Genomic DNA, 72,089 nt, shown 5'->3' with positions numbered 1-72,089 from the left:
GCAAACTTTAAACGAGACTTTTTATGGATATCTTCAAGAAATTGCTTTCTTCTTGCCACTCTTCCATAAAGGCCAGATTTGTGCAGTGTACGACTGATTGTTGTCCTATGGACAGACTCTCCCACCTCAGCTGTAGATCTCTGCAGTTCATCCAGAGTGATCATGGGCCTCTTGGCTGCATCTCTGATCAGTTTTCTCCTTGTTTGAGAAGAAAGTTTGGAAGGACGGCCGGGTCTTGGTACATTTGCAGTGGTCTGATGCTCCTTCCATTTCAATATGATGGCTTGCACAGTGCTCCTCGAGATGTTTAAAGCTTGGGAAATCTTTTTGTATCCAAATCCGGCTTTAAACTTCTCCACAACAGTATCTCGGACCTGCCTGGTGTGTTCCTTGGTTTTCATAATGCTCTCTGCACTTTAAACAGAACCCTCAGACTATCACAGAGCAGGTGCATTTATACGGAGACTTGATTGCACACATTTGGATTCTATTTATCATCATCGGTCATTTAGGACAACATTGGATCATTCAGAGATCCTCACTGAACTTCTGGAGTGAGTTTGCTGCACTGAAAGTAAAGGGGCTGAATAATATTGCACGCCCCACTTTTCAGTTTTTTATTTGTTAAAAAAGTTTAAATTATCCAATAAATGTTGTTCCACTTCACGATTGTGTCCCACTTGTTGTTGATTCTTGACAAAAAAATTAAATTTCATATCTTTATGTTTGAAGCCTGAAATGGATTCAAGGGGGCCGAATACTTTTGCAAGGCACTGTATATGAACTGTTATTATTATACTGTACACATTATATGTATTGTATTATGTGGTCATATAAGGCCAAAGAAATACACCAAAATCATGGAATTCAAAACGAGAAAAATGAAACACCACCGGTCCAAAGAGCATGAGTGCCCTGTAGTGGAGAAAAAATGTTGCTACTTCTGATTGGAGTCATGTGGTTATTGTTGTGATGTTTTATTGGTGAAACAGACAACTACTGTTGGCTTCTCTGGCAAAAATAGAGTCAATGTGTAGAATAAAAAGTGGAAAATGTAACGACTGTAGCGTAGTCCAAAGTAACGGAGTAGTGTTTTTTCTTCACCAATCTACTGAAGTAAAAGTATTGCACGGTAAAACTGCTCTAAGAAGTAATTTTTCCTGAAAAAGTCAATTAAATGTAACTGAGTAAATGTAACCCGTTACGACCCACCTCTGGTTACAGTATTTCGCTAAGATTTTTCTCAGAAAGAGTGACTGGAACAGATGATGTGATGAAAAACATTCATGAAGTTTGGTTCTATTAAGGCTATTATGGGTTAACAGGAAACGTGACAAAATCTGTCGGGTCAAAATTATACATACATTAATGCTATACATGTTCTTTGGCTAATTTCACTTCAGTCAGGTTCTTTTGGTAACCATCAACTAGCTCCAGCTTGAATCTTTGACAAGTCCTATTGACAGAATTACTGTAGTTCAAAATTTGCACCACAGCTGTCAGTTCGTAACTCAAGGTTTCACTTGTCAATGTGTGATGGAAACTTTAAATATTGGCCAAGTCATTAGAAATCCGTGAAGCAGAGATTACAGAAATTTTGGGTTTAAAAAAACGGACAAATCCTGATATTGACGGAAAACACGAGACTGTACAAGTTCTTGAAAAACCTCAAAATTGTATGCAGACCTTGGTAACCCATTCAGTATGTCCAGTCAGCGTGTTGAGACAGGCGCCGGCAGCCAAAGCCCAGACCTTCACAGTGAAGTCAGCAGAGCCGCTTACCAGCATGTCCATCTCATCATTGTAGTCCACACTGAAAACTGAGCACACATAAAACAAATCATCCAAATTAAGATGAATACATCTTGTAATTTTGTGCCATAAATGAAAAAAACAAAACAAAAAGGGTCACGGTTAAAGGTGCTATGACTTTAAAATCCACCCATCCGTTCATATTTTGGACACAAATTAATCCAATTGAGCGATAGAAAAGGCTTAATAATGGAATCAGAGCCTTATTAGTCTTCCTTTCTCAACTGCCATGGCCACGGCCACAAAAAATCTCAGAACAGAATGAGGTGCAAATTTTTGCACTCTGCTAGCATGCTACCGATACATTTTTTATTCTGTTGTTGCCATGTGACCGTTTAGCAGAGGTGGGTCGTAACGCATCACATTTACTCAATTACGTTTACTTGAGTAACTTTTTTTTTTTTTTTCCCCCAAAATGTACTTCTAAGAGTAGTGTTACCATGCCATACTTTTTACTTTTACTTGGGTAGATTTGTGAAGAAGAAACGCTCCTCTTACTAAGCTACCATGGGCTATATTAGTTGTTACATTTTTTCCTCTTTATTCTACCTATTCAATTTTACTTTTTTTTTTTTTGCCAGTGACGCTAACAGTTGTGTTACCAGTTTCACCAATGGGACCAATAATCACGACTCCATTATACCAATCACATTCCAGGTTGCAGTTCTATGATCACGCCGGCCTGTTCAATCACGTGGCATCTTTAAAGCAGCATAAAAAATGAAGTATTTGACATAGAGTGCTGCCCGCAACATGACTCGAGTCGAAAACGCGGATTTTAACCTCTCTCCCAGTTTTAATAGGCACCGATTGACGACGGAAAACCGGAGATATGATCCTTTTAATTTCATAACAGGAGCTATGAAGGAACTATTCACTATTCAAACTCGGAACTATTTTCTCCACTAGAGGGAGCTCATGCTCTTTGGACGAATGATGCTTCACTTCTGTTCATTTTTTTTTCTCTGGTCGTATTTTTTTCTGGAATTCTTTGGCGTAATGTGGTTATGTAATATGTTATAGTACAGTATAATAATAGCAGTTCATATAGATGAATAGATTGTTTTTTTTGTTTTTTTTTATATCAAACAGCGTGAGCAGTTACAATGTTACTCACGACTTGAGTAGTTTTTTACTTTAATACTTTTTACTTGTTGCTGTTTTGGGTGGATTAACTATGAAATGGTAAAGAACAGGCAGATTTTAGTGCCAAATTCTTTTTCTACATGTATAAATCGACATTTGTGCTGTCATTTTCAGTTTTTGACATGGTCCACATTTCATAGCACCTTTAAAATTGGCTTGCAATCACTATTCTGTATTTGCAGATCAGTAGCATCTAATCATGTTTTGTTAAAAGATGGTTATGTGTATTGATAATAATTAGGGCTGTCAAACGATTAAAATTTTTGATAGAGTTAATCACAGCTTAAAAATTAATTACTCGTAATTAATCGCAATTCAAACCATCTATAAAATATGCCATATTTTTCTGTAAATTATTGTTGGAATGGAAAGATAAGACACAAAACGGATATATACATTCAACATACTATACATAAGTACTATTTGTTTATTATAACAAATCAACAAGATGGCATTAACAATATTTACATTCTGTTAAAGCGATCCATGGATAGAAAGAGTTGTAGTTCTTAAAATATAAATGTTAGTACAAGTTATAGAAATTTTATATTAATTTTTTCGTTCTAATAAAATTTGTAAAATTTTCAATCAAAAAATAAACTAGTAGCTCGCCATTGTTGATGTCAATAATTACACAATGCTCATGGTGTTGAAGCCCATAAAATCAGTTGCACCCTAGCGCCAGCAGAGGGTGACAAAACACCAAAAAACAAAAGTAACAAGTGCACATGACACTGTGCTGTCATTTTAATCTGTTTGAGCCGGGCATGTGCGTTAAATGCGTCAAATATTTTAACTAGGGCTGTCAAACGATTAAAAATTTTAATCGAGTTAATCACAGCTTAACAATTAATTAATCACAATGCAAACCATCTATAAAATATGCCATATTTTTCTGTAAATTATTGTTGGAATGGAAAGATAAGACACAAAACGGATATATACATTCAGCATGCTATACATAAGTACTTTATTTGTTTATTATAACAAATCAACAAGATGGCATTATCATTATTTACATTCTGTTAAAGCGATCCATGGATAGAAAGATTTGTACTTCTTAAAAGATAAATGTTAGTACAAGTTATAGAAATTTTATATTATGTTAATGTTTTCCTTTTAATAAAATTTGTAAAATTTTCAATCAAAAAATAAACTAGTAGCTCGCCATTGTTGATGTCAATAATTACACAATTCTCATGGTGCTGAACCCCTAAAATCAGTCGCACCCAAACGCCAGTAGAGGGCGACAAAACTCCAAAAAACACAAGTAACAAGTGCACATGACTCTGAGCTGTCATTTAAAACTGTTTGAGTGGGGCATGTGCGTTAATTGCGTCAAATATTTTAACGTGATTAATTAAAAAAATAATTACCGCCCGTTAACGCGATAATTTTGACAGCCCTAATTTTAAAATGATTAATTAAAAAGATTAATTAACGCCCATTAACGCAATAATTTTGACAGCCCTAAAAATAATACTAACACCAAGAATGTCAGCCTGGAATTGACCACTCATAAGCTATCTAATTGTTATTCTGAACCTAGAGAGATGCAAATGAGGGGTCTGACGATGCTCCTTGCGAAAGTCAATTTTAATGTTGCACAACTGCCAGCAGATGGCAGTGATGCACCATATTCAGATCAGTCCCATTTATGAGTCTACATGAAAGTTTTCGTGTCTCTATTGGTAAAATACTCAAAAGCTCTGTCTCTAACTCTAGAAGGTTGATAAAGAGAAGTGAATAATCTCAGCAGACTAACAGATCGAGCAAGATAGTATATTACACGTGGTCTTTGTGGGCATCCTGGTGCCCAAGCATTCTCTCAATGAGCCTAAAGACGTTTGAGCATATTTTAACCAACCTGCTCCTGTGTGGCCACGGAACTGCTGAATTTTGTTCCCTGTGCTCCACTCCCAGCATGCAATAGTATTGTCAAAGGATCCGGTCACAAGCTTCTGCTCATCAAACTTGACTGTGGCACAGGTGTGTGTCTGAATTCCATAAATGCACTGCCCAGTACGAACATCCCATAACTTTGCAGAGAGATCATCAGATCCTGGGAAAAGAGCCAACATAGAGTAAGTATAGCCATGCTACAAAAATACCAATTCACTATATAATCTAAATGTCTTTGAAGATTTTAGGTATATAGTGAGGAATCCTGAAATAATTCATCTTTAGTTTAAAGATGGTTATGTTAATTATGTGGTGGAGTCCATGATTTGTTGCCAAAGTAGCATTTATTTTGTTTTAACCAATTTAAAAGTCAGAAATTCATAACTGTAATGCGTCCATGAAAAGCTTTGATGTTTTCACCTCTATATAGCATCATAAATACTCAATTTCAATTAAAAAATATATTAATACATTTGCAAGTATTTCTGACCCATAATGCACCACAACGGAGGCAAGACAAAAGATGGCTGCAAGGTAAGATTGTTTGTCCTTTGTCTTTTTAAATCTTGTTAAATGCGAAGTTTTGAATGCTTACTTCCCCACCATAGGTGATCAATACCATAAGGTGTAATATTACATGTTTTTAGACATTCGTAAATTAGATACTTAACTGTAAATAAAACATTTGAGAGCTCAATTTGTAGATGAAACATGGTTTCTACAGGTATCAGCAAATCCCATTTAATGCTTTTTAATGTCACTTTTAATGCCTTTAAACTAGGGCTGTCAAACGATTAAAATTTTTAATTGAGTTAATTACAGCTTAAAAATTAATCGTATTAATCGCAATTCAAACCGTCTATAAAATATGCCATATTTTTCTGTAAATTATTGTTGGAATGGAAAGATAAGACACAAGACGGATATATACATTCAACATACGATAAATAAGTACTGTATTTGTTTATTATAACGATAAATCAACAAGATAGCATTAACATTATTAACATTTTCTTCAAGCGATCCATGGATAGAAAGACTTGTAGTTCTTAAAAGATAAATGTTAGTGCAAGCGATAGAAATTTTAAATTAAAACCCCTCTTAATGTTTTCGTTTTATTAAAATTTGTAAAATTTTCAATCAAAAAATAAACTAGTCGCTCGCCATTGTTGATGTCAATAATTACACCATGCTCACTCATTGTGCTGAAACCCATAAACTCATTTGGGCCCAAGCGCCAGCAGAGGGCGCCAAACACCAAATAACAAGTAACAAGCGGACATTACACTGCTGTCATTTTAATCTGTTAGAGCAGGGCATGTGCGTTAATTGTGTCAAATATTTTAACTAGGGCTGTCAAACAATTAAAAATTTTAATCGAGTTAAATTACAGCTTTAATTTTTTTACAGCATTAATCGTAATTAATCGCAATTAATCGCAATTTAAACCATCTATAAAATATGCCATATTTTTCTGTAAATTATTGTTGGAAGGGAAATATAAGAAACAAGATGGATATATACATTCAACATACGATACATAGGGACTGTATTTGTTTATTATAACAATAAATCAACAAGATGGCATTAACATTATTAACATTGTTAAAGCTATCCATGGATAGAAAGACTTGTAGTTCTTAAAAGATAAATGTTAGTACAAATTATAGAAATGTTATATTAAAACCCCTCTTAATGTTTTCGTTTGAATAAAATTTGTAAAATTTTCAATCAAAAAATAAACTAGTACCCCGCCATTGTTGATGTCAATAATTACTTACATAATGCTCATGAGTGCTGAAGCCTATAAAATCAGTCGCACCCAAGCGCCAGCAGAGGGCGGCAAAACTCCATAAAACACAATTAACGTGGGCATTTCAATGTACTGTCATTTAAATCTGTCTGAGCGGGGCATGTGCGTTAATTGCATCAAATCTTTTAACGTGATTAATTTAAAAAATTAATTATCACCCATTAACGTGATAATTTTGACAGCCCTAATTACCACCCGTTAACACGTTAATTTTGACAGCCCTACTTTAAAACAATTTAATGCCCAAAAACTGCAGTCTCGCACACACAAACTTTTAAGTAGAATTATTCGATATTGAATTTTTAACAAATAACCGATATCCCAATATTACTCCGAAAATCCGATACAGACATCAAACTGATTTAACATATTACGGCTAATTGTACTTTGATGCACTACTGGATATTTTATTAACTATAAATGTAACAACTTCAAGGTTTTTCCAATAAACATTCTGTGAAAAATAAGACAACAACTTCAACTGAAGTTATGGAAAAAGTGCCTATATTGCACCACTATATTTATTGTTAAAATCAAGATAATGCAAACATCAGTTTTTGGGATCAAGTGCAACTGCCAATAAGGCACTGCCATATCAAATACGGCTCACACAGTGCTTCTGGTTCAAAATAACCATAGAGTACACAGCTTCCGTGCAGTGAATGAGGTACGTCATGAGTTTATAATTCATTATTTCTCAATAACTTATTGTTCATTTAATGTTTGCAGCATGAATGCAAATTGTCTGCTCACATAACAAATCCCAAGCATCTAAGTTTGGAGAATCTAATGGTCAATAAGCATAACTGCTATGTTAAGCTGTGACCAGCCCTTAAAGTATGGCTCATTCTTGGATTTAACTCCTGAATGAGTTTGTGAAATATTGGCATTTCTTTAGAATACAAGACTGACGACTGAACATGGACCAAAAAATACCTTACCATTGGAATTAACTCTCATTAAAACTAAAATAAAAGCATTTTGCCTAACGACATATATATTACTTGAATTGTAAACATCCTACAATTTCTGCAATGGCATATAAAGTTTTTAGCAGCTGCATAGTTAGTGGTTGATCATTTAACATATTGTAAATCAAGTTTTAGGTAACAGCACACTGTACCTGTGCAGAGAAGACCATCCTTATAATACAGAGCATACACGCGAGCACTGTGACCAATTAGTGAGGATGTCTCAAAGGCCTTCTGATCCTTCAGCTGCACCATACGCAGTTTAGCCTTAATGTAGACACCCTTCCAATGGGAAGCATCCTGAATGGACTCATCAATCTTCCACCCCAGCTCCCGACAAACATTCTGCCACACTTCTGTGCATGAATTTATCACCTAAAGAGAGAAGAAAACTTGTTGGAAAGTTTGAACAACCTCAATTGACAAAAGAAACAAACATGAAAACATCTTGTCTGTAATGTATACAGATATATATAGAGGTGCAACATATAATCAATTAATCGAGAGCTAATCGATTAGCAAATTAATGGACAACTATTTTGATAACCAATTTATGGTTCAGGACCTTCTTCACCTTAAACTTGTCTAAATTATTGAAATTATAACATACAGTGCCCTCCATAATTATTGGCCCCCTTGGTTAAGATGTGTTTGTTAGCTTCTACGTTATAACACGGTCCCAGTGCTTTGGTAAATGAGACCAAGATTGAGCTTTTTGGCAACAAACACTAAGTGGGTCTGGCGTGCCACGAAAGATGCGCATGCTGAAAAGCACCTCATTCCCACTGTGAAGTATGGGGGTGGGTCAATGATGCTGTGGGGCTGTTTCGCTTCCAAAGGCCCTGGGAACCTTGTTAGGGTACTTAGTATCACGAATGCTTTGAAATACCAGGACATCTTAAATCAAAATCTGTTGTCCTCTGCCCGAAAGCTGAAGATGGGTCATCACTGGGTCTTTCAGCAAGAAAATGATCCTAAACATATGGCCAAATCCACACAGAAATGGTTCACCAGACACAAAATCAAGCTCCTCCCATGGCCATCTCAGTCCCCAGACCTTGTTTTGTTGGCAAAAGGGAGTTGTACAAAGTATTAACACCAGGGGTGCTAATAATTGTGACACACATTATTTGATGTCAAATAATTATTTCTTTATGTGGGATTTCCCCCCCCACTGAATAAATGCACTTGTATTGAAGGTTGGATTTTTCTCTCTTTTTCCATTAAGGTCACATATTACAGGTATTTGAATAAAAGAAAAATTATTAGAAGCTAAAACACATCTTAACCAGGGGTGCCAATAATTTATGAAGGGCACTGTATTTGATGATAGCAGTATTCAAAAAATTATACAAAACAATAAAACAAAAGAATAACAAAACCGTTCATGATAAGTCTTTAAATAATAATGAAATCATTTGTGTAATGTGCCTTCTGCCCATTTCACTTTTTCCTGTGATGCAATAATTTAACCAAAGACCCTAGTCTCACTCACCACCCAGCAGACCAGCGAGCTACCCAAAGGTGCTATTTTTAGCCTCCGCAATCGAGCGGCGTTACAGTGACAAGTCAACTTTATGAAAAGACAAAAGCCCTCCGAGTCACAACAAATAAAAGAGAGCAAAGACGTGAAGAAAAACAGAGGTTTGTTGTGATGATTTTTTTCAACAGCATAAGCACGTAGACTTAGCGCAACTGCAAGCTAGCAGTTATTTACATAGAGTTTATAGGACTTAGTGCTAAAGCAAAATTATACTGTATTATTAGCCAGGCTGTTGTTTTAGAAATATTTTCAGTATTCAGCCAGCTGGGGATTAGTTTCAGTTAAATTTACTCCTCCTCCAATTTTAGAGAAATTTGGACAAAGTGCATGGGAGACTAAAATTGTCTTGCTTATTTTCATGTGATGTGAACCTTGTGTTAAATTGTGCTTTTCAAATAAATTTGCTTTGCCTAAAAGTGCCATGGTTAATTAAATAAATACACCATTAAATATGGAATTAATAATTTCAAAGTTCTGTGGTATGGGGGAGTATGAAATTAGCTATTTTTTATGTCCCAAAAATGCAGGGAGAAATCCCTCGCTTGCAGCTGCAGGGCTCACCCCACCCCTTCTGGTTGTTGTTCAGTTGCAGTGATTCAGCTGTGCTACACGATGGCTGGAGGAGGTGAAACGCCTGAACTTTTTCCCCCATCGAAGAAAAGTAAGTCGCTGGTATGTGAATACTTCGGCTACAGATTAATTACAGACGGTCGAGGCTTAGAGGAGGACCAACCAACGTGTACAACATGTTTGCGGTGCGTTGCTGCCAAGGACACAATACCTCCAATACGATTTTTCATTTATACAAAATTAAAGGTGAGTAAACACCGTCATGAACGTTTCCCACCAGCTACGAGAGTTAACGCCAGCGTGTTTAGCAGTGGTAAAACATGTTTTTTTTTTTTCTCTCTGGCAACTATCTGTGTTGAGAAACGGAGCGTGTGTATATTGTAAACATGATACGAGTCATACACACGTGTTTTTTATGGAAAACAATTCAATATTTTTTGTTCTGATCGTAATAACGTTCAGCTGTGGCTCTGGGTTTAGGCTCACCTAAAGAACTGCATTTATTTTATTTACAATTTTTTATTTTTATTTTAACTTCACATTATACTTATTTTCCAATTTGCTAATATGTTTTGAAAAATAAAAATCCCGTTCAATGAAAAAAAGTTTTTTCATTCAAACCCAGATATCTCGAAGTAACACATTTTACAGCTGTAATTGCAATACCATAATATTTTGGTTTAAGGTTATCATACCGGCAGGATATCTTACCGGCACATGCCTACTCCTGACCTATACAGACCTCAAACTAAATTGAGATGCATCACTTCGACATATTTCCCTGACAGCCACTAGTAATTTCCTATTAATCTTGGTTTTGGTGGCATGTTGTGGCACCTTATTCCGGTGAAAACACAGCAACGCAACTGAATTGGACAATCGGGAAAAAAGTACAGCACCTTCCACTCACACTTGGTGATTAACTCTTATGCACAAACCAACTACTGACATTCGAAAATCAATGGTGCGTCTTTTGTGACCTGTGCCATCGAACAACTACAATTTATAAATGTGGTCTATGTAAGTATAAAAAAATCATCTCAATTACAGCTGCCAGACACCAAGAGAGCAATCTGAACACGACTTAACAATATAAACATGTGCAGGGTTTGGTAACTGTTTTAACTAACAATATCTATCTTACACATCTTTAAAAAATATATATAGAATAGTGGTGATATTTACTTTGTTCCATTGCTTGCAGACAAGGCAGCAAGTGAGTAAGGTCTGTGGATCTAACCAGCGCAGCAAATAGAAAGCCAGTTCCAGAGGCAGAAGTCGCAGAAAATCACGTTTCAGCAGTGCTTCCAAGCCATTAGACAAATGGCGAAGCTGGGCAGCACCACTAAGGGATATGATGTGGTCCAAAGATTGGTTGCGCTGCTGGTCGTTCAGTGTAAGGAAAGTGGCAGAGACGGACTCCAGCCACCTCTGAAAATCTGCCTTCTCCATGAGTTGTCATTAGCGCAACCTGCAATAGCAAAAAGAACAGGACGGTGCCAGAGATTATTATGTCAAATTCATTTACTCTTTTTATATTAAACATATATCACATTAGGGGTGTGACAATACATCGAAATGGTGATATATCGTGATACTTTGCATCCCAAAAGGTTATCGATGCGCTCATGCCAAGAATCGAGATATCGTTTTGAAAAGGTATCAATGTTAAAAAAATAAAATAAAATAAAGAAGAAGGAAACAATAAGTTGCTACCAAAATCTTACTACATAACAGTGTTTCAGTTAACTCAATGGCAGGCATTGACAGTCACTTTTTCCGATTTTTAGGGCATTTACAGGTCACTTTCTTTTCATCTTAGGACATTTACAGATAACTTCCTTTTGAGTTTGAGTCACTGCCTATTCATTTGTGGGATTCCCGGCTCAGTTCCTGTTCTGTAACCCAAAATCAATAGGAAGTGCTCATAAAATGCCCCCAAATCAACAGGAAGTGACTGAAAATGACCTAAAATGGCCCAAAATCACCTCCTTGCCTGGCATTAATTGGCTGCCACTGATAATCTATAGAAGTGGGAGGGGCCTGTTTGAAGTGGGAGGGGTTAATTTGCTGCCACCCTCCCAGTTCAAATGGACTGGACATAAACTTACAGCAGAAGGATGAATATAGCTTGTTTTTTCTGTTTATTAGTTTTTACGTAGTATGATTTCCTGACCAATGGATTGATAATCGCTGTATCGCTATATCGTGAGATCATCGTTATCGTGAGCTTTATATCGGAAATCGTATCGTATCGTGGGGTACCAAGAGGTTCCCACCCCTATACCACATAATGTAATGATAAGATTAGCTCAAAAAATATATTGGTGATTGCATTTCTGTGCAATTTTAATGATCTGCGTTCCAACAGCCCGTAGCAGTACATGATGGCACTGCTAGTTTAGAATTTCAATACTATCAATTTATATTTTAGGTAATTTTATTTTATACACTTAAACGACTCTCATAATACATTTCCAGACTACCTATAGAAATCCACAGAATATTTTTTTACATAAAGCGAAGGCTTAATTTATAGCGTTCAATATTTTACCATAAAATCATAAATAGCACAAAAAAAGACTATTAGTTTATGACACGATTGTAGCGTCTCTGTGAGTGCATTGAAAATCTGAGTTTAATGTGAGCAATGTAACAAGCACGGTTCTACAAAGAGAACAGATAGCATTATCGTTGAACAATAAAAACGATTATGCAAAAAGTACTTACCGGAAAGTGGAAATCCTTATCGCCATATTTCTGCCATAGTTATTTTACTGAATAGTCTTCTGCAGGAAGGTAACCTGCCAGCAGTCAAGTTGAAATGCTTGCTCAACTAAGCTAGCTTTGTTGCTATCGTTAGCTTATCCACCATGATAAAGGAAGCATATTCTTCTGTCAGAAAACGTTACATAATGCATCTAGTAGTGTGGCGTGGCGTCGCGTAAATTTTCCATGTGCTATCGGAGAGAAATACTCCCTGCGAATCCGAAATTCTAATGGTAGACTGTTTCAACTGGCTACTGTTGCAGATGTTTCCATTGGAATTGCAATTTTCACCACACTGGCAGATTCGACACGCGGCGTCGACAGGAAAAAAAGATTAAAAAAAAAAAAAAAAAAAAAGCACACACACACACGCCCACTGTTGGACTAAAAAAGTTATTTAATATTTTTTGTCTGTCATTTCAGAAAGTGACACTATTATTGTTGGAATGGAAAGATGAGACAAGACGGATATATACATTCAACATACTGTACATAAGTACTGTATTTGTTTATAAAACAATAAATCAACGAGATGGCATTAACGTTAACATTCTTTTAAAGAGATCCATGGAGAGAAAGACTTGTAGTTCTTAAAAGATAAATGTTAGTACAAGTTATAGAAATCTTATATTAAAACCCCTCTTAATGTTTCGTTTTAATAAAATTTGTAAAAAATTCAATCAAAAAATAAACTAGTAGGTCGCCATTGTTGATGTCAATAATTACACAATTCTCATGGTCGTAAAATCAGTCGCACCCAAGTTGTTTATTATAAAAATAAATCAACAAGATGGCATTACCATTATTAACATTCTGTTAAAGCGATCCATGGGTAGAAAGACTTGTAGTTCTTAAAAGATAAATGTTAGTACAAGTTATAGAAATTTTATATCAAAACCCCTCTTAATGTTTCGTTTTAATAAAATTTGCAAAAATTTCAATCAAAAAAATAAACTAGTAGGTCGCCATTGTTGACGTCAATAATTACACAATTCTCATGGTCATAAAATCAGTCGCACCCAAGCGCCAGCAGAGGGCGACAAAACCCCAAAAAACACAAGTAACAAGTGCACATGACCCTGAACTGTCATTTTAATCTGTTTGAGTGGGGTATGTGCGTTAATTGCGTCAAATATTTTAACACGATTAATTAAAAAAATTAATACAGCCTGTTAACGCGATAATTTTGACAGCCCTAAAAATAACATGTATTGCAGTAGATTTTTGATGATTATAGCTTATATAATGGAAACCTAACTTTTAAAGTATCTTAAGCACAATCGTCAGGCTTATGAAAAGTATGTTCTTTTCTCAATATAGGCTACTCGGTTGTCTGAGCCTCCTTTTGCATGAACAAGCATGAGTCTGCTACAACACACTATAGGCTGAAGGTTCTAGCTTTGGGGTCCTCAATTAGCGGACCGCGGTCGCACACCTCTCTGCGGATCCAGAGCAAATGGCACTTTTCAACAAAAAACACAAAACAAAACAAAAGAAAAAAACTTTTTTTTAACATATATTATTTGACTGTATCGCCGATCTATCGCTATGCGCTACTATTCTATCGCTAAATTCTGTTTCATTTTTAGTAAAATATCATTTTCCCACTTGTCTTGTCATCTCTATGACAATAATTCGCTGATTGGCTGAGAAAGCCTGCATGGATGTGCTGATTGGTTGAGAGTGTGCATGTTGCTCGCTAGAGTGGAAGGACGTTAGCAGTGTGAAACAGAAGCAGCACCCAGCACTTTATTCTGTTTGTTTTCATGCCACTAGTGGAAGACCGAATTTAACAAAATGTCATGCTCAAAGTTGACCAAGAAAAGAAAAGTGGACAACAAAAATGGACAGACAAATATGCGTACATTTTACGAACTGCTAGTACTAAACCTATGCTTAATAATATAATACTACTATGACTACTAATACTAAACATGCTTAATATGCTTAAAGACAATTGCTCTGTTAAAATTGAAAATGTGAAACACCATTATGTTAAAGAGCACAGCTCTTTTGAAGAGAAGTTTCATCCTAAATCAGAATTGAGAAGCCAAGAAATTAACAGGTTGAAGCAGTCATATCAAGAGTCAAGCAAGGTTATTGGTAAATCTATGACACAACAACAAATTGCAACGGAGTGCTTACTCAGAGTGTCGTGGGTGTTGGCCAAAAATAAGAAGCCGTTCTCTAATGGAGAAATAGTAAAAGAGTGCATGACTGAAGTGATGGCAGCAATGTTTGAAGGAAAAGAAAAGGAGGAAATGAATACAAAAATAAATCTCACTCCCAGGTTCATCAACCACAAGACGCACTGAAGTACTGGCTGATGATGTAAGTTAACAGTTTTATGACCCCCAAATGCCATATCCCTCGTCAAGCAGTGTTTTACAGCTAAAGCTACTGTCAATATGCAGCTGTATCACACAAATAAATGATTAAAAAATCATAAATTGTGATTTCTGGATTTTTCTTATTAGATTATCTCTCTCACCGTGGACATGCACCTACGATGAACATTTTAGACCCCTCCATGATTTCTAAGTTGGAGAACTTGCAAAATAGGTTGTTTGAATACTTATTTTCTTCACTATAAATAGATTCAAGGTCATCTGAACTTTTGACCCCAAATCAGTGCTCGGTAGCTTAATGACGTACATGTTTCTTTTTTAAATTTATTTAAACATTTTTTTTTAATTTAATTTGTTATCATCTTCCCAGATAGCTTCAAGGTCACTTGACCTTTTGACCTCAAAACAGTGCAGGTTTTGTTTTTTTAAACAGACACCTTTTTTAAAACGATATCGCAATTTTTGGCATTAGCATATCAATAACCTCTTGGAATGCAAAGTATCACGATGTATCACCATTTTGATATTTTGCCACACCCCTAAATATACCTTTGTCCTGGGTATCTTCTGTTCAACATTGTATATTGTCGATTAGGGCTGCAACTATCGATTATTTCAGTAGTTTATTAATCGATGAACTAGTTAGTTCGAATAATCAAGTAATATGATAAGGAACATAAAATATGTGAATACCTGAGCTGAGCCTCAAACGGTATAAAAAAATAAAGGATCTATGTACAACAAAAGAACAGTTGGCTAACTTACATAGCAAAAGTCTGCTAGATTATATGCTATAAAACGCTAACATCTTTTTTATAATATTCTTAACAAATGGTTCAGATGCATATTCCCACAAAAAATGGCTAAATATACCTTTACATTACGAATGCATTAAAAAAATGTTAGCTCAAACACAAACTTAGCTGATGTTGGTCATAACATGGAGCAGCTGGATTCAGCCATGTGAAATGTGTCAGACTAGACAGCAGTGTATCCACCCAAATCAATAAAACTAAATGCAAACACTTTCAAAATAAACCATTACAACGCCACTTTAATTAAACGAATACTCGAAACAGCAACATTTATTTTGAATCTTTTTGTCAAATCGAATACTCGAGTTAATCGATTAATCGTTGCAGCACTATTGTCGATTAATTATTGTATTGAACACTGCTTTTGTACACATATTATTTTATATTTCATGTTTATTAACGGAATATATTATCGATAAAGTTTAAAAGAATGTGTAGCCAAGCTAATGACGGTGCCGGCGTGACGGCCATACTAGCAGGGGCAAAACTCCCATTTTACACAATGCATGGCCATTGATATTTAAATCGGTTTATAATTTCTAAACCGATTTCCATGAAGATTATTCTTTGGATAACACCTACAGTGGGTATGTCAATGAAAAACCTTTGAAAATAAATGAACTTCAATCCAGAAGGTTATTCCCAGTCCTCTTGTACGGTCGTAGTGGCATCCATTTTATTGACATCCTTGCCCCGACTAGCTTAGCGTCGGCGTAGGCACGCGTTGTTGCTGTAATGCAGCAGCAGAAGAAGAACAAAGACCAAGAGGAAGAAGGAAAGGCACACGAAGAAGAAAAAAGAGGGACGAAGAAGGCGAACACAAATTAAAAAAATGAGCATGAAGATGAAGAGGATGATGAAGATTGGCGCAACAATGAACTGAACGTATTTCTGCTGGGAGTCGAAAAGAAGAAGCATAAACTGACAAGAATTAGCACAGATAAACATTGTAAACAGCTACGCAATGCAGTTAGCACTAAGCAAAACGTTTGGTCAGAAGCCAGTTAAATTTCAGTTAGAACAAGATGGGGACTTTTACATGGTCGGGTCGGAGGTATGTATGCACCGATATTAGCCATCATTAAGATGTATAAAGCCTTGTGATTCGTTCAAGGTTATATGCAGCAATTTTTAGTATTTGCATCTTTAGGATTTATTGGTAAACGACACACAATAGGTATACGCAAAAGTGAAATCCTTGTTTAATTGGGGTACTTTACTTAAACTTTGCATTTGTAAAGTTGAGTTATGCATTTAATTCATTCATCTTCTGTACCGCTTATCCTCACGATGGTCGCGGGGGTGCTGGAGCTTATCCTATCTAACTCTTAGCAGGACATACTAGTACAACCCCTAGCAAAAAGTATGGAATCACCAGTCTCGGACGAACACTCACTCAGACATTTTGTCATGTAGAACGAACGCAGATAAAAAGCTTGAAAAAAATAATGAATTAGTTCAAAAGTGCAACTCTTTAGCATTCGGAAACACTAAAAAAGGAATAAAAAACATTGTGGTGGTCAGTAAATGGTACTTTTATAGAGCAAGTGCAGGGAAATATATAGGGAATCACTCCATTCTGAGGAAAAAAAATATGGAATCATAAGAAATAAACTAAGAAATAACAATCAAAACACATCTCTAGTATTTAGTAGCACCACCTCTGGCTTTTATGACAGCTTGCAGTCTGAGGCATGGACTCGATAAGTATTCTTCATCAATTTGGTGCCAACTCACTTTGATTGCAGTTGCTAGATCATCCTTGCAGGTCGGAGCCTTGCTGTGGACCATTTTTTTTTTTTCCATTTCCACCACAGGTTTTCAATAGGGTTGAGATCTGGGCTATTTGCAGGCCATGACATTGACAGGATTAGTCTTTCTCCAAGGAATGCTTAACAGTTTTAGCTCTGTGGCATGATATATTGTCATCTTGGAAAATGAAAATGAAAAAACATTTTCGATTGAAAGGATCAGAAAACTGTCTAAAATTTCAATGTAAACTTGCACATTTATTGAAGATTTAACCACAGCCTTTTCCCCAGTGCCTTTGCCTGACATGCAGCCCCATATCATCAAGGACTGGGGGAATTTTTATGTTTTTTCATCTTTGTAAATCTCACTGGAACAACACCAAACAAAAGATCCAGCATCATCACCTTGTCAAGAGTCAAGAATTTGCATTGGACTGCATTACAAGGGCTGTTTAAAAGACCACATAAATAAAAATGAAAATTGGGGAGAACCGGTTGAACCTCGGTTCACTACATCTCTCACAGTTTAATTAACGCTAACAGTAGAAAACACATACAGGGGGATATTTCTCTCAAAGTGGCTTCCTACTTGAATTTGGGAAATTCACACAGATTACCGGTACTGTAATGCTAACTCTGACGAAGGTCGGACTTTCAGTAGCAGAATTAGTGGTGTGTTCCCCACCTCCGCAACTAGATGCTGATCGATCGGCATCCCGATCGATCGGGTCCGATAACGTAATTTTCAAAGTATCGGAATTGGCAAAAAAAATATCAGACATGCCTTTAAAAAAAAAAAAAAATGTTTTTAATTAAATCGTTTTCTAATTGTATTTTACCTCACAGACATAATATGTTACAATCATCCAGAGTCTTTAGTTTAGGCTTAAGGTATTGTTATCAAATCCATCCCGATAACGGCGGTAATTAATTTTTAAAAAATGTATCACGTTAAAATATATAACGCAATTAATGCATGCACTGCACGGCCCACTCACGCATTGTCGCGCTCATTCTGTAATGGCGCCGTTTTACCTATATAGAGAGCTAAAAGGCAGCGTAAAATGAGTAGAGTGAATTTTGGCAGCCTTTGGAGCCTTTTTTAAATCGGCTGAAGCCTTTCAATCCCTCTCCCTACGATTAGAAATAATGTGGGAAGCAATGTGGGGAAGCAAGGCAGTAATTGATCTTTTACTTATCACCCTATGTTATTTCCCAACGCATAGAAGATATATCAATTGGTAGCACTACGCACAGTCATGGTTGCACTTCCCATCATGCATTTGGGCATGGCTACAGTATCATTTACTGAAAGCTCAACAAATACACTAGATGGCAATATTTAGTCACAATATACAAAGTCACATTTATCCTTTAAGAATTACAAGTCTTTCTATCCGTGGATCCCTCTCACAGAAAGAATGTTAATAATGTAAATGCCATCTTGAGGATTTATTGTCATAATAAACAAATACAGTACTTATGTACTGTATGTTGAATGTATATATTCGTCCGAGTTTTATTCATTTTTTTCTTCATGCATTGCCGAAATGTATATGATAGGGAAAAATTATTGGGATGATTGGAATTGAATCGGGAGCAAAAAAAAAAAGCAATTGGATCAGGAAATATCGGGATCGCCAGATACTCAAACTAAAACGATCGGGATCGGATCGGGAGCAAAAAAACATGATCGGAACAACCCTATCCGCAACATGAACATCTTTTTACATTACTTACATTGGCCACTGCTAGCGGAAAAAACTAATATTCCTCGTCTTCAAAGGGGGCAGAGGAGGCGGCATGTTGAATTTCTGTCGGGCTGTGATTGCGTGTGTGAGGGTGGGGAGAGGGTTAAGTCATCAGCCAATCAAACGTGTGTTTGAGGGGGAAAAAATGGACTGGCACATTCAGCAAGTGAAAAGGGGTCAATGTAATTATGAACATAATGAAAGTAATTCACTTATTAATGGTAGTGTATATTCTATCCTTAAAACCTAGAAAGACCATCTAAATGACTTGTATAACTGAATTCATTATGTAATGCAAATAAGGTTGCTTAAAAGTTGGTGGGGACAATTTGAGTGTCCTGAAAAGTTGGTAGTGTTATGTCCCCACGGTCCCTATGCAAACCTACACCCTTGGTTTTTATTGACTACAAACAATTTGCAGTCTATGACTGCCTGAAGTCAAGATCCTATGGAATTTACTTCATGAAAACAGTTTTTTTGTACAGGCTGCCTTAACTTTTTGTTTTCAGTAATAAACATATTCCCTTTGGTTCAGGTCAGTCAATTGACCCTGTCGGTTCGGAATGAAGCTCTGCCTCATGCAAAGGATTTAAAGCATCATCACGAGGTCTTGGTCAAATCCCATCCTTTGTATTTTTTCAGGTTGGAAACTATCTGCGTATGTTTAGAGGCTCCTTGTACAAACGATATCCGTCTTTATGGAGGAGGCTTGCTTCAGTGGAGGAGAGGAAGAAAATAGTAGCATCATCACATGGTGATTGTCGCATCATCAGAATTTAATCTCGTTAGCAGTTTCGCTCTCTTTATGATTGCGTATACACAATGTAAATTACTATTTCCATGTTATACAGCTAAAATAAATCTTATTGACTATTGGTTCAATGCATCTCAAGACCAGTCTGTTATATTCCAAACTGTAACAAAAATGTTTTTAGATATTGGAAGTTCTTCTGGGCAAAAAAAGCAACAACATATTTTCCTCTTCCCCCAAATTTTAGCCACTAGTGTTACTCTGCTGAAGGCATCTGAGTGTGAGGAGATCTTTGAAGGTAATGATGACAAATACAAAGCAGTGTCAATCAGCACGGAGCCACCGGCATACCTCAGGTATTTCTTACTTCAAAGTTGCTCATGCAAAATATTGACAATATTTACTTGATATATATTTCTTTCATGGTTTTGTCCTCTGTGTAGGTATTGTTTTTGGCAGCCCTTTTAATTTTCGTCTTAGTATTTTGGAAAAAAATACTTATTAGTCATATTTTAGTCATTTCAAAATGTGTTCATCTTTGTCTAGTTTTACTCAACGAAAACTCAAACAAATTTCTTCTAATTTAGTCGACAACTACTCAAAATGTTTTCGTCTGTAAACTTAAAAATTTTTAATCCATGATTAAATCGATAAATAAAAGGTTACCAATAATTTTGAATGAACATTGACAGACAAGCACATAATTGTAGCGGATATAACCATCATTGTGATGATAACACACTTGGAAGGAATACAGTACATTATTTTCAATTAATTAAACTCACTTGGACGCCACGAACTGTATGTAAATGCTAATACTAATGCGAACGCTATGCTAACGCTACAAGTTGCATTTTGTGTGTGATGATTACTCAGCACAGACCTTTAAAGGTAAAGCAACATGGCATATCTAATCAAGATAAGAAAACAAAACTTACCAAGAAGCACCTAACACTTGTGTTTCACAAAAACAGCCTGGAATGGACACACGCTGACTCACCGGCCGGTGAGCACACACGACCGAACACTGCTACAATGTGTGCTAACTACACAAACAATAAGAAAATGTCACACATTGTCAACTTATGACAGAAACTATGGCAAATTTTCATCTCGTTTTTGTCTCGTCAGACCAAAACTGGCACCCATCTTGTTATGTTTTAGTGACCCAAGACAAATTTTCTGCTTGCCATCGTCATGTCATTGTCATAAAGAAATTGTTCATTGACGAAATATTTTCTTGATCGTCATCGTTGACGAAAACAATACTGTGTAGCATTGAAATGGTAAGGATATGATCAGCTGAAACCTTTTTTGTCCTTTCTAAGGGAGCAGAAAGCCAAAAGAAGCAGTCAATGGGTCCCAACACTTCCCAACAGCTCCCACCATTTAGATGCAGTGCCTTGTTCCACTACCATCAACCGCAATCGCATGGGTCGGGACAAAAAGAGGACCTTCCCACTGTGGTATGAGGAAGTCATTCTTTCAAATGTTTCTTGGGTAAAACTTTTCAGTGAAATTCGCCGTTTTGAAGTAAAAAAGGTGACCTACGTGAATTGTGTAGATCCGAGGACAACATTTTTAAGAGTTGGGGGGGGTCGGGAGATTTTTTTAAAAATGTCGGACGCTTGGTATGGAAGCAGGGAAAGCGGCATAAGCCAAAAAAGCGCACCAGAGTGGCCAAAACATCGACTTATTTTAACAAAACAAAGGAGTGTACACTGTTGTGTCCTGTCCCTTCAATGCCAAGCTTGACTGCACGTCGGCCGTGAATGAACACCTAAAGCGCCGTCACCCAGTTGTAATTTTGGAAGATGACAGGAGATAATTACAAGCTGGCAGATTCTAAGTCCATCTAAGTAACTAACGACATATTTTATTGAAGTTTCTAAACCTGTCGCGATATGCAATGAGTCCATTTATCACACGGTAAACAAAAATGAGTGCGGTAATTTTCATGGGTGCGTTTTATCGCCGCGCGCGTGCATACATTTGTGCGTGCATGCTGATGGCATATGAGACAGAAGCTCCTTTCACAGATGTTTATTGGTCATCAACACGCCGTAGAATTAAAAGTTCAGACATACAAAATAAGGAAACACGTCTATATTAAACAATGTAAACGTTAGCATTGCTACATTGAGGCTAATGGGGGGAAAAAAAGACAATCTACTTTAGCCTGCTACAAAACATTGGCCGTCTTCTCCAAAACGAAAACTTGCGGTAAAACGCTGACACTTCAAAAATGAAAAATCGCTGGTTAACAGCATTTGCAAACAAAAAAAAAGGAAAAACAATAAAACCTTTTTTTGCGGAGTGTAAAGTTTACGGTTAGCGGATTAGTGAACGTACTTCCGGTGAACATTTCAAAATAAAAGTACGTCATGTTCGTCATATAAATGAGGTAATCCCACATACTTCAGAATTAAGACTCTATAATAATAAGAATACCGTAATTTTCGGACTATAAGCAGCTACTTTTTTTCCTTAATTTGAATCCCGCGGCTTATAGTCCTGCGTGGTTTATTTGTTGATTTATTTTGATTAAGAGGTAACACTTTAATCGACGGTGGTGTCATAAGACTGTCATGAGACCGTCATAAATATGACATGATGCTATCATGGGCATTTATGAATACTTATGACAGATGTCATTACTCATTAAGTATCATCCAGCAAATTATGTCACTAACTTCATTTATGTCCAGGTCGGATCTTTTACATCCATTCCAAAGTGAAATAATTTGCCGGATGACAAAAAAATGACATCTGTTGTAAGCATTCATTACTGCTCATGGCAGTGTTGTGTCATCATTATGATGGTCTTATTACAGTTTTATGGCACTACTGTCAAATAAAGTGTTACCAAATACCATAGCTAGCAATTAATGAAACAACTGTAACATTAATTGAAGAAATAATTAGCACAGAAAAATGAATTTTGAATTTTATTTACATCTTTAGCGCTGCAATGCATGCTAGGAGGCATGTTGGATGACAACAGGGTTGACAGCAGGTAGCAGCAGAGGTTGACTGTCTCCTCCAAGGGAGTAGTGATGGCCAAATGAAGCTTCTTAAAGCAATGAAGCTTTGCAGCTAATTGGTTTAAAGCTTCATGGTGGTTCATTTGGTCTTAGACAGGTCTTACGATGTCGCTGTCAAGTCAAATTTTACCGGCAAATATATTTTGGTGTAAATATCCCCAAAACTGCAGTTTGGTAAAAGTCTACTCTCTGTCTCCTGCCTCCTTGTGTCCTGCTTTTGTCACTTCGCTCTGGGTCAACAGCTAAATTGAAGATGTTTTAGACCCAACAGGTACCTTTAGCAAGGTTAACAACTACTGTCTTAGTTTAAAAGAGCCTAGTTAGGGACAGAAATGTGAAAATGTTACAATTGTCCCTGGTCTCCATTAGTAACTAAAAACAGGCATTGCTCCATCCCAAAATACACTAAAACAAGTGATATTCATATTGCATTTAGAGCAGTAATGACTTATCTTAACTCTATGACACTGTACGTAAAATTTTGGCTGAAATGCTGTTTCTCCCCTAGCTTTGATGATCACGATCCTGCTGTGATTCATGAGAATGCTGCACAAGTGGAGGTGCTGGTCCCAGTTCGCCTTGACATGGAGATAGATGGGCAAAAACTCCGGGATGCTTTCACATGGAACATGAATGGTACAGCTCATAATGTCGGTAATGTTTTTTTTTTTTTGCGTGTGTGTTTTCGTTCTTGTGAACTTTGATGCAATTCCTCAACAGAAAAGCTGATGACCCCAGAGATGTTTGCAGAAATTCTGTGTGATGACTTAGACCTGAATCCACTGGCCTTTGTCCCTGCCATTACCTCTGCCATACGTCAACAAATTGAGTCATACCCTACTGACAGCATTTTAGAAGAGCAGGCAGACCAAAGAGTCATTATCAAGGTGGGTGTATTTGTCGGGTTTATTTGGGGATTAGGGTTAGGGCTTCTTCAGGGCAAATGAAAATGGCCAATGTAAAAGTTCTTAACATGCTTGAAAACTCACTAAAAATTGCACATATCAAAATGGTGAGTTTTCATTCACGGGCCTGACCTGTGAGGGAGGTTTTTTTTTATTTATTTTTTTATTGTTGGGGTTAGGGTTTAGGGTTAGGGCTTAGGGTTCACACTCTGCTACTTCTTCTGTGGGAGAAAAAAAATACTATGTACTTTTCAAGGAAAGATATTATGGATAAATTGGTTCATCTGTTGACAGCAGCGAAGAACTGCTTTGACTCATTAAGGCTGTTGCTTTACACTCTGCTACTTCATCTGTAGGAGAAAAAAAGATACGATGTATTTTTCATCGTGCCATAGTCGGACATTTTTTTTGACAAAACACCATATTCAGAAAATGACTAATAACTCCCCCATAAAACGTTCAATCTTTTTCATATTTGGCATGTACGTGATGTATCCCAGCCTGAATTCGACTTCATTGAAATAACACCCATTAGGCCTGGCGCCCCCTGCTGGAAACAGGAAATGGCCTTTTTTACGAGACCGACTCTTCCAGGAAGGGAAAAAAACCTAATGACCCCCCCCAAAAAAACGCCGAAAAGAAATTAGAAAAATTGACACAGGACTCCCGAGGGCCAGTTGAGTCCTGCTTGCAGGGCTGGTGAAATTGGTTACCCGATAATATCGGACAACTCTAGTTTCAAACCGTAAAAGGACCTTGCATACTTCACCTCATAATCTGTTTTTATTTTACTTGCCTTATCAAGATTTTATTAATTACAGACTAGCATATGACCCAAAATAAATAAATAAACGTGGTTGAGGTTGGGATACATTTCAGGTCTTAGTGTTCTGTGCTTTGATCATTTGTCTTCTTGGAAAGGCTCTTTAACTGATTTATGTACGTCAAACATTTTTATTGAGAGGTCTGCCTGTTTTTTTTTTTTTTTTCAACGTAGCTCAACATCCATGTGGGAAACATCTCTCTCGTGGACCAGTTTGAATGGGACATGTCGGAACATGAGAACTCCCCTGAGTCCTTTGCACTGAAGTTGTGCTCTGAACTAGGTCTCGGGGGTGAATTTGTGACCACTATTGCCTACAGCATTCGAGGACAACTGAGCTGGCATCAGAGAACATACGCCTTTAGGTAACCCGCGCAAGTGCTTTCAGTTTTGATTGCAGTTTATTTATTTATAGGACAGTGGCTTGTAAGATGACCGTTTATTGTCTATGCGTGACAAGAAAAGTGTTTTTTTTGTGTTGGTACAGGTACTGCTGATATTTCCAGTACGACATTTCCACAATTGTTATTAAATGGAACCTTGGGCTTAAAGACTTGTAGGCTCTAATAAGTCACAATTGTTCTCTTTTACTAAAATATGTTATTAGAAACACATAAAATTTTGCCATTGATTTAAAAATCTCTAATATTTAGTACATGTTTTGACCTACGGAGGGCGACATGTTTTATGTGCGCAATGGACGCTCGGGGTTATGATGTTGTTTGCCACTGTCACGAGACAAACACTACCGGTGTACTGCAATTCCCTCCCTGCGCGACGAGACGTCCAACTCATGCAAACATCTGTTAAAAGCGCCGAGTACTTACTATTTGTGTTTTTATTAAGTCTTTTATTACTTTTACATTGCCTCAAAATACTTTTTGCATGCGTTTCTCTTCTCATACTTTTAAGCATTGTTTTCTCCTGTGGTAGCAGATTGTTGATCTGTTGACCACATTAGTCACCTAGCATATTTAAACCACCCTTGTTTGATAGTACTACGTTTAAGTATTTTCTTAAGGCATCTTTAGTATGTTCTATCTGTATGCATCTAAACAAAACAAGCTGAAAGGTAGTACTTTGGGTTTCAAATTCGCCTCTTGTAGGACGTTTCGCCGGTGCGGCACATTTTGGCAGAACACCGGTTTTGTCGTATTCTCGTCTCGTCTCATCCCGTCTTTCCTGTTCATTTTGCGTTTGCTGCTCATTTTGTGAAATATCGACAGTGATGTCATGCACATTAATGTTCCTATCAGGTTCAAACTGAAAGGGTTGAATAGATGACATGTTTATTTTGCTGGAGTCATACTCTGGAAGCCCGGCAGCGTAAGCCAGTGATGTCACCGCTCTACGACGTCAACGACAGTGGCGACCGACTAGCTAAACTAATTTTACAAATTGTATGAAAACGAAAACACCAAGAAGGATTTAATGTCAAATTGTTTTAACTCATAATAATGTTTATCTTTTAAGAATTACAATTCTTTCTATCCATGGATCCCTTTAAAGTGACTTTGGATGTATTCTTTTTAGGGCTGCAGCTACCGATTATTTTAACAGTTAATAAATAACTATAAATAAATAGATACTTTAAAAAAATAATAATAACTAGTTAGTTCGAGTAATCTGATAAGTAACATAAAAAAATTAAAATACCTGAGCTGAGCCTTAAACAATATAAAAAATTTAAAAAAAGGATCTAAGTACAACAAAAGAACAATTGACTAACTTAGATTGCAAAAAACTGCTAGCTTAAATGCAATAAAATGCTATTGTTTTTTTTTTTTAAATTCAGTGCTCTTACCAAATGGTTCAAACACAAATTCCCATAAAAAACAGCTAAATAAACCTATCAACTAAATTACGAATGCGTTAAAAAAACATTAGCTCAAACAAAAACTCAGCTTATGTTGGTCTTAACAGTGAGCAGCTAGATTCAGCCATGTGAATTGAGTTATATTCACTGTTTCCACTAGAGGGCAGTGTATCCACCCAAATCAATAAAACCAAATGCAAACACTTTCAAAACAAACCATTACGATGCCACTTTATTTAAACGAATACTCAAAATACGCAAAATGTAATCCGTTTTTTTTTTTTTCTAGTCAAATTACTCGAGTTAATCGATTAATAGTTGCAGCACTAATTCTTTTTGCTTGCAGTGAGAACCCACTCCCAACAGTAGAGATTGCCATTCGTAACACAGGTGATGCAGACCAGTGGTGTCCACTGTTGGAGACACTAACAGATGCTGAAATGGAGAAAAAGATCAGAGATCAAGACAGGAACACGAGGTGAGTCACTTAAAAATATCTACAGTATTGATCATTATTCTGAAACTTCCACATATCTACAGTATTTGAGGTGATGAGAATAATTTCTGTTTTTGTAGACGTATGAGACGACTGGCCAACACTGCACCCTCCTGGTAGAAAAGAGGTCAAAAGACACATTTGTTGATCTGTCCTACAAGAGATTGAGAAGTTACTGAGGATACTCACTCGCATGGATACACACATCAATACTTTGTGTAGTCAGTGCTCACATATATAACAGTATTCTTGCACAAACTAGATAAAACAAATCAGCTGTAATTCTTCCAGTATCTCAATTCTTCACTTTTATTGGCAGTTTTATTTATCATTTCTTTGAATTGGCTTATACAGTATATAAATGCTTGAAGCTAGGCTAACTGTTACGTTGTTATTGAATGTATAATGGTCAGTGGGAAGAAATACGGTATTATGTAATTGCTTTAGCGATTTTTAAATTTCTGCAGAAATGGTCATTACAATCGTTGGACTACATGGAGTTCTTAAGCTAACACCACACAAACACTTTTGTTTTTCGTATTTTGGAGAGCATAATATGTAAACACTAACATAACCAGGGGTGTAAAGTAACCTCAAGCTGATTTAGATGCTGTGATATAACCTCAGACAACCTCTGCAACTACAGAAACGTTTTTAGGTTTTTGCTGCCAAATGTGTTTCAACCAGTTATTAAAGGGGAAATTCAAGGGATCCATGGATAGAAAGACTTGTAGTTCTTAAAAGATAAATGTTAGTACAAGTTATTATAATTTGATATTGAAACCCCTCTGGATATTTTCGTTTTTATACAATTTGTAAAATTATTTTAACCAGTAGGTCGCCATTGTTGTTGACGTCACAGGGCCACGCTGCCAGAATTCCAGCTATCACTCTTTAAAAAAAAAAAAAAAAAGTGTCACTCTAATTATGTAAGGTAGTAATTTAAATACGCCACAAGGTGTCAATGGAGAGTTTTAGTTAGGGATCAAGCCAATGAGTGCGTTTCCCTTGACTGACGCTGTAGTTTCTTTAATTCACAGTGGGAGAAAGAAAGAGTGGACACAGGCATTCAGATTCGTTGCTCAGACCGCACCGTTTATTGGCATAAGCTTTGGCAACTCTTTCACAAAACATGTAAGTATCATATAGTGAAAATACAACAAAACTAATACTCATATCTCTAAAAAAATGTCACCAAGAAGAAAAGTGCTTCAATCTGTATTACCAAGGCCCTATTCTCACACAGTTAACACAACAATCCAAAGAGAATCTTATCTTAACCGATAAGCGCTCAGGGCCAGCAAGCTCGACTCCCAGTATGGCTCCAAAGAATTTGAAACCTGGAGACTTGGATGAAATAAAATCCTCCATACAGACGTTGGAGGTCTCCTTGACTGGCTTGATTCAAAACCAGAATCAAGAAATCGTCAGAGAGCTGCATTTACTTCGCGCTGAAAACGAGAAACTCAAGCAGGCGGTCGAAGAGAGAGAGGTTCGCATCAAGAGGCTGGAAATTTTGGCTGATGATCTCGACCAGTGCCGACGCGCAAATGAGCTCATCATTTCTGGATTACAATTTACGCTTGGCCCAGGGGACACAGTGGCGCAACTGGCAATTGCTAAGCTGAAAGTGTATGGAATAAACATGGAACCGCTGGACATCCATCGCTGCCTTCTGCTCCCATCTGGGGGGAGATGACCGGCGACGGTGCTCATGAAGCTGGCAGACCACAAGACCAAGACTGCCCTGCTTAACCAACGCCGCCACCTGAAAGGGTCGAAGATTTTTTTGAATGACAACTTGACTCGCCGAAATGCCGAAATTGCAAGAAAAGCACGTCAACTCAAGAAAGCTGGGAAAATAGCCAACACCTGGGTCTCGGATTGCAGCATCCTTGTCAAGACGCAAGATATGAAGATAAGCGCTATCACGAGTCTTGATCAACTGAATATAATAGCTGGATAACTGTAAATACTACACAGCGGACCAGTATAACAACTCGTGGATGTGGACGGTTCGAACACACTAAGGATTATCTACTAAAGATAACAAATATTCTGACTTTAATTTGCACGGACATAACATGACACGAATACTGTATAAAATGAATAATAAGCATGTTTTCGTTGTGGAGACATTAATCTTGGGATAAAATATGTACAGCATGTTGTTTATACATTCATGTCTGATGAAACTGTTACAGTGACCTCTGTGTGCGCCAATTGTTGCTACTCACACCAGCTGTGATAACACAATCACTTCACACACATAGCCACAACAAAATGTTCAAACAGATGCAAAAATGTCAGGGACATGACGTACGCCGTGAAACAAATTGACTGGACGCTAAGTTACTAAACTCAGATTGCTGATTGTGTTGTTGTACAGTTTTGATGTATGTTCCATGCCTGAATGTGCATCTTTAGTTGTATGGGGGACGGGAAACTGATAAGCATATGCTTCATCTCGTCCGCCTTTGTCCTCATTCTTCGGTTCCTTCGGACAAATCATATCACATTTTGTAATTGTCAATGATTGTCAATGATACCGATGATGATGACAATAAAATTCCATAAATAAAATAGAACTGGCATTCACAATCAAAATAGATGCGCAAAATACACCTAAAACTTACTCAGACTTTGGTCAAATTATATTTAAACATTTTAGCAACTCCTTTAGCTCAACAAATACACTGGATGGCAATATTTAGTCACAATACACAACTATGATGCTGGGAGCCATTTTCAGGAGTCTTGTGAAGACAAACTCAAATAAATGTGAATCACAATAGACCCTGTCAAAAAAAAACTGAGCTATGGCGTCAGTCGAGGGACAAAACTCACTCATTGGCTTGATGTCTTATTAATGTAAAACTCGCCATTGACACCTTGCGGTGTATTTAAATCACTACCTTACAAAGTGAGAGTGACCGTGAAGTACGACAGCGTGGCCCTGCGACGTCAACAACAATGGCGAGTATTTTTTAATTGAAAATTTTACAAAATTTATTAAAACAAAAACATTAAGAGGGGTTTTAATATCAAAAAATTATTACTCGTACTAACATTTATCTTTCAAGAACTACATGTCTTTTTATCCGTGGTTCCCTTTCAGAATTTTTGACATTAGGCTTAATCTTCGATTTAGTGGGGGTAGTTTCAGGGCTCTGGAGTGGCTAAGCCAGCGCGAGTCAAACGGCCCGTCCTAGCATGCCAATAAAATACAACATATGCACGCATAGAAATCACCAGTGACCCTTGCAATCAATAGTGTTGGCTATGTTTTCAGGATGAAGTTATTAAAACTTACCATTGCATGTTATTAACTAGTAATAACAGCAACATTTGTAATCCAGCAGCTGTGAAGGTAACAGGCTGCAGAGCGGAGTGATATTTTTTAACACCGATGTATTTGTCGTAGCCAGCAACAAGTATCCAGAGTTTGTGTTGTTTGTCGTTCTTCACAGGGAATTAGTGGGAACTCTCATTTGCCCATTTCTTGTCTGTTTCCACGGCCTCTAAATGCACATTTCATTATGTTGCCGTTCTTCAGTCAAGATTCCGTAGACTGATGGCTGCATTTCATTGGAATGGTACTCGAACTGGAAGGCCCTAGTCGCAAATTCAGGAAAAAAAAGTACACTGACTTCTCTAGTTGCTTCAAACAGACCTCACTCGAAAAAATGCGCTGCCCGTCGATAGTAGACAGTCAATAGTGAAACTAAAGAAGGCAGTTTACAGTGTGGTCTATTTATCTTAGCCGTCGTTTTTCCTCCACTATTTGATTGCTTATGAGAAGGCAGATTTGCTGGAGGTAAACATGTATTATAATGTCCCAAAAAACAACAACGTATGGAACCCTTTGAAGTCTTAACTGGTACCATCCAATTGGGATAAGTCGGACCATCCATCCCACCATTATATCTGTTAATATCGTTTTTTTATTGGCAAGCTAGGATGGGACCATTGACTCCGACTAGCTTAGCCACTTTGGAGCCCTGAAATTAATTAATAACTAACAAACTGCACAGAACTCCAGCGACTAATTAAACCCCCGCTAACTCGAAGATTAAGTCTAATGTCAAAAATTCTGAACTTCCGCTTTAAGTTAGTTCCTTCCTGTCCTTTAATGTTTCGTGTTTTGCTCTATAGAAATCAAACAAAAACATACTAATTCTGTAGTATGACTTTTTATCCTTGTGATAAGGATGCTCAGACCACATTTTATGACCAATTTATGCAGGAATCTAAAAAACATTCCAAAATACTTTTTCCTTCCACTGCAGTATTATAACACTCACCAGACTAAAATTGTTTAAAACACAACAAAATGTAAGACGAGAGTCCAAATAAGTACCATAATTGTTCCTTGTGGCCTTACGTTGGTGTTTTTAAAAGGCTGAAATGATATTCCATGTCACTTCCGGCTAGGTTCAAGATGTTTATATTTAGAGTCCTTAGGTCAATAGATGTTGTTCAGTAGCATGCTTTAACACTTAAGTCATAATGTAGTGTATGCTATACATTACATGGTCGTTGAAAGGATTATGGTTCTCGATTTGTCATTTGATTCTTGCCTCTGACATTGTCATCGAGGTCTAGGACTATGACATCTCAAAAGTTTGTTTCGTATGCCAAGTTGACTAATGATATTTGTTTTGGAGTTTATTTTGCTTGTGACTCCATTGATCATTTCTGTTTTCTTTGTGAAAGGTATGGTTTTATACGGAAATGTAATAAAAGCAATTGCTCAAACATTTTCTTTAATAGCATGTTTGTATGCGGCGGAAAACACAGACAAGACTGAAAAAGCAGTTTCTGCTCTTGGACTCCTCTTTAAAAGAAAGTGCTGCATTTTAAGCCAGAACAACTGTTGTGTCTGATAGAACAATATGTCTATATGCTGCCATAGCAGATTCATGGCCCATGAAGCCCCCGAACTATTTTTAATTTGTCTGTTTTACCCTGAAAACTCCCGTTTACAGACGTGGCGCAACCGCTTTTGTTCTAACCCAGCCATAAAACTAAGGTAATTCCTTATATTTATTATTAAAAATGTCAGTCATTTCTAAAAGAATCATTAACTGATGTCTAATATTTCATTTAAAAAAAAAAAAAAACTTTAAAAAACTATTCACTCGCATATTTTAAACTTTTAAACAAATGACGTCACAATGAAATAAAATGGCGTCTGTAAAAAAGTCACGGATATCTACCTCATAACTATCGCTTCATTGTATTTTTTTTTTGTTACTGTCGCATTTTTCCCCGATACGTTAGATGATAAATAATCGATCCAAACAAAAATGAAAAAAAAATGTTTAAAGGGGTAAATATATGAAAAAATCTCGACCACTCTTTGATGTTTGCGATTTCTGCATCGCGACCCTTGTTATATTGCCATGTTTCACCCATAAAATCCCCCCAAAAATCCTGCTGTGAGCATTCACAGCTGTGTCTTGACACTCAGTGATACTTGCTGCAAGGAGTTTTTGGATCGAAACAAGGTAAGCACGCAATAATACCTCGTTAAAGTCATGGCGTCTGTAATTCTGCTCTTGCGTGCTCTCGCCTCCAGATAGGCTTTTGCCATTTAAAAAAAACTGCCCTCCAGTTCAAAAATTTTCTTCCCCCAGAAAATGGAGATTTTAAGCGTTCCAATGATGTATCACACATGCATATCGGACAATTTTGAAATATGGCCAAATTGTGGGTCTCAGAGCAGAACTTCGAGTCACCTGAGTGTTTTCTGCCATACCGTAATTTTCAGACTATAAGACGCCACCCCCCCAAATTTGACATGCAGTGTTGTTTTAGGCAGCCATTTTAATTTTCGTTTTCATCTTGTCTTTTGAACGATAATACTTAGTCGTTTTAGTCATATTTTAGTCATCTCTAAATGTCTCTTCGTCTAGTTTTGTTGACGAGAACTCAATACTAATTTAGTCTCGTTTCAGTCTTCTTTACTCACAATGTTTTCGTCTATTAAAAAAAAAAAAAAAACTCCAAAAAATTAAGGTTTCCAACTATTTTGAATGAACATTGACAGACAAGCACACATCGTAGCGTCTAGGACAACGCCAATTTGGTGATAATACACACTCGGCAGGAAAACAGTACATTATTTTCAATTGTACACACCTGGGCGCCACGAACTGTATGAAAAAAAAAAAGTTTAGAGTATGCCTGCTGTTAGCATTAGCCTAATGCTAACGTGAATGCTATGCTAATGCTATGAGTTACATTTAGTGTGTGATGATCACTCAACACAGACCTTTAAAGGCTAAAGCAACATGCATATTGTCTCTGGCAAAATAAGAAAACCTGTGTTTGCAAGCCCAGAGATTGGAGTGCCGCAGCACGTCACATGAGTGACACAACCAGACACGGCTACGATGCAAGCTAACTGCACATAAAATGTCACACATTGTGAACATGTGACGGAAACTGGCATTAGTCTCGTTATGTTTTAGTCTCCCAAAACACGTTTTTAGCTCGTTGTCGTCTCGTCATCGTCATGAAAAAATTGTTGACGAAATATTTTTGTTATAGTCATTGTTGACGAAAACAACACTGTTGACATGAAAACAGCATTTTTTCATAGATTAGTCACAACTGTCATCACTGTATTATGGAATATTTACACCAAAAGATATTAACTGGTAATGCTTTATTTGACAGCGGTGTCATAAAACTTATAGGACCGTCATTATTATGACATGACACTGTTATGAGCATTAATGAATGCTTATGACAGATGTCATTTAGTGTCATCTGGCAAATTATGTCACTTTTGAATGGATGTAAAAGATAGAAAAATTGATGGAGTTGGTAACAAAATTTGCCAGGTGACACTTAATGACATCTGTCATAAGCATTCATTAATGTCCATAACTGTGTCATGTCATATTTATGACGGTCTTATGACCGCGCTGTCAAATAAAGTGTTACCTATCAACCCAAATAATTCGACAGATAATCCGCACTGGACTATAAACCGCAAGATTCAAAACGAGAGAAGAAAGTAGAGGCTTATAGTCTGAAAATTACGGTAATTTCATTACGGTAAGTCATCAGACAATCAAATGTGTGTTGAAGAGGAAAGAAAATTGACCGGCACATTCAGCAAGTGAAAAGAGGTACTGTACATGTAAGTCTGAACATAATGAAAATAATTCACTTCACTTAATAATGGTATGGGTCAATTACAACAATTAAAACATATGGTAAGACAATCTAAATGACCTATATAACTGAAGCTAGGGTGTAGGTTTAGTCTCAAGATTGGTAGGGACAATATCACCGTAATGCACATAATGCAATAATGATCCAAATAAGGGACGGCTAGCTTGAGTTCGTTGTTCCTTGTGAAAGCTGGCCTGACCACAGTTGTTTAGCAGGTTAGCATATTTAATGTTATACTAACTATGATGCAAGTCAGACTTTCAGTAGCAAAATTAGTGGTGTTTCCCCCACTTCTACAACATTGACATGTTTTTACATGACTTATAGTGTCTGCTGCTGGCAAAAAAAACCCCTAACTAACCAACTAAACGTTCATTTGAGGGGGGTGGGAAATGGACCGACACATTCAAGTGAAAAGGGATAAATCTAAGTGAATATAATGAAAATTATTCTGTTAATAATGGTAGGGTCTATTTTATCATTACAACATATGGGAAGAAAATTACCTATATAACTGAACTCTTTATATAATGCAAATAAGGTTGTAAAAGTTGGTGGGGACAATTTGAGCATCCTGAAAAGTTGGTAATGTTTTGTCCCTACCGTTCCTATGCAAACCTCCGCCCTTGCATGCAGGTTATGCTGTACTATTGTCCCTAACAATGTTGAAACCAAACATACGCCCTTGACCAAAAATGTCCTAAAAGTGATTGAAATACTCCCTAAAATTAATCTACATAGTGTTTTTTTTTTTGTGGCACAGATGTACTGAAATACTACCCAAAAATTAACTCAATGTTGTACCAAAATACCAATTAGAGTGAATGCGTACATTTTCACACTGATAATGAAAAATATGTCAGATGTAATCTTAATAGCATACTGCATAAAGGCTATTTTTAGACTGTTGTTGGCATCGTAACGTGGAAGTAGGACATTATATACATACCCTCGCATACAAGCCATTATATTTCTGCCTAGTTTCTCCAGTAATCTTTCAAAAATAAACATGCCGATCAAACACTGCTGCTATGGAACTTGTAGAAATGACTCTAGACATTACGACATATGAAGGATTTTTTTCTTCATACTTTTCCCGAACCCAAAAACTCGGAGGAAAAAATGTGACGAATGGATCAACTTGCGCGGACGTCCAAAAGACCAGTTTAACGCCAGCAAGGTGAACCCGTTCACATTTCATATGCAGTAAACATTTTGTTGGGTTAGCATGGTCCTTCAGAGGACAAAGAGGTAAGCCATTTTTATATCTTTTTAACCTATTTTTTAGCGTGGCGTTTTGCCGTGCTGCTTCTGTCTGACAATAAATGACCTGAAAAAAATTAGAATGGCATCTGACTTCCACTGTTACCTTTTCTGTTGTAAAAAAAACTTTAGTAAGGGGGAAGTGTAAATTAATTATAGAATTAAGATTTGTTATTAATGAAAAAATTAAAAGTGTTCGTTGGCTGTCACCGAGTAGCATTTGCGATCGCTACACAAAAATAGCAACGTAAACTGCCCCCAAGAACGGTCAGAGACGTAAGACAACCAGAGGATATAATACATAAGAAAGACAGGGCATATGGTGGTAAAGGATAGATTGTTGTAACAGGAAAATGTCTTTGTCAGTGGCGTAAGGCAATGTACACAAGAAAAAGGTGTCGATCAAAAAGCTAACTAAAAAAGCTATGGTCGGCTTGGCTGTTTTTCCCGTCTTTTTCAGCCCTTGACACTTAAGCCATCTCTATAACTGAACATTTGTATGTTCTTCCACATCTTTACCAGTGAATTTGGCACCAGGGACATCATTTTCGGACAGAATTGGTAGGTTTAGCTCAGTAAACATCTTGTTTGTACACTATTTCAATTCATTTACTATTGGGGACAAACAAGAGGTTGACCCGCCTAGCCACAATTGCTAACGGCATGAATATTGATGAGCAAAAGTGACGTGTTGCTTGCGGTACGCCATTAATAACATAACCGCAGCGCATCACAGAAAATGTGTTGTCATAGAAAAATCTTTTACTTTGAAAAAGCTGACCCGGATGTAGCTGGCCTTACAACCGGTTTCGAGTCAAACGTCGAGGAAATGATGCTTTCAGTGGCCTCTCCGATGATGGAATAGTGTCCAGTGTCCATATCCAGACCCGTTGGTTGTGATTCGGTGCCATTATCAAGCATACAGCATAATGCAACGAAAGGTGTGCTTTTTTTTTGACTTGTAGTGAATCACTGTTATATTTCCCATTAACTGCCAAGGTAACAATAATGAACTCATGTCGTTAGAACCGATGCCCATTGTGTTTGGTCCTTCATATTTGATGCCATGGCTGGGTTTGAAGTAAATGATACGAAACATTTTTAGTAGTAATGTATGATATCAGTCGTAGACTTTCCGGGATATAAATGTTAACGTGAGGATTTTATTGTAACCGAATTGCTGGAAGGTATTTGTTTAGCTTGACAATGTCATGCATTGTATGACTCTCGCTGAGTTATATGTTCATTTTCATTGTTCCGAATTCATAACGAGGTTAATGTGTTCGCATTGTCCCGTGGCGGGAAGCTATTCCTCTGCAAACGCTCTTTCACTATCGAGCAGCTACATTTGACATTTTTCATTGATGAGAACTGCGGGACGTGTTTCCGGTTTTTAGTCAAGGACATATTTAGCAATACTGTACACTGGTGACTTGAGATACGAGCAGAGGTGGGTGGAGTAGCCAAAAATTGTACTCAAGAGTAGCGTTACTTCAAAATAATATCACTCAAGTAAGAGTAGTCATCCAAAAATGTATTAAATTACAAGTAAGAGTATCCAATAAAAAGAATACTCAAGTAATGAGTAACATTGTGAGTACTGTACAGGGCTGGCCCAGGCCATTTGGGGGCCCTAAGCAAAATAATACCAAGGGGCCCATATTTTTGTAAAAATGTATTAAAATTGTAACCCTTATATGCATCTTTCTTGATTCTTGATCTCTTAACTATGTACACGACATTGCCAAGCATTACCTTGAATTTTACATTTGGGGAAATCATCATCTTGTGAAGATGACGGCACTCCACCTCCAATTCCATACTGAGATACTTCTCAATAGCTCCTTTGAATCATCCAAAGTACAACATATGGTTACGTGGAACAAAATTCAGCCCAGGAAAATATTCGTCAACAAAAATGTGCACTGTGGGGCCCAGGCCATTTGGGGGCCCTAAACAAAATATTGCAAAGGGGCCCATATTTTTTGCCCACCATTTCGTCACAGTGTACTGTGAAACCCATACATGCAATCCAACCCATACGTCCATATTTTGTATATTAATCAGATTTTGTTGCACTGCATACTTCAAACTTATCACCCCAAATGATTGTCAGTACTTACAGTAGATAGCGCCAAACCTTTTTCTAAAAGAGGAAAGAAAGAATTTAAGGAAGAACTTTTATTTGTTTAGGCTTGTAATCAAGTCTCAAAACTCACAAAAGTCAAATAAAGCAAACTGTAGTAAACAAAATAGAACACACATTAAACAATTGCCAGATTGGGGGCCCCCTGGTGGTCAGGGGCCCTATTCAGCTGCGTAGTCTGCGTATAGGCTGGGCCGGCCCTGGTACTGTATTGGCCCGAATATAAGACGGCCCTTATTATAAGACGACTCCCTCTTTTTCAAGACTTGTTTGAAAAAAGACTTTTTGAACACCAAATTAATTTTTACACAAATAATAATTACAGTACATCCGAAACAAATGATTATAACAATATATTTGAGAGAAAAAGCATGTTATTTTGCCTCATCCAAATCTTAATATCTGAACATTTAAATATGTAAACTAAAGTGCAATCACATTCGTAAATGAATGGCTTCTGGTTTATTTACATTTCAAAAACCAATCTATTGTGATTAAAAAAAACAAAATTGCAATAACTGCATTAACCATCAAAGTGAAGTCTTAACTGTAGTCTTGAAACAAATCTGAATAAGGAAAAACATTGCAATAAAATAATGCAAACTGGTTAAACTTGAGAGTAGCTGAGATCTGTCATGACAGAACATCGCTTCAATGATATCTGGCGCCATCTAGCGTCATGAATGGGAGTAATGTCTAGACCACGAATATAAGACGACCCCCTCTTTTTCAGTCTTATTTCAATGCAAAAAACACCGTCTTATATTCAGGCCAATACGGTAACTGCTTATTTTAGTTTGTTTTGGTTTTTTTTTTCCAAACAATGGAATTTTTTTTCTCTCAGCAAAAACTTAGCTATATGAACTTTTGTTACTGTTGTTGTAATGACAATAACCCATTACATAACCACATTTACCCAAAGAAATACAAAAAAAACAAAAACATTGAATTCTGGCAAGAAAAAAAAAGACAGAAAAGAAGCATTATTTGTCCAAAGAGCATGAGTGCCCTCTAGTGCAGAAAATAGTTCCAACCCAGATAGCAGCCCGACATTGAATAAACGTTGATTTTCCATGAAAATCATCAGTATGGTTGACATCGAAATTTTTGACGTCAAGTGATGTTGAAACAGCGTTGTTCTATGGTATGTCAGGTGATGGTTGGGTTAACATCGTTTTATAGTTGATGCATTAATGTTGACAACTAGTTGATTTATGATTCACCGGGAAATATGATTGAAAAATCCATTGAATTATGGACGACTATGGGCGTTTAGGTCGAAAACAATATTATTAATAATCGAAATGACATTAAGGTTTGGTAAGGATTTCAATGTTGAAACAACATTGAGGGTGCAAAAATGACGTTGATTCAACGATATAAGATCGACAGTGGAATGGTCATGGAGGTCTGCTTTCTGGGTATTTTGAATAGTGACTACTGTATTTCCGTCTTAGTTATTATTGTGAAATTAAAAGGATCATATGTCCGGTTTTCCGTGGTCAATTGGCGCCAAATAAAAACTGGGAGAGAGGTTTGAATCCGGGCTTTCGAGTCATGTTAAGGGCACCGCTCCAAGTCAAATACTTCATATTTTACAAAGCCTTAAAGACACCACGTGATTGAACAGGCTTGCGTGATCATTGAACAGCAAGCTTGCGTCTGATTGGTGTACTGGAGTCATGTGATTATTGTTGCAACGTCTCATTGGCGTATTAGTGCTACCCTTGGCATCGCTGGCAAAAAAAAAAAAATCTAATATCGAGAATAAGGAGGAAACATGTAACGACTTGTGTAGCCCAAAGTAGTGGAGTAAGAGTAGCTTTTATCTTCACAAATCTACTTAAGTAAAAGTAAAAAGTATGGCTTTGTAAAACTTCTTAGAAGTACATTTTTCTCAAAAAGTTACTCGAGTAAATGGAATGGAATGAAACGCGTTACTACCCACCTCTGGACTTGGGATACGAGTAGTGCTGCAACGATTAATCGATTAACTCGAGTATTCGATTAGAAAAAAATATTCAAATTAAATTTTGTTGCTTCGAGTATTCGTTTATTTAAAGTGGCGTTGTAATGGTTAATTTTGAAAGTGTTTGCATGTAGTTTTATTGATTAGGGTGGATACACTGCCCTCTGGTCTGCCTCTTTTCACATGGCTGAATCCAACTGTTCCCTGTTAAGACCAACGTAAGCTAAGTTATAGTTAGAGCTATTGTTTTTTTAATGCGTCCATATTATATAGGTATAGGTATATTTAGCCGTTTTTTACGGGAATATGTGTCTGAACCGTTTCATAGCATCTAAGCTAGCGGACTTTTTCTGTGCAAGTTAGCCAATTGTTCTTTTGTTGTACATAGATTCTCATTAAAAAAAAATACTGTTTGAGGCTCAGCTCAGGTATTTTAATTTTTCATGTTCCTAATCCGATTACTCGATTGTTCAAACTAACTAGTCTATCGATTAATCGACTTCTAAAATATTCGATAGCCGCAGCCCTAGATACAAGTATAGTATTGGGAACTAAATACGTTCCGTGATCATGCTTATAACTCAAAATATTTGGATCAGAACAGGGCTTATGCGGGTCATTGAAAAGCAGTTTCTCAAATCTGTATCCCTGTTTTTGTTTTAGGTTTAATTGATTGCTGTCATGACTGGAGCTGAGACTGAAGATGACATTCCTTTTGGTGAAAGGAAGACAGTCACAGATTTTTGCTATCTCCTGGACAAATCCAAACAACTTTTCAATGGCTTGAGGTTAGGCTTTACTTTTCACACTTCTGTCACAAAATCCATTGAGAGTGAATTTTCATACCATCTTCTTCTCTTCTCCAGTCCTATATACTCTTTGGCCTATGATTTAGAGATCCATTCATTTTTTAATGATATACAGTGTCCTCCATAATTATTGGCACCCCTGAAAAAGATGTGTTTTTTAGCTTCTAATATTTTTTCTTTTTAATTCAAATAATATGGGACCTTAATGGGAAAAAAAAGACAAAAATCCAACCTTCAATACAAGTGCATTCATTCAGTGGGGAAAACATCCCACATAAAGAAAAAAATCACACACAAAAATACACCATTTGGTCTTTGGTCAGATGAGACCAAGATTGAGCTTTTTGGCAACAAACACTCTAAGTGGGTCTGGCATGCCACAAAAGATGCGCATGCTGAAAAGCACCTCATACCCACTGTGAAGTATGGGGGTGGGTCAGTGATGCTGTGGGGCTGTTTCCAAAGGCCCTGGGAACCTTGTTAGGGTGCATGGCATCATGAATGCTTTGAAATACCAGGACATTTTAAATCAAAATCTGTTGCCCTCTACCCGAAAGCTGAAGATGGGTCGTCTTTGGGTCTTTCAGCAAGACAATGACCCTAAACATATGGCCAAATCTACACAGAAATGGTTCACTAGACACAAAATCAAGCTCCTCCCATGGCCATTTCAGTCCCCAGACCGTGTTTTGTTGGCAAAAGAGGGTTGTACAAAGGATTAACACGCCTGGTGTGAATAACATGGTGTGACACACATTATTTGATGTCAAATAATTTTTTCTTTATGTGGGATTTTTTTCCCACTGAATGAATGCACTTGTATTGAAGGTTGGATTTTTCTCTTTTTTTCCCATTAAGGTCCCATATTATTTGAATTTAAAAAAAAATTAAAAGGTAAAAAACACATCTTTTTCAGGGGTGCCAATAATTATGGAGGGCACTGTAGGTATCGGAAAACATATCTTGAAAAAAATCACTTCAATCCCCCCCCAAAAAGTGTTTGAATGCAAATATAAATTTGAAACTCCCAAAAATGCATGTGACAGCTGTTTTTCCTTGATTTAATTTTTTTTTTTTTTTTTTTTTTGATTAAAGCAACTTTTTTTTATTGAAGTAATGTTGATATGTGTTTGTGCCACATTTTTGTCTTTATTATTCAATCAGAAAATAAGTTGCTTCAAAAAAATATATATTTTCGAAAAGAAAAATCACTTCAATCAAAAAATAAAAATTGAAATCATAGAAAATGTTTTCGAATGCAAAAAAATATTTGAGATTGAAAAATTTGCATTTGAACACTTAATTAAGTTTTCTTTGATTGAAGCAATCCTTTTTGTGTTTGGGCCGTATTATGGGTGGGACATTTGTGTCTGAATTATTCAGTCCCCCCGCCAAAAATGTTGCTTCAATCAAAAAAAAATATTTTCAAGCAAAGAAAAAAATCTTTTGAAAAATAAAATTGCCCTCCCCTATTTTTTTTTAATTTTTTTTGCTAGTCACATGATCTGTTCAAAAAATAAGTTTGACCCATTATAAAAATATTTTTTTTGTCCATTTCATTCATTTTTGTTGCAGTTTTATTGCTTTACAACTTTTATATATATAGGAAAGTCAATTTCATGCAATGACACTTTTCGGCCACCGGAGGGGCATGTACCACCCCCCCCCCCCCCCCCCCCCCGGAATCCGCTTGTGGTTACTTTCCACATCTGCATATGCATTTTTTATTTACCTGCAGAGACCTTCCTCAGTATGGACACAAGCAGTGGCAGTCCTACTTTGGGCGGACTTTTGACGTCTACACCAAGCTGTGGAAATTTCAGCAGCAGCACAGGTTATTTTCATAGCTGGTTATTTTCAACCACTTTTTAATGTCTGATTCCACGTTTTTCCAAAAATGTCATTCTGACAGATTTGTGACTTTAACCACACCAAGTCACACGGTTGCTAACCGTCATATGCTATTGTTTAGCCGCAACTGGATTCATTACCTTATTGCTATTGATTGATTTTTGATTGGTTGATGATTTTACAACACTGTGCGGGTGTGCGCTGGTCTTGCTTAAAGTGCATGTGACAGCATAAAAAAATCTTAAATAGCATTATTATGTGAATTAGAATTTTATTTTGTGATGATTTGACTATATACAACAATTTGGCAAAGTGTAGATGATAAATTAGTCTTTTAATCTGACATTTAGCCCCACCTGTCATTATAACGCTCTAACGTCCTCAGCTGGAGGACAATGTCGGCAGGGTCACGATTTCATCTGATTTAGAATCCAGCCCATTGAGGGGGAAGATTCAGAACGAGGAAAATGCGACAAATAAAAGCAGCAAAATGTCATTGTTTCGATCTCTCTACTCCAATATTTTTATAGTATATTCTTTTTATATAAGTGTTTTTCCCCAATTGCTACATAAATGGTATGGTCATGACAAATAACAGTCTTGTGCTAAATGGAATATGAAATATTAAAAATGCATTTATTCAGTACAACAGGGCAAAATTACTGCATAATGGTCAAAGCTGTCGGCTTCTTGCACCTCCTGAACGATATTTTATGCCACCGGAGTTAGTCCAGCTTTTGTCATTTCTCTGCCTAAGCTTCAGAGAGCGTAGACAAAACAGGAGGCGTGTGACAGCTAGCCGACATGCTAACCCAAACCGAGCGGCGGCAGGGTTGTCGATTGTCTTCACCGATAGGCAACCCCCCGGTGGCGAGCATGTCACAGGTCGTCGTTCCCCTGCTGCGGGCAGGAGTGCTCGTTGCCGGGGAAGCAGCAGAGCGGCTGTTCCAATCTTTTTCGCTTTCGAAGACGCAAAATAACATAAAACTAGCCCGGATTATGTCACACGGCAGCGGGGTTGTCGATTGTCTTTACCAATCGACAATGCCCCAACGGCGAGCAAGTTACAGTTTGTTATTCCCCTACTCCGGGCAGGAATGCTTGTTGCCGCGGAAGAAGCTGGTAAAAGACCGCCGGACTAACCGGCCGAAGTCAGAGAAGCGCATAGCTTCCCGAGCCCAACCCGATGATAGTGGTCTATTTCTGGTCATGATATGGAGAATCACAGATGAGCGCGCGGCGGCGGGGGGGGCTGCACGAGCATAAGACGAGTATAGTGCTCTCTCGACGGGCACGCGAAGAGGACCGAGGTGCTTGTGTGACAAGCTGCCGGTCGTCGGCTGAGTGGCCTTCTCCATGGACAAGGAGCATTTTCAGCGACAAAATGCAAGCCACCTCCTTACTAAAACGTGCGCTATGATCTCAGTATTTAACATAATACAAGACACGTGGTTTACTCTCTTCCTCGTAAGTCCAATGGTCCCACAGTTGTTGGACTTGTTTTGGCCAATTTCCGCGGTGAACGGGAACTTTTGGAAACCCAAAAAGGCTCACATGCCTCTTCCTGGTGCAGCAACAAAACCCTGCAGCACTTTTGGCTGGCGTGATGCGAAAAATAAACGAATTAATCCACAAAATCAGCTGAATCCGCAGTCCATCTGCATGCTATAAAGCAATGCTGTATTGTCAGATGCTCACCCGGGTGACGTGACATTCGCATTCCTCCTCAATCCAGAAAGTCACTCATTTTCATGGCACGGGATTAAAAAAAATTGAATATATAAATCGATCGCTTCCACACACATCCAAGTGGTCAATTTCATTCAGGAGCATAAAATACCACTTGAAATATGAAATAAACATTTTTTTTTGCTGTCAAAGGCATTTTAAGGCAAAACACTACTGCTTTTGTCCACCGGCGTCCCTAAAATTGGCCAAAACTATAAAGTTACACTATAAAGTGTTGCTTTAAGTTGCTATAAAAGAATATTTCCCTCAGAGGTACACAGTGAATAAGAAAAGATTGTTAGTATAAACTTTATTCATCTACAAGAGAAATTTTACTACTGCAAAATCTCTAACATGATCATCAGAAACTTGGAACGGCAGCTCTTCAGTCTTTGTGAGGTATTATTTAACCAAACAAAAAACAGTCACTGGCCCTTGGTGTTGTTGAGAAACAGCTGAGTGCTCTAGACAAGTAGACTGCTTGCGAGTTGTACATTTAATGAACTGCACTGTTGGTATGGTACTGTTATTTACCGTTTTATAGACATTGAATCAAAGATTGAACACGAATTTGAATTTTGTTGCTTTTAAATAATGTTGATGTGTTTTTTTGACAGGCAGGTTCTGGATAGTCGCTATGGCTTGAAGAGATGGCAGATTGGGGAAGTTGCATCCAAAATTGGGCAGCTTTATTACCACTATTAGTAAGTCATATAAGTATATTTTTTCCTTCAGTTGCAGGGCTTCATAATATGAGTATTGGCTATAAGTGTTGCCAGATTGGGCAGGTTCCCGCTTCAAAGACGCTGGGCAGACCAAATTTAACTGATTCACTTCCAGCCATTTTCACCGGAGCAACCCCTTTCGCTCCCGGCCGTTTTACTGATTTTGACTGATTTTGCAAGGCCCACAGAAAATTCTGTTCTATTGATATATAAACATGGAACCCACCCCCAAAAAAAGTTTAGACTCTTTTCTTTCAGCAGGAAAAAAAAGTTACTACATATATTTTTCAATTCTTTAGAAACCGGCATTAGAAAATAGCTTAGTTTGAGCAATTTTCCAATTTCTGATGAAAAAAACAAAGAAATTGAGCTTTTTGTAAAAGCATCCATTTCAAACAGAACTTTGACTTTAACACAGCTATTTTTTTGCTTTTGTGACATCCTAAACATCTGAATAATGTTTTTCTTCGACAAAATAACATAGACAACAACACAAATTGAGCTGTTCATAGCAAATTAAGAATTTATTTACACATAACTAAACTATTGAACTGAAAGGTGACGCTGTTGTGGCCGCGGCTGTCTTGGCAGACAGGGTAAACTTTTCCCTCATCACCGCCTGTCTCATCAAGATAGATTTTTTAAAATCTTTCTTTGGCGATTGCGTCGTTTTCTTCCCAAAACACTCCCCCAGTGTCATTTGCCTTGTGTTTGACATCGTTCTCCACATTTTCCTCACGCTTCTTACTTCTTCCAAATTCCGTTTCCTGACTATTTCTCTTCATTCACTTCCTTTCATGGTCTGAAATGAGTTCTAACCAAATGCGCTACTGCCCTCCAGTGGCCAGTTTTATTGCTTTAAAATGGATTTTGAGCATTGTGGTTTGGAGCGAAGTTGCATCAGAACCTAGAGATGTCTCTTTTGGGAAAAAAAAACCCCCGTAAAAGACGTATAAATACGTTTTTGGGACACTGAAACAATGAGTTAATATTCGGCTACTTTTGTAGGTCAAAACATGTACTAAATATTATAGAATTTTAAAACAATGGCAATAAAATACTGTATGTGTTTCTAATATGTGGTTTATTAGTACCTACAAGTCTAAGTCCGAGGTTCCCTTTAAATTGTTTTTTCATTCTTTTCGATCTGGCAACCCTGTTAGCCTTGGCCCGATTGTTCAGAAATTAGTTGGGATTATGCAAAATTGGTACAAAACAACTGATAAAATCATATTCAAATTGGAACCCAAACTTGCTTGATATCTAGCCTTTACTACTCGGTATGGATTGATTCAGCATATTCACATTTGCTACAAAGCCTTGATGTTGATGCATCAAGATAAAATCATAAAAATTGAATGTTTTTTATTAGTTCTCACCTTTGTATTTTTCCTAAATTTGACAGCCTCCGTACATCAGAAACAAGCTACCTGAATGAGGCGTTTTCTTTCTACTCAGCCATTCGGCAGAGGTCCTACTACTACCAAGTCAATAGAGAGGACAGGTTTGTTCAAAATAGATCAGATGGCAGTTTTGTATCTTAGTATTCCTCTTTTTTTACCCAAGGTAAACTTGTAACTTTACCATTGCACCAACTATGTTATCATAATGCAGTTTTTTAAAAATGTGATTTCTAAATCACACAAAAAATAGTGGCATACACTAGTTGAAATTCATGCCTAACCTCTTGTCATCTCTTCTTTCAGGCCAGAATTAGTTGTGAAGAAGCTTCGATATTATGCCCGATATATCGTTGTCTGTTTACTGCTGAACAAGATGGACCTGGTCAAGATTTTGGTGAAGGTATGAAATTAAAAAATATGTATATGCCAGATTGTTTGTACTTCATAGAAGAAGTAAGTAGTAATTGTTCTACGGATTAATGACTAAATTATTATTCTATTTTTCCCTAACTCAAATTATTTTTCATTGCACTTAAAGCAACACTTGGTAACTTTTCAGTTTTGGTCGATTTTGGCGACGCCAGTGGACAAAAGCGGTAATGTTTTGCCTTGAAGACGTTCCAATAATACTGATTTTTCTTCTTAAATGCATAGATTTTTTTTTTTTCTGAAAATACGGAACTTAAAAAAAATGTAAAAGCCTGTTTCATTAGGTTTTTTTGTATTTCAATTATTCGTTGGAATATAATTCAAAAGTTATGTATAATTTTTATCAGGTAATTTTAATTAACATTTATTTTCTAATTATTCAACGATTAAACTGATTAAGGAGTTAAAGCAACACTTGGTAACTTTTCAGTTTTGGTCAATTTTAGCGCCGCCGGTGGACAAAAGCGGTTGTGTTTTGCTATAAGGAAGACTGCGTTTCCCGTGAGGACCAGCGCACACCTGCACAGTGTTGTAAAATCATCAATCAATCAAAAATCAATATCCCGGTTGCCTGCAGATGGATTAAACAACATTTGTGTTTCCAGCGGGTGTGTGAAGGATGAATAGTAATAAGGTAATGAATACAGTTTTGGCTAAACAATAGCATATGACGGTTAGCAACCGTGTGGCTTAGTGTGGCTAAACCCCCCCACCCCACCCGAACTTGTCAGCGCTGACGCGCGGGTGAAAGCCGGGCCAATGTTTATTCTGTATATCCTGGTAGCCTGCCTTTTTTCCCTCATCCGACAAAACTTTTTGTCTCTTTTGTTGCTCTTCCATATTTGCAGAATTCGCACGAAAGCATTCGCACCGACTTCGGTCTTTATAATGAATGGGGAAAGGCGGAAGTGATGTATACCATAAAGCAATTAGCACATTTGTATTTTTTATTTATTTTTTTTGTGTGTGTGGCAGGGTTCCTGCCACCCTCCTCAAAGTTAATTAGTGCCGGTGAAAGCGATACAGACCCCCTCAAGATATAAAAGAGGTGTCATTCAACTGGTTGTCAGTCGACATATTATCACAAATGTTATTAAAATATTTTATAAAGGTTGAAAAGTTACCTAGTGTTGCTTTAAAACAGGTGTTAATGAGTTGCAGGATTTTGTTATTCACTGTCAGGCCTGCAACTCAATCAGAGTATGGTGTTTTGTCTAGTAGTAACAGATATCATGATTTAATTCCTTTTTAATGTGTTTTTTGCCTCCTCCTCTTTTTTTTAACAAAACATCCAGGAGTTATCTGAAGAGATTGAAGATTATACACAACGATTCAACACTGAGGATCAGTTGGAATGGAACCTGGTACTTCAGGAGGTGGCATCTTTTGTTGAGGTAACAATCAACCGAAATGAAATTGGACACTGGAACGTTCCTTGATTAATGACGACTAAATATGCGGTTCTTAAAGACCAAATGTGAAGTAAGGTTGGCCAACCATGTTTTGAATAATATCAATGGCTAAAGAATTATAAGCATATTTTCGTTTTTTTTTTTTTTTTTAACGCAACCCTTCCAGATTCTTTGTTTAAAGAGCATACGACAGGAGAAAAAAGTCTTAAATGGCATTATTATGTGAATTAGAATCATATTTTGAGATGATTTGACTATATACAACAATTTAGCAAAGCGCAGATGACGAGAAAATAGTCTTTTAATCTGCTGGTTAGCCACGCCTACCATTATAGGGCTTTAGCGTGGTGGATGGCGTCAGCGGGCTCATCGGTTTTACTATTCAGCCCATTGAGGGGGAATTATTCAGAATGACGAAAACGCGACGAAGAGAGACGCAAAATGTCATTGTTTCAGTCTCTCTACTGCAATATTTTTACAGGATATTCTTTTTATCCAAGTATTTTCCCCAATTGCTAAATAAATGGCATGGTCATGACAAATAACAGTCTTGTGCTAAATGGAATATGAAATAATAAAAATGCATTTATTCAGGACGACATGGCAAAATGACTCCATAATGGTCAAAACTATCGACTTCACCTTTACTGTCGCACCTCCTGAACGATATTTTATGACACCTAAATCGGACATATGTATTTCCCTTCCCCGGCTTCGGAGAATGTAAACAAACTAAAAGGCGTGACAGCTAGCCGACATGCTAACCCGAACTGAGTGATGTTTCAAAGTCTCCGAAGCGGAAAATCACACATAACTAGCCCGGATTATTTGACATGACGACTGGGTTGTCGATTGTCTTCGCGGATCGACAAACCGGCCGGCAGAGAGCAATTTACAGCTCGTTCCCCGGAGGAGGGTGGCTGCAGTTGTTGTGCAGCTAACGTGCAGCTAATGTGCACAAGGAGAGCTTTTTACATCAGTGATCAAACGTAAGTAGTCCTTTATTTAAAGAAAGTTTGTAGTGTTTACTTTGTAATAGCTGTATTAATATTTGACATAACACTAAACAGGATGTTTACTCACTTCCTCGTAAGTCCAATGGTCCCACAGTAGTCGGGCTTGTTTTGGGCAATGTCCGCGGTGAATGGGAACCTTTTGAAGCTCCAAAAAGGCGCATACGCCTTTCCCTCATACAGAATGATTTTTCTGCAGCCTTTTGGCTGGCGTGATGCGAAAAATAAACGTATTAATCCGCAAAATCAGCTGAATCCTTCGTCCTCATACACAACAGTACGCTGTATAGTGAAGAGGACACCTTCTAACGTACACGTCACAGCGCCCTCCTCCTCAATGCAAAACCGAAGCCGGAAGTCACTCATTTTCATGGTGCGGGATTCAAAAAACTAAATAAATATAGCGATCGCTTCCACACACATCCAAGCGGTCCATATCATTCAGGAGCATAAAATACCGCGTGTATTATGAAATAAACATGCTTTTTCGTGTCACATGCACTTTAAAATACTGTATGAACACACACAACAAATGTTTACTATCATATCGTTTTTACTCTGTATCGAACCGTATCGTTCTTAAACTGTATCGAATGGTATCAAATCACTCGGCATTAAAAATGTATCGTTTTTTTAATCGAATCGTAACCTGTGTATCTAGATACATATCCAATCGGCTTCATGCCAGAGATTCCCAACCCTAGAAATTACGTCACACAGAGAACTGCGAGGGAAGTTCGCCATAGAACAGTATTGTTGCAATGCTTCTCGGTAAGATGCCACGGCGGTGCGTGGCGATGTATTGTTCTCAATCTAAAGAAAAGTTGTATGAGTTGCCAATGGATAGCATGGCACGTAAATAGACATCTTTCGTTCGCACGAAGCGAATGAATTTCACGCCATCATCGAGTAGTGTTCTCTGCTACAAACACTTCGAAGATGCCTGTTTCCTCAACCGGTCTGCTTATGATCAAGGATTTGCAAAAAAGTAAGTGTGATTTTTGGATAGATGACTGATGACTCTGTCAAAGCAGAGCTGCTAACTGTTGTGGAATGAACAGAAAGTAGCGACGTTAGCCGAAAGGTGACTCGAGGCAAAACCCCGATCGTGTTGTGGAATGAATAGTAGAAGCTAGCGACGTTAGCCGAAAGCTAACTCATGGCAATCCCCGATCATACAGTGCCTTGCAAAAGTATTCGGCCCCCTTGAACCTTGCAACCTTTCGCCACATTTGAGGCTTCAAACATAAAGATATAAAATTTTAATTTTTTGTCAAGAATCAACAACAAGTGGGACACAATCGTGAAGTGGAACAAAATTTATTGGATAATTTAAACTTTTTTAACACATAAAAAACTGAAAAGTGGGGCGTGCAATATTATTCGGCCCCCTTGCGTTAATACTTTGTAGCGCCACCTTTTGCTCCAATTACAGCTGCAAGTCGCTTGGGGTATGTTTCTATCAGTTTTGCACATCGAGAGACTGACATTCTTGCCCATTCTTCCTTGCAAAACAGCTCGAGCTCAGTGAGGTTGGATGGAGAGTGTTTGTGAACAGCAGTCTTCAGCTCTTTCCACAGATTCTCCATTGGATTCAGGTCTGGACTTTGACTTGGCCATTCCAACACCTGGATACGTTTATTTTTTAACCATTCCATTGTAGATTTGGCTTTATGTTTTGAATCATTGTCCTGTTAGAAGATAAATCTCCGTCCCAGTCTCAGGTCTTGTGCAGATACCAACAGGTTTTCTTCCAGAATGTTCCTGTATTTGGCTGCATCCATCTTCCCGTCAATTTTAACCATCTTCCCTGTCCCTGCTGAAGAAAAGCAGGCCCAAACCATGATGCTGCCACCACCATGTTTGACAGTGGGGATGGTGTGTTCAGGGTGATGAGCTGTGTTGCTTTTACGCCAAACATATCGTTTTGCATTGTGGCCAAAAAGTTCAATTTTGGTTTCATCTGACCAGAGCACCTTCTTCCACATGTTTGTGTGTCTCCCAGGTGGCTTGTGGCAAACTTTAAACGACACTTTTTATGGATATCTTTGAGAAATGGCTTTCTTCTTGCCACTCTTCCATAAAGGCCAGATTTGTGCAGTGTACGACTGATTGTTGTCCTATGGACAGACTCTCCCACCTCAGCTGTAGATCTCTGCAGTTCATCCAGAGTGATCATGGGCCTCTTGGCTGCATCTCTGATCAGTTTTCTCCTTGTTTGAGAAGAAAGTTTGGAAGGACGGCCAGGTCTTGGTAGATTTGCAGTGGTCTGATGCGCCTTCCATTTAAATATGATGGCTTGCACAGTGCTCCTGGAGATGTTTAAAGCTTGGGAAATCTCTTTGTATCCAAATCCGGCTTTAAACTTCTCCACAACAGTATCTCGGACCTGCCTGGTGTATTCCTTGGTTTTCATCATGCTCTCTGCACTTTAAACAGAACCCTGAGACTATCACAGAGCAGGTGCATTTATACGGAGACTTGATTACACACAGGTGGATTCTATTTATCATCATCGGTCATTTAGGACAACATTGGATCATTCAGAGATCCTCACTGAACTTCTGGAGTGAGTTTGCTGCACTGAAAGTAAAGGGGCCGAATAATATTGCACGCCCCACTTTTCAGTTTTTTATTTGTTAAAAAAGTTTAAATTATCCAATAAATGTTGTTCCACTTCACGATTGTGTCCCACTTGTTGTTGATTCTTGACAAAAAAATTAAAATTCTATATCTTTATGTTTGAAGCCTGAAATGTGGCGAAAGGTTGCAAGATTCAAGGGGGCCGAATACTTTTGCAGAGGCACTGTAGTTGTGGAGTTCATTTTGCCTACACTTATAAATTCGTCAAAAGTTTTCTTTTATCCCAGGCAATAGTAGGTGGTTTATTTACCTGACATGTTTCGTCGGAGGGTCCGAAGGCGGAAATGTTCGCCGAAACGTGCCAGGTAAATAAAAGCTAACGTCGCTAGCTTCTACTGTTCATTCCACAACATGATCGGGGATTCGTCTAAACTTTTCTTTTATCCCAGGCAATAGCAGGTGGTTTATTTACCTGACATGCTTCAAATCATAAAAATAATAACAGCTTATATTTTACCAATCTTGTAATCTCGATGGGTCTTGTCTCCATTCCATGTCAGGTAGTCTGGGCACATTGTTTGCATCCTGATTAGCGTCTGGCTAATACATGTACAGTCCAACATAAAATTCCAACCTCCTCCTCTTCCTCAACTCTTCAAAAACTTGGATCTCCTCACTTGCGCTCGATCTATCGCTTATAACGCTGTTTGAATCATTGTTTGAAGGGCTTTGTATGGTGGACGTATGGAGCGCTGCCATCGCTGTTCTCGGTGTGACGTATCACTTCCGGGTTCGTCCCCTTTCAGGCTTGAACTTCGGAAACGCGATTATTTTGTCAAATGTACAACATATAAATTATTTTTTCATGCTTTATTTGTTGGACAATGTTTGATTACTTTAATTGTGACCCTATTTGGCATTTTATGAAATTACTTCACATTTGGTCTTTAAAGGGAAAGACGACACCTTTATCATTTGTATCCCAGTGCAAAGAATCTTGTATAATAAAGTGACAAAAGTGGAGAAGAATGTCAATAAAATCCAGCATTTCCCAGATACTGTATTAGTTGAGTACTTTTTTGTTTGTGTAAAACAGGCAGATCCAGTGGTAATACTGGAGGACAACAATTCTGTTGCTGTCATCAGCTATCGTCTTCAAGAAGGATGTGTGCCTCCCTTGGAACAAGGCATGGTAGTTGGGCAGCTGGTCCTTGCAGATGCACTCATCATTGGCAATTCTAACAGCCAGGTTATTTTCCAGTTATTAAGAGGCTTTTGGAATGACTGCCATGATTTCTTTATGCTTTATATATTTCTGTGTGCCCTTTATTACCATTGCACTTTTATTGTCTTCCATAAGCCTTAAATCGATAAGGTGAAATTTTCTTAACTTTTAAAAATGTCTGTGTTTTTTTTTTTATTTTATTCTGTTTACATTTGTACTGTATATTATTCGTGCATGTTAAATGAACAAGCATTATAGAATGATTTACATATTATGAATCTCCCCCGCCCTATTCCGTTTAGGTGAAGTTCAGTGAATTGACTATAGACATGTTCCGTATGCTTCAAGCACTGGAGAGGGAACCAGCAAATCTTGCGACACAGACATCAAAGCAAGGAATTTTGGTAAGTGAAAAAGTCTGCAGGTGACCAGGAGATTGATTTTTGATTGATTGATTGATGATTTTACGACACTTTGCGGGTGTGTGCTGGGCCTCATGGGAAATGCAGTGCTGGTCCTAATCGGAAATGCAGTCTTCCTTACGGCGAAACACTATCGCTTTTGTCCACCGGCGTTGCTAAAATCGACCAAAACTGAAAAATTACCAAGTGTTGCTTTATCTCATTTATCAGTTTAATCGTTAAATAATTAAAGTTGAAAGAAAATTACCTAATAAAAATTGGGTATAACTTTTGATTTATATTTCAACAAATAACTGAAATACAAAAAGACCAAATGAACCAGGTTTTAATTTTTTTTTTTTAAATTCCTTATTATAAGAAATATATTCTGTATACGATTAGTAGGAAAAATCAGTATTGTTGGGACATTTGTTTTATTACCCAGGAGCCGATGACTTAAAAAATATGACAAGGGAAACTTCTAATGCCTATTTAGGATAATCTGAGAAAAATCTGCTAAAAATATGGAATGCAATGTAGCATTAATATCTGACACACTGTATCTAAAGGGCCCATTGTGCATACCTCTTCATTGTATTCACTTGGTGTGTAAATAAAAATAAACATTCTTGGCAGTATTTTTTTTGCCAAATACAGTGGGGCAAATAAGTATTTAGTCAACCACCAATTGTGCAAGTTCTCCTACTTGAAAAGATTATAGAGGCCTGTAATTGTCAACTGGGGTAAACCTCAACCATGAGAGACAGAATATGGAAAAAAAAAAAACCACACAAAATCACATTGTTTGATTTTTAAAGAATTTATTTCCAAATTAGAGTGGAAAATAAGTATTTGGTCACCTACAAACAAGCAAGATTTCTGGCTGTCAAAGAGGTCTAACTTCTTCTAACGAGGTCTAACGAGGCTCCACTCGTTACCTGTATTAATGGCACCTGTTTTAACTCCTTATCGATATAAAAGACACCTGTCCACAACTTCTGTCAGTCACACTCTAAACTCCACTATGGCCAAGACCAAAGAGCTGTCGAAGGACACCAAAGATAAAATTGTAGACCTGCACCAGGCTGGGAAGACTGAATTTGCAATAGGTAAAACGCTTGGTGTAAAGAAATCAACTGTGGGAGCAATTATTAGAAAATGGAAGACATACAAAACCACTGATAATCTCCCTCGATCTGGGGCTCCATGCAAGATCTTACCCCGTGGTGTCAAAATGATAACAAGAACGGTGAGCAAAAATCCCAGAACCACACGGGGGGACCTAGTGAATGACCTACAGAGAGCTGGGACCACAGTAACAAAGGCTACTATCAGTAACACAATGCGCCGCCAGGGACTCAAATCCTGCACTGCCAGAAGTGTCCCCCTGCTGAAGCCAGTACACGTCCAGGCCCATCCGCAGTTCGCTACAGAGCATTTGGATGATCCAGAAGAGGACTGGGAGAATGTGTTATGGTCAGATGAAACCAAAATAGAACTTTTTGGTAGAAACACAGGTTCTCGTGTTTGGAGGAGAAATAATACTGAATTGCACCATACCCACTGTGAAGCATATGGGTGGAAACATGCTTTGGGGCTGTTTTTCTGCAAAGGGACCAGGACGACTAATCTGTGTAAAGGAAAGAATGAATGGGGCCATGTATCGAAAGATTTTGAGTGAAAATCTCCTTCCATCAGCAAGGGCATTGAAGATGAGACATGGCTGGGTCTTTCAGCATGACAATGATCCCAAACACACAGCCGGGGCAACAAAGGAGTGGCTTCGTAAGAAGCATTTCAAGGTCCTGGAGTGGCCTAGCCAATCTCCAGATCTCAATCCTATAGAAAATCAGTGGAGGGAGTTGAAAGTCTGTGTTGCCCAACGACAACCCAAAAACATCACTGCTCTAGAGGAGATCTGCATGGAGGAATGGGCCAAAATACCAGCAGCAGTGTGTGAAAAGCTTGTGAAGAGTTACAGAAAACATTTGCCCTCCGTTATTGCCAACAAAGGGTACATAACAAAGTATTGAGATGAACTTTTGGTATTGACCAAATACTTATTTTCCACCATGATTTGCAAATAAATTATTTTTAAAAATCAGACAATGTGATATTCTGTTTTTTTCCCCACATTCTGTCTGTCATGGTTGAGGTTTACCCATGTTGACAATTACAGGCCTCTCTAATATTTTCAAGTGGGAGAACTTGCACAATTAGTGGTTGACTAAATACTTATTTGCCCCACTGTAAGCTACAGCTCCGAAGTAAGGTGCCATGCTCACAAACTAAATTCAATTGATGACAAACTAAATTCAATAAATTCTTGACAAACTGGCAAACCACAAACCTGACAATTTGTTTTTGACTAAATACTTATTTGCCCCACTGTATACCAAAAAGAAAAAGAAAGCATAACAAGAACAACAACAAAAAAATTTGGTGTAAGTAAACTGCAGGACATAGTTAATGTTCACTTGTAAGCACAAATGGTTCCGATGCGCTTTAATACAAAGTCTATCACTGGAGACAACAAGGATGACGGGCAGGTGGACATATGGAGGATTCTGTTGATGCGAGATGCTTGTATGCCACCTCGTAGGAAACAGAAATAATTGGGGAGTCAAAACGAAATTGAGATCGCATGCCACCTGGCGGTATGCCAAGGCACTCAGACACGCCAAGCGAAAGATTTGCTTGGAAAATGCGACTTATTTTCCTCTTGTGATGCTCATATCTTGAAAAACTCATTAGGAGAGGTGCTCGTATCATGAGGACCTACTGTATATTTATTTGTTTGGTATTGGTTTAAAACTGTCTTGTGTTGGGAGTTTGAGTAGATAAAGATTACATAACATGAGCATTTTATGTAAAAATACAGGTCATTCCAATGGTTTGACATCCTCCCGTTCAATTGTGTATTTCCTAAGGAACCCTCTGAGAAGCCTGCGAAACGGGAAAACCCTCACAAGTATCTACTTTATAAGCCAACATTTAGCCAGCTTTTTACATTCCTGTCTGCCTCCTTTAAAGTAAGTATAAATTTACATTTTAGCATAGCCCACCATACAATTGAAGCTTAAGTTTGAAGGTGGTTTTGTTTAGGGTTATCATCGGAGTACAGGTAAATGTACAATTTACCTTCAAAATGAAACAACTAAAATCTGAAGTAGAATCGATCAAGTATCTCAAAGCTCTTTATGTATTTGTACTTATACTACTGTTACTGTAACTGTGTTACTGTTAATTTCAGGAATTGCCAGCAAACAGTGTTCTGCTAGTATACTTGTCAGCAACCGGAGTTTTTCCATCGGTACATTCAGAATATGAAGGTAAGAGGGTTGTTGTTGGGAGGCAATTCTAATATACGGAATTTAATGATCTAACGAAATAGCCACCCAGATAAAGGATAAATCTGACTTTGTACATTGTGACTAAATATTGCCATCTAGTGTATTTGTTGAGCTTTCAGTAAATGATACTGCAGCCATTTAACTGTTCTGCCCAAATGCATGATGGGAAGTGCAACCATGACTGTGCGTAGGGGCACCAATTGATATATCTTCTCTGCGTTGGGAAAGAAAATAGGGTGTTAAGAAAATGATCAACTACTACCTTTCTTCCCGACATCACCTCCCACGATTTTTTTAATTGCTGAGAGAGAGATTGTAAGGCTTTAGCCAAATAAAAAAGGCTCCAAAAGCTGTGAAAATTCTCTCTACTCATTATGCCCTGCCTTTTAGTTCTATATATAGGTAAAATGGTGCCTTAATAGGTTGAATGCGAGAATGCGTGAGTGGGTCGTGCAGCGCATGCGTTAATTATTTAACGTGAATAATTTTTTAAAAATTAATTACCGCCGTTAACGCAATAAACTTGATAACCCTACTATAAGCCAAAACTACTTTGGATGAGTGTAAGACATTTTGTCTGTAACATTAAATACAATCAGAAAACGATTTGAATAAAAAATATATATTAAAAAAAGGCATGTCCAATATTTTTTTGCCTATTCCGATACTTTGAAAATGACCGATCGATCGGGACATCTTTAGTTTGCTGTCTGCTGGCATGCTATCCATAGGGTTTGTATTCTCTTATTGCCATGTGACCGTTCTGTCAACATGTACTAGCTAGCACAGCGCTAGTAATGTAGACTTGATCATCAATTCTGGTTGTGGTGTTACAACCAGACTTGCAGGGAAAAAAGTGGGCATTGCCTGACGCATTGTTTTGGTTAAATAACTACGAAAGTGCCAAATTTGTTTTCTACATTTTTTGACACGGACTTCATTTCATAGCACCTTTAATTTAATAATTTTTTCATTTTTGGTAAGAACCAACCGTACGCTCCTCATGTGTTCTTCGAAGACTACCCGGTGCTTGGTGACCCCTACTCTCCTTTGAAATAAAATGCCATCGAACTTATTTTTCCCTCTCTTTCTGGTAGGACCATTTGATTTTGGAGGGGTTCTCACAAATTCCAACCGGGATATTGTAAATGGAGAAGTGATTCAGAAGCGAAATCAGTCCCATAAAGAAATGCACTGGTAAGGATATAACTACACAATGTGAATTTAACTCATGTATCTTTAAATGTATTTTGAATTTGATCAGGTAGTGTAACTGTTTCATTCATTCAATCATCTTCCAAACCGCTTAATTCTTCACGCTTTAGCATGTTAGCATTCATACCAAAGTAAGGACACATCTGCACACAAATATAGAAGCAGTAAAATTTAATAAATATTCATAATTTTGACAGTCTTCATCCTGGTGACTTACTCCCCTTTACCCGGAAGCCACTTTTTATTATCGTGGATTCCACAAACAGCACTTCTTATAAGGTATGTTTGCAAACGTGTTTACCTCACAAAATATATACAAAATTGTCTTGTTTTAAATATGGCATGGTTTTTACATACTTTTGTTCTCCCACCTGTAGAATTTCACAAATATGTTCGGCCAACCTTTGGTGTGCCTACTATCACCAAAAGTATATCCCAAGAGTGTACAAGGTGTGTGTACTTGTTGAAATAGCCATTAGAGAAAACTTTTTGTTGCTCTGGACTCCTTGAATTTTTTTGTTCCTGTGTGAAGAAATGCAAATCCTGCTGTCTCGGGATTTTTATTTTGCCAAATGTTATGAAGTAATTTATCATCCTAATTATTTAATTATTTGCCTGTTTAGATCAGTCTCAACGCGGGAGTCTCTTCACCCTGTTCCTCTACAGCCCGCTCTTGGCTTTCTTCTCTGTGTGTGGCTTAAGCAGCGTGAGACGAGAACTTTGGCACAGCGCTCAAGAATTTCTTCACAAAGTTGATCGTGACATTGGGCAAATGATAACACAATCGCCAACGATAGGTACTTCATCAATTCAATTACTGTAATTTTCGGACTATAAGCTGCTGCATTTTTCCCCTCATTTTAAATCATGCTGCTTATAGTCCCGTGCTGCTTATTTGTCGATTTATTTGGGTTAATAGGAAACACTTTCTTTGACAGCAGCGTCTTAAGACTGCCATTAGACCATCACAATTATGACATGACACTATCAAGGGCAATAATGAATGCTTATGACAGATGTCATTAACTAATTCACTCCCAGCCATTTTCACCGGTGCAACCCCCTTTGCTCCTGGCCGTTTTACTGGATTTTGACTGATTTTGCAAGGCCCGCAGATAATTCAGTTCTATTGCTATATAAACCACCAAAAGAAAGATTAGACTCTCGTCTTTCAGCAGGAAAAAAAAGTTAGTTCATATTCTAACAATTTATTTACACATAACTAACTGAGAGATGAAGCTGGTGTGTCCTTAACGGCCGAGTTAAACTTTTCCTTCATCGCCGCCTGTCTCATAAAGATGGATTTTTTAGTCGTTCCAGCACGGACTCAACGGCATCGTCGGCTGCACTGGTGGTCCCGGTCGTTCTGCTCAGTCGTCCAGCGCCTGGCATCCCGGGCATCCTCCTGGTTGTTTTGCTCGGTCGTCCGCCGCTTGGCAGCCTGGACGTCCATTCGGTCATCTCCCGCCAGCGCCCCGGCCGTGTGGCCGGCCGTTCCTTCCGTTGAATCGGGTTGGGGGTCTTACAAAATGCGCTACTGGCCAGTTATATTGCTTTAAAATGGATTTTCAGCTTTGTACTTTGGGGCTAAGTTGAATCAGAACCTAGAGATGTCTTGTTAAAAAACAACAACATAAAAGACGCATAAATACGTCTTTGGGACACTGAAACAATTAAAAATAGAACGTATTTATTACCAGTGCTGCGGTTTGCGGTTCAAAGCCGAATCGCCCTGTACGGTTCAATACGCCTTTATGAACCGTGCCTTTTCGGTTTTGCAATTAATTTATTGCGAACGCTTGTGGAATAAATTGGTCTGTGTGCGACGTGAAGCACAGCTGTGGAGAAATTCCCACCCCGCAAGTAAATGTCCGATCGCTGTCAAACACCTGTGTAATAGAAGCAGAGAAACGCCCTCTCTCGCTTACGAGCGAAGTGAAAGTGAAACAAGAAAGAAAACAAAACGCTATGGCGAGCGGAGGAGTGGCGAGACCGAATTTTGAAGAAGCACCGGCGTCTTTCAAATCTGCGGTGTGGCAACATTTCGGTTTCCCCGTGGACTACAATGCGGAAGGAGAGAAATATTGAATTTTTTTTTTTTTTTTAAAACAATTTGCAAGCATTGCTCAGCGCTTGTTACCAATGCTAATGGCAACACTTATAACATGACTCCGGCACCTCAGCCGGCATCACCCACAGATATCACTTTCTCAGAGCAGGACTACCCCGAAGAGGACACCAGTGAAAACACACGGCGGGCTTTGGTAATTTATTTGCAACGCCTGACCCACGTTACATTGTTCCTTCGCGGACATATTTCTCCAACAACGTAATCCCTGACATTTATGAAATGGCACGCAAAGCCATCGAAGATGATTTCGCTAAAGCACATAGTTTCGCCCTGACCACTTGATAGTTGGACGTCCCTTGCTACAGAGTGCTACTACCTAACTGTGACGGTCCACTATAATTCATACCTGTGAAGTTGTACTGTCTTGGCGTAATTTGTACAAGTGAGCACTGATTTTTAAATGTGTACGTTTTTCGTGCATTACGTTTTTTTTTTTTCCTCCGTTCGGATTTTGTCACCCTTTTCGGCAACGAGACAATGTGCGTTAATACGTTGGTTGAATGACGCCAGAGAAGTCAGAGACACGGAGAGGGAACAGTGTTTGTTGTGACGCTGTAGCAAACGCGATGCTAGGCTAGGCGGCTCCAATATTTCCTGACTGTAGCCGACATCCTACAATCTACGCCTAGATATCACATGCATATAGAACTACATGCGAAATGACAGACTCTGTAGCGTTACTAAACAGCCGCCATTTTAGAGCAGTAAACTTCTCAGAAAGGCTTTGTTGTAGTGAACCCTCCTAGCTAACCTAAGAAACTTTTTATCTAAAATACTCCTAAATTGGCAAAATCTTGACTTGAGTCTATCTTTAAAGGATGAAACAGTTTTAAAATTTTCACATGTCGAAAGTAGACAGAAGGGAACTAATGCAAAAACGGGAGCAATTTTATCAACTTTAACGGTTGATTCACAATATTAAATGACCTCCAAACATAGGAAAGGTTACTATGTTTTTGTTTTGTTTTTTGTTTTTTTAAAAATGAAAAAAAAAAAAAAAAAAACATGAACGGTAAACCAGTTACTTTGCCAAGTAACTTTTTTACTACTTTGTGTGTATTTCAGTAGTTAGTCACTACAGTAGCCAAAGAGCTAAGAGGCATTTTAACAGTCGAAAATTTTAACATTTTAAGTGTTTCACTTTCTTAAAAGCAAAATAAAGGCAGTTTAAAAAAAAATTTTTTTTTTAAACCAAGGTTCAAACCGAACCGTGGGCTAACTGAACCGTTGCACCTCTAGTATTTATACGTTTTCGGGAGCAAATGAGTTAAGTGTCATCCAGCAAATTATGTCACTAACTCCTATTTATGTCCAGCTCTGATCTTTTACATCCATTGAAAAGTGAGCTAATTTGCCGGATGACACAAAATTATATCTGTCATAAGCATTCATTAATCCTAATGGCAGTGTCGTGTCATAATTATGATGGTTTTATTACAGTCTTATGGCGACCTGTCAAATTAAGTGTTGCCAAATACCATAACTAGCAACCAATGAAACAACTGGAACAGTAACTGAAGAAATAATTAGCACAGAACATGATTTTTGATTGTTATGTAGCACTGCAATGCATGCTAGGAGGCATGTTGATTGACAACAGTGTTGACAGGATATGGAAGCAGAGGTTGACTGTCTCCCCTAAGGGAGCAGTGTTGGCCAAATGAAGCTTCTTGAAGCAATAAAGCTTTGCAGCCAATTTGTTCAAAGCTTCATGGTGGTTCATTTGGTCTTATGGCAGTCGTATGATGCCGCTGTCAAATAAAGTGTTACTGGTTAATATCGTTTGGTGTAAATATCCCATAAGGACAGCTGCGGCTTATAGACCAGTGCGGTTTAACTATGAGCAAATGCCGTTTTCGTGTCAAATTTGGTGGGTGGCGGCTTATAGTCAGGTGTGCCTTATAGTTCGAAAATTACGGTATTTGTCCACAAAGCCTCTTTTGTTAAGACAGCCCGTAATAACTCGATGTTAATGAATTTTTTTTCTTTGTATTCCCAACAGATCAAGCCTTTTTGCAATTCTTTGGTGATGAATTCCTTCGACTGCTGCTTATCCGCTTTGTGTTTTGCTCAGCTGCATTGAGGCTGCATAAAGTGTTTCGTGTAAGTCCTGATGTTAAACCACAATTTGTACCCAATGCTAGAGATGGACCGATATATCCACCAGCCGATATATTGGGTCAATGTTTGTAAATTTGTCGGATATCGGTATTGGACTTTTCTTTAATCCGACCGGCGGATATGACAAATTCAATTTAAAACTAGGGATTTGGATTGGGGATCTTGCCATTTTTTAGAGGGTCGGGTTTTTAATTAAAAGGAATAAATTTATGTTTTTCTGTTTCATGCTCGTATAGCCTCACTCTCCCTCCCGCTGCTGCTTTTCTTGGTCAGTGGTGCACTGCAAGTTTTGCTTGTTAAAGTTAACATTGATTGACAGGCGTTGAAGCTTTGATCTTGCCAGAGAAGCTTGGCGGCGCTACCTTCAAAGATGCCAAATGTGTCAATCATTGCTTAGCTTGTTAAAAAAATAGTGGTATGTGGCAACTCATTGTGTGTCTGTGCACGGCTTTTCTTAGCAATGAGTAGATTTGAGTGGACAGACTCAATAAAGCATTTAATTGGATGGGGCTTTGTAAGGCAAAGGCTGAGATAGTAAATGTAAATAGATAGAATGACGTTTCTTCGGCGCGCTGCCCAGCCCAAATCGTTTGATCGAATGCCACCGTTTGAATATTAAAATGACCGGAATTTTCATGCAACGCGGGGAATTTTGCCAACGACCCCCCCAAAAATTTCCGTTCGCCCGTAAATGCAGGTTTTATGAAAAAAAATAAAAAATTAACCAAAACCAAAACCAAAGCAGTTGAAGCCTGGGACCGTGTTGAAGCCTGGGACCGTGTGCTTTGGTCAGATGAGACCAAGATTGAGCTTTTTGGCAACAAAACACTCTAAGTGGGTCTGGCGAGCCACGAAAGATGCGCATGCTGAAAAGCACCTCATACCCACTGTGAAGTATGGGGGTGGGTCAGTGATGCTGTGGGGCTGTTTTGCTTCCAAAGGCCCTGGGAACCTTGTTGGATTTTTGTCTTTTTTTTCCATTAAGGTCCCATATTATTTGAATTAAAAAAAAAATATTAGAAGCTAAAAAACATATCTTAACCAGCGGTGCCCATAATTATGGAGGGCACTGTATGTTACTTTTTTTCTTTAATAGAACAAAAAGGACACAATGATAGGCAGAGGCGTACTTATAATTAGGGTTGTTCCGATCATGTTTTTTTGCTCCCGATCCGATCGTTTTAGTTTGAGTATCTGCCGATCCCGATATTTCCCGATCCGATTGCTTTTTTTTTGCTCCCGATTCAATTCCAATCATTCCCGATAATTTTTCCCGATCATATACATTTTGGCAATGCATTAAGAAAAAAATGAATAAAACTCAGACGAATATATACATTCAACATACAGTACATAAGTACTGTATTTGTTTATTATGACAATAAATCCTCAAGATGGCATTTACATTATTAACATTCTTTCTGTGAGAGGGATCCACGGATAGAAAGACTTGTAATTCTTTAAGGATAAATGTGACTTTGTATATTGTGACTAAATATTGCCATTTAGTGTATTTGTTGAGCTGCAGCCATTCAACCCAAATGCATGAATGGAAGTGCAACCATGACTGTGCGTAGGGTCTTCTCTGCGTTGGGAAAGAACATTGGGTGTTAGGAAAATGATCAATTACCACCTTTCTTCCCCACATTGCCTCCCACGTTAATTTTAATTGCTGAGAAAGGGAATGTAAGGCTTTAGCCAAATTAAAAAAAAGGCTCCAAAGGCTGTCATAATTCTCTCTACTCATTATACACTGCGTTTAGCTCTATATATTGGTATTCGTGCAGCGCATGCGTTAATTATTTAACGTGATTAATTCAGAAAAAATAATTACCGCCGTTAACGCAATAAATTTGATAGCCCTACTTTAAGCAAAACTACTCTGGATGAGTGTAAGACATTTTGTCTGTAACGTTATATACAATTAGAAAACGATTTAAATAAAAACTATGTATATATATAAAAAAAGGCAGGTCCGGTATTTTTTTGCCGACTCCGATATGTTGAAAATGACATGATCGGACCCGATCGCGACATATTTATTTATACTAGTGCTGCAAGGATTAATCGATTAACTCGAGTATTCGATTAGAAAAAAATATTCCAATTAAATTTTGCTGCCTCGAGTATTTGTTTAATTAAAGAGGGGTTGTAATGGTTAATTTTGAAAGTGTTTGCATTGAGTTTTATTGATTTGTGTGGCTACACTACCCTCTAGTCTGCCTCATTTCACATGGCTGAATCCAGCTGGTCCATGTTAAGACCAACATACGTAAGTTAAGTTTTTGTTTGAGCTAATGTTTTCCAATGCATTCGGAATATGGTTTACAGGTATATTTCACCATTTTCTGTTGGAATATGTGTCCGAACAATTTGCTAAGAGTATTGTAAAAAAAGAAGAAGAAAAAAAGTTAGCGTTTTATAGCATTTAAGCTAGCAGACTTTTGCTATGTAAGTTAGCCAATTGTTATTTTGTTGTACAAAAATCCATTTTTTATTTTAATTTTATAACGTTTGAGGCTAAGCTTGGGTATTTTAATTTTTCATGTCCCTTATCCGATTACTCGATTATTCGAACTAACTAGTTCATCGATTAATCTACTACTAAAATAATCGATAGCTGCAGCCCTAATTTATACTAGTAATTTTATAGACAAATGATTTTATTTACAGTGGCGGCAGAGAGTTTGGGGGGGCGCGGAACATTTACATCTTCCTTGGTGGGGCGTAACAGAAAATAATTGAGAACCACTGGTGTAGAGGAACATATTTCCTTCACACCCTTCTCACCTTTTTTAACCCCTGATCCATTTTCATACCTGACCTTTGCAGTAAATGCAGACACCATGTGAGCTATGGAACTAATGCCAGTATTAGTTTTGTCAACATGCTTTCCAGTGTGGTGATTTTCTCTCCTTGGCTATATGTATTTTGTGCTTGCAGGAGGCACAGAGCTTCCCTGAGTCATATCCTGAGCTCCCCAAACAAGACACGGTGGAGAACAGTATTCTTCAGAAGCATATTTTGAAGATGGCAACCCTACTGGATGTGCAGAACATGTTTTGGGATGATTCAGTGGAAGCCTACTGAGCTTTTGTTTTTTTTGTTTTTCACAGGACCAAATATCTTGTGTGGAAAAGTCTACACATACAGTATACACAAATGCCACAGCCCTTGTAGCATTTTATTCATTTTAAAAATCATTTATACAGTAAAAAGGGGTTTCAAATCATTTTTGTTTATCCAAATTCAATTCAATTCAACAATTTAAATTGAACTGACATGTGGTGCATTATTTTTCTACATTGCATGTCCTCTATTGGTTTGTAAGGAGTTAGAGCATATCCCGGCTGATTTTGGGCACCAGCCAATCACAGGGACCAATGAAGTCATCGGGTCTTAAACTTGGTGAAGGCACTGAACCAGCTTCCGTAATTGGAAAGACAAAATTGGTTTGTTCCTATTCAGAAACATAAGCACTAATTTTTTAATCAGTGAACATAATTGACTTTGCATTAGTTGCAATGTTTGAAAAGCTATATATATATATATTATATAAAAATCGAATTTTACATTTCAAAATAAAACCCCTCAATTTTTCGTTTAACTCAATGTAGAAAAGCTCAGAAATGCACATCTTCACTCACCTTGGTAAGTGCCACTCTAACCTCATTTTCTTAGCGAATTGTGTTCCTTTCCTTTTGTTTTTTTAAAGCTTGCCATCCTGTAAAAAAAATGAAACGCATACTACGCACTCGTGTATGGTGCTCTCTATGTCAGCTACAGCGGTGCAGTAGCTGTCTTATGTTGTCAATAAACAGTGTTCACTGAACGATGGTACGATATGAGTAGCGAAAATCTATTTTGTATAAATTTTTAAATTATGAATACAAAATATCAATAACGTGAGACTTCTTTGCACATTGTAAGCTTTTTCAGAAATTGAACATAATTAGGGCACGAAAGGTGTATTTGATCAAGTCAAAATGTGATCAACAACGCTGTCAATCATAGTCTTAATTTGACATGCTTACAAGACTTTTGGATATTTATTATTTGCAAAATTTGCAAAACATTATCTCCATTTCTTATTTATACATCCTGTGAATATTTAATCATAGACTTCATAATGTATTGACGGGACACAGGGCCGATAAATAGGATGCCTGCATTGTTGGCGAGGCAGTCAAAGTTGACCGAGTGGAATCACAGACAAATAGCATTTGCGTTGAAAATTCTTCTGAATAAATGCTTAAAGCCCTGAATTGTTAATAGATATGGACGTTAAACAGTCTCAAATCTTGGTTAAAAGCAAAAAACAAACAAACGTGCAATTAGCATGGATTATACGTAAATATGTCGAAGTACGATGTTAGTCCGGCTAGTAAATGTAGGTAGCAGCCGCCTTATGTAAACAGAGCTTTTCCGGTGAAAATTCTTGTGAATAAATGCTTAAACCTCCGAATTATTTATACATATGGATGTAAAACATTCTCGATTCTTGGTTAAAAGCAAAAAAAAAGTGCAGTTAGCATTTATTTGACGTAAATATGTCGAAGTATGATGCTAGTCCGGCTAGTAAATGTAGGTAGCGGCCGCCTTATGTAAACAGCTTTTCCGGTGAAAATTAATGTGAATAAATGCAGAAAATCCCCGAATTCTTTATGGATATGTACGTGAAACGGTCTCAATTCTTGGTTAAAAGCAAAAAAAAATGTGCAGTTAGCATTTATTTGGCGTAAATATGTCAAAGTAAAATGCTAGTCTGTTTTCCGGTGAAAATTCTTGTGAATAAAGGCTTAAATCCCTGAATTCTTTATAGATATGGACGTAAAACTGTCTTGAGTCTTGGTTAAAAGCAAAAAAAAGTGCAGTTAGCATTTATTTGACGTAAATATGTTGAAGTACAATGCTAGTCCGGCTAGTAAATGTAGGTAGCGGCCGCTTTATGTAAACAGCGCTTTTCTGGTGAAAATTCTCGTGAATTAATGCTGAAATCCACAAATTCTTTATGGATATGGACGTAAAACAGTCTCAATTCTTGGTTAAAAGCAAAATAAATGTGCAGTTAGCATTTATTTGACGTAAATATGTCGAAGTAAAATGCTAGTCTTTTAGTAAATGGAGCTAGCGGCCGCCTTATGTAAACAGAGCTTTTCCGGTGAAAATTCTTGTGAATAAATGCTGAAATCCCCGAATTCTTTGTAGATATGGACGTAAAACAGTCTTGATTCTTGGTTAAAAGCAAAAAAAATGTGCAGTAAGCATTTATTTGACGTAAATATGTCGAAGTACAATGCTAGTGTGTTAATGAATATAGTTAGGGCTGCCTTATGTAAACAAGAGGTTTTCCAGTGAAAATGTTTGTGAATAAATGCTTAAATCCCCAAATTCTTTGATATAGATATGGACGTAAAACAGTCTCGATTCTTAGTTAAAAGCAAAAAAAACAAAGTGCTGTTAGCATATTTTTTATGTAAATATTGCGAACTATGATGCCAATGCAGTAGCGGCTAATTTCTCCCATTGATTTTTTTCACAACGTTTCAAAATGCATGCGTTGTACGAAAAATATAATAATTACCTTGAATCCTCGAAGAAAGTACTCTTGAGACAATCCTTCCTGTTTGTATTGTTGTTTGGATTGCGTTAGATCGCTGCATGCTGTTTGCGAATAGCTCTTCTTGATTTGGGCGGCCCCCTACTTGAACGCGCGGCGCAGTGCATGCCCGATCTGACCAGTCAATACCACTTTGAAGTCTATGATTTTTTTTTTTTTAAAGATATGGCGCTCTAACAAGTTTTGGTTATTTATGTGTGATGAAAACGTTTGAGTTATATTTTGAACATGAAAAAAATTGTAATAACTGAAATGCACACACAAGGTTGATGGCATGTTTTGGACTGTGGCAGGAAAATCAGGTATAAATTGATACAATGTTATGTGGAATACCAGCACTAAAAAAAAAATCTTTCACAAGTTGGAAGCAAGAAGTAAACATGGCAACTAATTACTATGTGTCATGCAGTAAATTAGGAGAAACTATTTTTCATATTTACGCTATTCCTGCTGCATCTGTGTAAATATAATGTATAGAAATGTAATGTCAGAAGTGTCTAAATGTTATTTGTTCATTTTTAAAGAGCTGATTTGAAACTTTGCTTCAAATTTGTATAGCACACATTTGTGTTGTTGTGGGCGTTAAGGTTTGCCTACCATCCTAAATTCACGCTTTGGGATCACAAACATTAGATTCTACATATTTATTTGTATAGTGTTTTTGATGTTTAAAATTTCCGAACTTTTTCCACTAGGCAACAAAATATGAATACATTGAATTTTCCATTCCTTTTTTTTTTTGTCTTTGCTTTGCCACGAGTTGCCGTAGTTTAAAGAAGAATACAGTAAGGAGCAGAAGTATTTGCACCCCTTGTGATTTTTCAAGTTCACCCACTTAGAAAAAAATAGGTAGAGGTCTGAAATTTCAATCATAGATGTATTTCCACTTATACAGTGCTGGCCAAAAGTATTGGCACCCCTGCAATTCTGTCAGATAATGCTCAGTTTCTCTCAGAAAATGATTGCAATGGCATACCGCAAGCAACACGTCACTTCCGCTCATTAATATTCATGACATTAGCTACTGTTGCTAAGTAAGGACAGGCCACCGTTTGTCCCTAATAGGAAATGAATGGAAATCGTGTACGAAGGAGATGTTTACAGCGCTAAACCTACCAATTCTCTCCGAAAATGATGTGCCTGGTGCCAAATTGACTGGCAAAGATGTGGAAGAACATGAAAATGTTCAGTTAAAGAGATGGCTTGAGTGTCGAAGGCTGAAAAAGACGAAAAAAAACGAGCCGACCTAAGCATAGCTTTAGCTTTTTTATCGACGCGACTGACAATGACATTCTCCTGTTTCAACAAGCTATCCTTTACCATCAGCCCTGTCTTTCTTATATATCCTCTGGTTGTCCTACGTCTCTTACCGTTCTTGGGGGTAATTTAGTTAGCTTCGTGTAGCGATCGCAAATGCTACTCAGTGACAGCCAACGAACACTTTTAATTTTTTCATTGATAACACATCTTAATCCTATAATTTATTTACACTTCCCCCTTACTAAAGTTGTTTTTTTATATATATATAACAGAAACAGTAACAGTGGCAGTCAGATACCATTGTAATTCTTTTCAGATCATTAATTGTCAGACAGAAGCAGTACGGCACAACGTTACGCTAAAAAAATAAGTTAAAACTATAAAAATGGCTTACCTCTTTGTCCTCTGAAAGACCATGCCAACCCAACATAATGTTTACTGCAAATGAAACGTGAATGGATTCACCGAGCTGGTGTTTAAGTCCGCGCAAGTTGATTCGGTCTTCACATTTTTTCCTCCCGAGTTTTTGGTTCCGGAAACGTATGAAGAAAACATCCTTCATGTGTCGTAATGTCTAGAGTCGTTTCTACAAGTTCCAAAAAAAAGCAATGCGTGATCGGCATGTTCGTTTTTGAAAGATTACCGGAGAAAAGTAGCACTTTTTACGTTGGGTCTATGCGAGGCCGGGTCTATAATGTCCCACTTCGGCGTTACTTCCGCTTTACGATGCGACGTCACGGTCTAAAAATAGCCTGCGTGCGGTACGCTATTACAAATGCTTTGGTAGTAATATGTCCTTTTATTTTTGCTTGCAATGAAAAAACACAAAAGAAATTGGAACAAAAAATTAAATCATTATCATTTTACACAAAACTCCAAAAATGGGCCGGACAAAAGTATCGGCGTGCTCCTTCTCTAATTTGTGTAACTAAAAGCCCTTGTTACTTAACTGTGGCACATAACAGGTGGTGGCAATAACTAAATCACACTTGCAGCCAGTTAAAATGGATTAAAGTTGACTCAACCTCTGTCCGGTGTCCTTATGTGTACCACATTGAGCATGGAGAGAAGAAAGAAGACAAAACAACCAGTCTGAGGACTTCAGAAGCAAAATTCGTGAGGAAGCATGGGCAATCCCCAGGCTACAAGTCCATCTCCAAGCGACCTGAATGTTCCTGTGTTTACCGTGCGCAAATTCATCAATAAGTGTAAAGCCCATGGCACTGTGGCTAACATCCCTAGATGTGGATGGAAAAGAAAAATTGACGAGAAATTTCAACAAAAGATTGTGTGGATGGTGGATAAAGAACCTTGACTAACATCCAAACAAGTTCAAGCTGTCCTGCAGTCCGAGGGTTCAACAGTGTATCCGTCGGTGTCTGAATGAAAAGGGACTCTATGGTAAGGTACCCAAGAAGACCCCACTTCTGACATGAAAAAGCCAGGCTGGAGTTTGCCAAAACTTACCTGAGAAAGCTAAAAACGTTTTGGAAGAATGTTCTCTGGTCAGATGAGACAAAAGTAGAGCTTTTTGGGAAAAGGCATCAACATAGTTTACAGGGAAAAAAAACAAGGCCTTCAAAGAAAAGAACACAGTCCCCACAGTCAAAGATGGAGGAGGTCCCTAATGTTTTGGGGTTGCTTTGCTTCCTCTGGCACTGGACTGCTTGACCGTGTGCATGGCATTATGAAGTCTGAAGACAACCATCAAATTTTGCAGCACAATGTAGGGCCCAGTGGGAGAAAGCTGGGTCTCCCTCAGAGGTCATGGGTCTTCCAGCCGGATAATGACCCAAAACACACTTCAAAAAGCACTAGAAAATTGTTTGATAAAAAGCACTAGAGACTTCTAAAGTGGCCAGCAATGAGTCCATAGAACACCTGTGGAGAGATCTGAAAATGGCACCCTTCAAATCTCAGAGACCTGGAGCAGTTGGCCCAAGAAGAATGGTCTGAAATTCCAGCAGAGCATTGTAAGAAACTCATTGTGGATACCGGAAGCAGTTGTTCGCAGTTATTTAGTCTAAAGGTTGTGTTACCAAGTATTAGGCTGAGGGTGCCAATACTTTTGTCCAGCTCAGTTTTGGAGTTTTGTGTAAAACTATTGTAACTATTTTCATTGCAAGCAAAATGAATGAAGATATTCCTACCAAGGCATTTGTAATTGCAATCATTTTCTGGGAGAAATTGAGCAGTATCTGACAGAATTGCAAGGGTGCCAATACTATTGGCCAGCACTGTATTTTCTAAGTGGGTGAACTTGCAAAATCACAAGAAACACAGAACATTTTCTTTCATTAGAAAACACTGGACAACAATTTGTAAATTGTATGCTCTGTGATTTCTTATCACTGAAGTGGGAATTGAGAAATTAAGTTCCAACTTTGGAAAGAGTTTTACTGGTCATTTACAGTGTATCACAAAAGTGAGTACACCCCTCGCATTTCTGCAGATATTTAAGTACATCTTTTCATGGGACAACACTGACAAAATGACACTTTGACACAATGAAAAGTAGTCTGTCTGCAGCTTTTATAATTGAGTTCATTTATTTTCCCCTCAAAATATAGCCATTAATATCTAAACCCATGGCAACAAAATTGAGTACAACCCTTTTGAAAAAATGTACATCCCTAAATGTCCAAATTGAGTACTGCTTGTCATTTTCCCTCCAAAATGTCACGTGACTCGTTACAGGAGTACTCTTCTGAAGACGGTACACAAGAAAGCCCGCAAACAGTTTGCTTAAGACATGTCAACAAAGCACATGGATTACTGGAACCATGTCCTATGGTCTGATGAGACGGGTGGGCTTTCTTGTGTTCTGTCTTCAGAAGAGGCTTCCTCCTGGGGTGACAGCCATGCACACCAATTTGATGTAGAGTGCGGCGTATGGTCTGAGTATGGCTGACCCCCCCACCTCTTCAATCTCTGCAGCAATGCTTACAGCACTCCTGTAACGAGTCACATGACATTTTGGAGGGAAAATGACAAGCAGTACTCAATTTGGACGTTTACGGGTGTAGTTTCTAAGGGGTGTACTCACTTTTGTTGCCAGGAGTTTAGATATTAATGGCTATATTTTGAGTTCTTTGAGGGGAAAATAAATGAACTCTATTATTTAAGCTGCACACAGACTACTTTTCATTCTGTCAAAGTGTCATTTTGTCAGTGTTGACCCATGAAAAGATTCGGTGCCCTCCAAAATTATTTGATTT

General features: G+C 37.8%; 3 protein-coding genes across 7 annotated transcripts in view; 2 read left to right on the top strand and 1 right to left on the bottom strand.

Annotated features, from left to right (window-relative positions):
- The window catches only part of fbxw2 (F-box and WD repeat domain containing 2), a 21,058-nt gene extending 8,206 nt beyond the window's left edge, over positions 1-12,852 (bottom strand). The window contains exons 1-5 of the mRNA XM_057819006.1: positions 12,488-12,852; positions 10,943-11,228; positions 7,797-8,019; positions 4,826-5,020; positions 1,687-1,820 (exon numbers count right to left, since the gene is read on the bottom strand). Of these exons, the coding sequence (XP_057674989.1) occupies positions 1,687-1,820; positions 4,826-5,020; positions 7,797-8,019; positions 10,943-11,209 (819 nt within the window). The 5' untranslated portion in view covers positions 11,210-11,228; positions 12,488-12,852. The remainder of the gene's footprint in view (positions 1-1,686; positions 1,821-4,825; positions 5,021-7,796; positions 8,020-10,942; positions 11,229-12,487) is intronic.
- LOC130905513 (SWI/SNF-related matrix-associated actin-dependent regulator of chromatin subfamily B member 1-like) lies at positions 4,881-32,261 on the top strand. 5 transcript variants are annotated; one of them, XM_057819011.1, is made up of 10 exons: positions 4,950-5,042; positions 9,774-9,848; positions 19,834-19,945; positions 20,190-20,298; positions 21,271-21,408; positions 23,495-23,622; positions 23,707-23,873; positions 24,889-25,079; positions 26,877-27,008; positions 27,107-32,261. In XM_057819011.1, the coding sequence occupies exons 3-10, from the start codon at positions 19,852-19,854 to the stop codon at positions 27,144-27,146; spliced, it is 999 nt and encodes a 332-aa protein (XP_057674994.1). In that variant the 5' UTR covers positions 4,950-5,042; positions 9,774-9,848; positions 19,834-19,851; the 3' UTR covers positions 27,147-32,261. The 5 variants fall into 5 exon arrangements, 4 of the variants coding, with proteins under 4 accessions (XP_057674993.1, XP_057674994.1, XP_057674992.1 ...); XR_009061103.1 differs by lacking the exons at positions 4,950-5,042; positions 9,774-9,848 and adding an exon at positions 15,380-16,743 and having other exon boundaries at positions 27,107-28,160; positions 28,273-32,261; XM_057819010.1 differs by lacking the exon at positions 9,774-9,848 and having other exon boundaries at positions 4,881-5,042.
- Positions 32,262-36,273: 4,012 nt separating this feature from the next.
- Positions 36,274-71,408, top strand: scai (suppressor of cancer cell invasion). The gene is made up of 17 exons (XM_057819819.1): positions 36,274-36,418; positions 40,256-40,380; positions 42,140-42,235; positions 44,598-44,684; positions 46,111-46,209; positions 46,412-46,508; positions 47,833-47,931; positions 52,642-52,794; positions 53,073-53,174; positions 56,102-56,203; positions 56,425-56,503; positions 57,622-57,721; positions 57,937-58,018; positions 58,117-58,189; positions 58,363-58,536; positions 61,873-61,973; positions 64,935-71,408. The coding sequence occupies exons 2-17, from the start codon at positions 40,274-40,276 to the stop codon at positions 65,079-65,081; spliced, it is 1,698 nt and encodes a 565-aa protein (XP_057675802.1). The 5' UTR covers positions 36,274-36,418; positions 40,256-40,273; the 3' UTR covers positions 65,082-71,408.
- The last annotated feature ends 681 nt before the right edge of the window (positions 71,409-72,089 follow it).

The sequence above is a fragment of the Corythoichthys intestinalis genome, chromosome 17, assembly GCF_030265065.1.
Source record: "Corythoichthys intestinalis isolate RoL2023-P3 chromosome 17, ASM3026506v1, whole genome shotgun sequence".
NCBI lineage: Eukaryota > Metazoa > Chordata > Actinopteri > Syngnathiformes > Syngnathidae > Corythoichthys > Corythoichthys intestinalis.
Note: the sequence above shows the minus strand (reverse complement) of the source record. Positions and strands in the feature narration are given on the sequence as shown.

Excerpts from the sequence above, each read along its gene's own strand:
- scai (XM_057819819.1), top strand. The coding sequence starts at position 40,274 with ATGACTGGAGCTGAGACTGAAGATGACATTCCTTTTGGTGAAAGGAAG. Across the intron at positions 46,509-47,832 it reads TGGTCAAGATTTTGGTGAAG|GAGTTATCTGAAGAGATTGA; the intron begins GTATGAAATTAA and ends CAAAACATCCAG. Across the intron at positions 58,190-58,362 it reads ATATCCCAAGAGTGTACAAG|ATCAGTCTCAACGCGGGAGT; the intron begins GTGTGTGTACTT and ends TTGCCTGTTTAG.
- LOC130905513 (XM_057819008.1), top strand. The coding sequence starts at position 16,654 with ATGCAGTTAGCACTAAGCAAAACGTTTGGTCAGAAGCCAGTTAAATTT. Across the intron at positions 20,299-21,270 it reads GAGCCACCGGCATACCTCAG|GGAGCAGAAAGCCAAAAGAA; the intron begins GTATTTCTTACT and ends GTCCTTTCTAAG. Across the intron at positions 21,409-23,494 it reads AAGAGGACCTTCCCACTGTG|CTTTGATGATCACGATCCTG; the intron begins GTATGAGGAAGT and ends TTTCTCCCCTAG.